At 46.7% G+C, this 72,089-nt stretch overlaps 1 protein-coding gene across 1 annotated transcript; it reads left to right on the top strand.

Annotated features, from left to right (window-relative positions):
* The first annotated feature begins 28,006 nt into the window (after window positions 1-28,006).
* On the top strand, window positions 28,007-65,104 carry NUFIP2 (nuclear FMR1 interacting protein 2). Its single transcript, XM_066599577.1, has 4 exons — window positions 28,007-28,408; window positions 54,163-55,845; window positions 61,481-61,513; window positions 63,062-65,104. Exons 1-4 carry the CDS (start codon window positions 28,183-28,185, stop codon window positions 63,112-63,114), a joined length of 1,995 nt encoding a protein of 664 aa, XP_066455674.1. The 5' UTR covers window positions 28,007-28,182; the 3' UTR covers window positions 63,115-65,104.
* Window positions 65,105-72,089: the final 6,985 nt, after the last annotated feature.

Raw genomic sequence — 72,089 nt, 5'->3', positions numbered from 1 at the left:
CTTAACTTGTTTACAAATATGGAACCTGAACTAACCTCAGTACATAAATACAGCTCCAGAACCACGCTCAGTACACAGCACTGTAACTAAGCCCACAATATAAATAGAGCACCACAACTAAGCCCATAGCATAAATACAGTACCTGAACCAAGAGATAACATAAATACAGTGCCAGAATCAAGAACTACATTTCTTCTCTATATGGCCAGCTTAAAAGAGATGTCTCGAGGCAGGAGTGGATTTTTTTTTTTTGCCCAGTCCCCCTAATTAAGCATACATTACTAAGCCCCCCTGTAAATGACTTTTCTAGCTGGTTTGTACTTACCGTTCCAGCGTTTCAGCAACTTATAAAAATTTTCCCAAGATGGCCGCCGGCTCTTTTCCCGTCGCTTGCTGTAGCCCGACGTGCGCGCTCCCGAGACGCTACCAGCTGTGTCTCCCTGACAACCAGACGCCCCGCAGCCGCCGACCGGACCCCTGGAGTGAACACGGCCGACCAGTCACCCACCGCCAGGCAGCAGGTAACCGGCGCAGCCCCCCCCCCCCCCGGCACAGCGGCAGCCCCCCCATCGCAGCGGCAGCCCCCCCATCGCAGCGGCAGCCCCCCCATCGCAGCAGCAGCCCCCCCATCGCAGCGACAGCCCCCCCATCGCAGCGACAGCCCCCCCATCGCAGCGGCAGCCCCCCCCATCGCAACGGCAGCCCCCCCATCGCAGCGACAGCCCCCCCCCGGCGCAACGGCAGCCCCCCCCCGGCCCATCACTTACCAGGACGGCGGGACAGCTGGGCGGCTTCTCGGGACAGCTGGGCGGCTCTGCACCTTCCTCTAACAGAGGATGGTACAGAATGGCCGCTCCAGCGCGCTCCCGAGCAGTGACAGCTCGTCTGCGCATGCGCAGAAGAGCTGTAGCGGGGAGCACACTGAAGCGGCTCGTGCTGAAAGGAGAAGAACGGACTGCGCAAGCGCGTCTAAAAAAGCAAGCCGCCAGCGAAATTAGACGGAACCATGGAGACGAGGACGCTAGCAACGGAGCAGGTAAGTGAATAACTTCTGTATGGCTCATATTTAATGCACAATGTACATTACAAAGTGCATTAATATGGCCATACAGAAGTGTATAACCCCACTTGATTTCGCGAGACAACCCCTTTAAGACAATCGTATTATAGGCACATTTTACAGATGAATGTTCCAGCATGACTGCAGATCTAATGACCCAAACTCACAGCATCCTAGGGATCTATGATGGGAGAAGACTGAGAGTAGAAGCATGGGCATGCAAAGCATATATATGCATATTGTACAAGACAACCTTTATAATGTATCTGGCTTAGATATAGTGGCTCAGTTTCAGTATAACTCTAAATAATACAGTTACCATATAATAAACCTAAATACCAGATCTACACAGTGATAGGGATTATAGTGCAGTTACCTCCTGTAATCACAGGTAATGTTGTCGCTGTTTGAAGTCCTCTATGTATGGTTTTATTCTCTCTGTGCTCAGATCACCATTGAGACCTTCGAGCCACAAATCTCCTCTTAACACTCTCACTATCCTGCTGCTGCAACCCCTAATCAACTTTTCAGTCCCCTCTCCCATGGTAATATGTCTGCTCTGTTCCCACTTAGTAATAGTGTCCCCCTCTGTGACCCCACATAGCAATAGAACCTCTTCTGTAACCCCATACAGTAATCCCCTCTGTGGGCTCACTTATAATAATGACCCCATCTGTGCCTCCACTAAGTAATAGGTCCCATGTGTGCCCTACTTAATCATAGAACCTCCTATGTGCCCAATTATTAATAGGACCCTCTCCATTCCAAATTGGTAATAGGGGACTCTCTGTGGCCAGTGGTAGACAAGGTAGAGATCACCTTTATTAATACACAGTGCATGTTTAGGGCCACCTCGTTCCTGCTCCTATAACTCTAGCCAGTGGCAGAGGTTAAATTCATTATTACCTGCACACACTCCCATCTGACACTTCACTCCTCTTCCTGGCTCTAGTACTCAGAGTAAAGCAAGTGCCGAAGCCGGAGAGTGGCATAAAGAAGCTATGCTATGCAAGATCATGTGCGGCATCAGATGATAGTATGTGCATGTATTAATGAATTTAACCTCTACCAGCAGCTGGAATTTTAGGAGCAGGGCTATGTGGACCTAAACATGCGCTAGAGGCCCTGCGCTTAGCCCAGCTCACTCCTGTCTATATCTTACTTTACTTACTATAAACCACCTTCTGACAAAACACCAGATCTTCCATCTCTTATCTTCTCTCACTAATTTGAACCTCATGGAATCTATTTGTAAATTCTACCCCACTTCCCCAAGTATCTTATCCCACATACTGAAAGGCACATTGGGGAATTCTAAATTTCCCAATATGTTTAAATGGGAAACAGATCTGTGCATCACTCTATCTTTGGAATACCAGCATCGCGGCTGCGGGTAAGTAAAAACAGCTGGCAAGTCTCATTGACTGAAACTCCATTGAAAATGCTCCATCGTGCCTATATGGTACCTGTTAGACTGCATGCCATACACTCTGAGGTTTCAAGATTCATCTTTTACAGGCTGTGGGCACGCGCCTTCATTTCTGGTTGACCTGTTCTATCACTCAAACATTTTGAAGATAGGTGTCCTATCTCATTATCTCCATCGTGGGTCATTTATTGCGTAGACCCCTTCTGTTTTACGTTTAGGAGATAATGAAAATTTTTCTGTTTTGCAGAACTCCTTTTAAGTGCGAACCAATCACATCCATGTCTGTGCCTTGTCATAAGTATGTATGTTATAAGTGTGTATAAATATGCATGCCTCTTCAGATCCAATCCATTTAAGCCGGAAGAAGTACCCTGCGTTGGTACGAAAGCTCGCTATTATTACATCATGTATTTTTGTTAGCCATTAAAAGGTATCATATCTACAAGATTACGTCGTTTCTCTTGCTGAGAACAATCACGTTTAGGAGACAAACCATCTGGAATTTCGAATGTTTCCTTAAAACTATTGCAATATATAACAATGGCAGCACGTAGACACAATTTCTGGCAGTGAGGTTGGCCACTTCTCCCTTTTGACCCAGTGATCTCATGCAGAGATAAATCGCTAAGTAGTCACTAGTCATTTCAGTTCACCTAAAAAAGTAACCACTAGTTGATCAAAAGTCATCTGGTAAGAGGTTAAGGTTGCAGTCAATCACATCTGAACGACTTGCGAAAATTTGCATGGAGATATTCCCTACAAACAATATCTCCAAGAGCAACTAACATTAATAAGTGCTCTGTGTATAAGCCTTCAAGCAATTGTTCAACAGCAACAATTCATACACAGTGTAAAAGGTACCCAAAGGACGACGGCACACGACCGGGTCGGATTCCTCATTTGTGAGCCCAAAGTGGAATCCGGCTCAGACAGCGACCAGCGACCCTGCGAACCTGATTTCTTCTGTATTGCGGATGACCGTGACGGCTCGCCGTTGGTTATGCGCAGCACAGGGTTTTTTAAAAATCTTTTTTTCTCCTGCGACATTGCTAGGCGATGTACCCATGACCTATCCGCAATGTTAATTATGGATGGGCTGTGGGTCGGACGGCTTCCTTTGACTTCAATGGAAGCCATCTGTGCGAAATCCGCACTAAAATAGGAAATGCTGCGATTTTATTTCCGCTCACAGAAATCTCAATCTCTGTCCGATCATGTTCTATTCTTTGGATGGATGCGGAATGCCGCGGATTGTCCGCGTGGGTGACGACCGCAGATTCTGCAAATCAAATCCAGCCGTGTGCCACCAGCCTAATGGTAGGTTCACACGTAGAGGTATTGGTGTAGATTTTTCCTTTAAAGTCTGTATCATTTGTATGGATTTTGAAGTGGATCCACAGCAGACTTCACTGCTTCAATTGAAAAGGTGAAATCTGCATCAAAATTTGCACAAAATGATACAGATTTTGGTGTGAATCTGCATCAAAATCCACTATGCACAAACGTACCCTTAGGCCTTATTCCTACAGTCTACAAAAACGCATGTATGTGAAGTCCATGGTTTCCAATGGGTTCTTTCAGGCTACAAAATATTGCTCATGTGAAAGAACCCATTGGAAACCATGAGCTTCACATACATGCGTTTTTATAGCACAACAAAATCGCACAGTTTTGTAGCCTGTGCGAATAAGGCCTAAGGGCTACTCCACACTGGCAAGAAAACCACAAGATTTTCTCGCACTGCGAGAGTAAGTGTAAAAGCATGATTATTAGAGATGAGCGAGTATACTCGCTAAGGCACATTACTCGAGCGAGTAGTGCCTTAGCCGAGTATCTCCCCGCTCGTCTCTAAAGATTCGGGGGCTGGCGGGGGGCGGGGAGCGGCAGGGGAGAGCGGGGAGGAACGGAGGGGAGATCTCTCTCTCCCTCTCTCCCCCCCGCTCCCCCCTGCTCCCCGCCGCAACTCACCTGTCACCGGCGCCGCCCCCCCGAATCTTTAGAGACGAGCGGGGAGATACTCGGCTAAGGCACTACTCGCTCGAGTAATGTGCCTTAGCGAGTATACTCGCTCATCTCTAATGATTATGAAAACAATGAATTTCAATGGTTTCATTTTCATTTTCGATGTTTTCACTTCTGCAATGCTGCGTGAAAAAAAAGCAGCATGCCTATTCTTTTTGTGATACCGCCCGGCGGCAGCAGCCCTGGCCCCATTGAAAGTAAATGGAGAAGATTGCGATCCCCTGCCGCCGCTGTAACAGCTGCAGCCGAGGATTCCTTCAGCCCCCGCAGGGATGCGAGGCTGTCGTATCTAGAAGTTCTCAATGTTGCTGCTGACCCCATTGAAAACAGTGGCTGTGACAGCTGCAGTGGGGATGAAGGAAGTAGTTTCCTTGTTAAAACACCTTGCATCCATGGGTTTTCAGAAGGACTGCGAGGGCGATATCAGGCCGTGAATCATGGCCTGATATCACCCTTACCAGTGTGCAGGAGCCCTTATTAGACTATGTTCGTCTAGAAATTACCTGCTGTACACTTGGACAAGATCATTGACTTCGATAACATTTGTGGTCCTGGGATATCATCTCTTAATTTGCTGAATCTGAATTATGTTCAATTCTAAGGGCCCTTTACATAGGACGACCTGTAGGGCGCAGATGTCCAACAGGTCGTCCCAGAGAAGATGATAGTTCCGGTGCTTTCATACAGGAACGAGCATCACTGATTGAATGGAGGAGGAACGGCTGGGGATCGTTCCAATCTGCGCAAGTCTGAGCAGCCCCATTAAAATCAATGGGAGTGTTGTGCCACGGTTAGTGCAGCGCTCGGGACGTCGTGCTAAATCACGGTGAAAAGGGGTGTCTGTGTGTGTGAGAGCGGCCTAAGGCTCCCTGTCCACAACCAAGGCGGAATATCGCTAGTGATATTCCACCGCGGGGGAGAAGGGGTGAGCACTGACAGGTCTCCGAGATGAGCCTATCTACTAGAAAGGCTCACCACGGAGAATCGCGGCAATCGCAGCATGCCACGATTTAAATCCCACGAGCAGAGCATGGCTATGATTCTCCAATCGTGGACACCGGTGCTTCGCTTTCCATAGTTATCCTATGGAAAGCTTAAGGCCGCCTGCACACTGGCGGAAATCCCGCCGCGGGATTTCCCGCAGGAATTCCGCCGCTGAAAGTTTGCATAGGAGTGCATTACAATACGCACTCCTATGCAGACGGCCGCGGTTTGGCCGCGCGAAATCTCGCGCGGCAAACAAACCGCGGCATGTCCTATTTTTCTGCGGGGCACGCACTCACCCGGCCACCGGCTGCGGTCTGCGCATGCGCCGGCTGCGCGGCAGCCGGCACATGAAAGAGCTGGGGCCGCCAGACGCGGGTGAGTACGCGCTCGTCCCTGCAGGCTCTCGGGTCGGGTCCCGCGGCAAGAATTCTCGCTACCGGATCCGACCCGCTCGTGTGCAGGCGGCCTTAAAGAGAGTGATCCGTGGGCGATCATCACCCATGGACAGGCAGCCTAAGGGCGCCTGCACACGAGCGGAAATTCCGCGGCGGGATTACCCGCCGCTGGAAGCCTGCACAGGATTGCGTTAACAAACGCAATCCTATGCAGACGGCCGCGATTTGGCCATGCGAAATCTCGCGCTGCAAACAAATCTCGGCCGCCGGCTCCGGTCTGCGCATGAGCCGGCTGCCCGGCAAGCCGGCACATCAAACAGCCAGAGCCACGGGCGCAGGTGAGTACGCACCGCTCTCTGCAGGCGCTCGGGTCGGGTCCCGCGGCGAGAATCCTCACTGCCGGATCCGACCCGCCCGTCTGCAGGCGGCCTAACTCTCCTAAGGGATATTACTGTACTGGAGATTTCAACCTGTACATGTTTTTGACTTTTGTATACTTATCCCTGTCATGCTTCAGATGTACTAATGTTTTGTTTACTTTTCTTTTAGTTGTTGCAGTTTTGTTTTGATTTATTGTTTACTTCTACGTATCTTTGCAAGTAATTGTATCTCTCTGCTTACTTATCTCCATGCGTGGGGCTCTCAGGCTGACCGTTCCCATTTAGTTCCCATTTAAAATTCATGAAATACCTTTAGAAACATTCATCTCATGAGATTATTTTCTATTATTTAGGAAACAAATGTTTCTTCTTCCTAAAATGTTATTTAATATTCATCCTAACACAGAACACGGTGCACAAGCGATACAATCTTTCAATAACCTGGATCTGAATTTCTACTTCTCACAAGTTCTGTTGCTTTCTCTTTCCAGAGTACATTTGCTGACAATGTAGCCAGCTCAGAGACATGTGACTTCCTAGGAAGTGTGTGGAATCTGCTCTACTGAAGACTCCGCTACCTTTTACAAGGCCCCGCCATGTAGAAAGTGCAGTCTTGGAAGGGATAATGCTGACGTTGCCATCAGTAGGAACATGCCAAGTCATAAGAGGGCTGGGAAGCAGATTTGCAAAGCTTTGTCTAACCCTATGTAAACAGCTAAACAGTAACAAAAACGCAATTATTCCAACTGTATTCTGCAGTGATCATTGTGCAATGCATGGAACATATCCTTATTACTGTGTAATGAACATAATTTAATGGTTATTTAGTCTTAATTAAAAAAATAAAATAATGACATGCCGATTCAATAATGATGACTTATAGATAGATGCCTTTTGTATGACATATCTATCGATGACATGCAGCTGAATCCATATTTTGAACCATCTCCATACAATTTCAATGAGCATTTTCATCTGCTAAAGGGCTTATTCACACGAGGGTATATCGGCCACTGTTTTCACGGCTGGCTGATATACGCTACCATCTGATATATTGGACTCCAATGCATCAGATCACACAGGCATATTCCCACGGCGTAAAAGCGCCCGGCTTGCAAATATAGCGCCTGGCGCTATTACGTCCTGGAACTATCTTTCTGGATGGAATACGTTGGTGCTGCATAGACTCCTATGGGAGCCAATGACAGCAGCCCTCTCTTCCCCCCAGCTGTTTGTAATGGGACGGGGTGGGAGCTAGTTCCTAAGCTCCTGCCCCCCCTCCATTGCTGGTAGCCAACAAGGGATGGGAGCTTGGCAAGGGAAGGAGCAGGAGCTAAGCTCCACCCTAATACTGCCCCCTCTCATTGCAAACAGCCAAAGTGGAGGAGATAGGCAAAAAGCCGGCGAGGGGGAGGGAAGGGAGAGACAGCTTAGCAAGCCATGCCTGTCTCCTCCTAACCAACGGCATGGCAGCCTTGCGTATATGCTCCGGGCCTGTCCCTTTTGAACGGGCGCACAAATGTTAGATGTGTGCATCCGTTCACGCTTTTTTACGGCGCCCGCAGGCGCACATGAAGTCGCTTACAGCCATGTGAAAGAGCCCTAATGACCATGACCTTAATGTTTCCCTATAGGGAAAAAAGCTGCATGACAGTTGTGACAAGTCTGTGACCTTTTCCCCATATGGAAAAACTGAGGTTGCACAATATTCACAATAACCTGTTATTTTACTGTTATCGTCACAAGACCAGAAGTTACCATAAAGCCCTAGCTTTACATAGTGGAATGCCTTTCAGTGTTAACATATACGCAATAAATAACATATGCCATTCGCATAATAAACCAAGCCATTATAGTTATGTAAGATGAAAAATATAAAACTTGTCAAAATGTAAAAATTGGTAATGTCTAAGATTAAAGGGGTTGTGTCATGACAGGTTACATAGATAAAATGAGCTGTTCTCTTTCTATTAGTCATAATGGAGAGCTGCTCGGAAATAGAGGCTCCCAATTTGGTAGCCTTGATCCATCCTGTGTATTAGGATGTTTTCACACTGCATATTGGTGTCCATTGGATGTATTAGTTGGGAGGCTTTCCCCATGTATACCTGACATATCTGACTCAGCAGACTTAAAAAAAAATATACCAACATATCAGCCCAATTCTTTTGGCCTCTGTCAGATGAATTGGGACCTATGAATACATATGACTATGCGCTGGGAGCATACGGCAAATGGGCACTACATAACGCAGTGTGGAAGCAGCCGTACATGGTAGGGCCCCAGGCTAAAATAAATTACCTAGACGCCATTGGCTCCTTAACTGAAAAACTTAAGTTACAAAATAAAGTTTTTAGTCACCAAATTTAAATAAATATAGTATATGTACCTCACTCTCCCCCACCCTGTGTCCAGCATGTACCTCACTATATAGCCCCACTGCCTAGGGTATACCTCACCGCAATCCCGGTGTCCAACATGGTGGATGTTTCAAAACAAAGGAAGAAGAGACAGCCAGAGCCCCTGTACTGTACAGAGTAGAGGAGCAGCAACACTGCAAGGGTTAAAGCTGCTTCTTACAGCATATTGGCAGGAGCGGCTGAGCACAGACCAAGCGTCAGGTGCTCCTACTGTCCAGCGCAAGGGAGGAAATTAGTTGTTTTCCCCCTCAAACTTACAGCCTTGGAGCAGCAGTGGTGGGTTGTTGCAAATGGCAACAACGTTGTAAATTTATGTTGCCATTTGCAACTTCTAGTGCATTGGCAAACATCTTGGTCACCGCCTGCAGCCCTGCATTCACCTGAATGGACGTCATGAAATATTGCAGAGGAAATATCTAGCTGGATATTGGTTTCCCTGCTAAAATCAACTGTTTGCCAGAAGTGGAAAGAACTGGTGATTCAAACTAGATCCTTAACCCCTTAAGGACGCGGTCCTTTTCCTCCCCCACCCCATTTTCAGTTTTTCCTCCTTACTTTTAAATAAATGATAACTCTTTCATTTATCCATTGACATAGCTGTATGAGGGCTTGTTTTTTGCGGCACGAGTTGTATTTTTTAATTGTGCTATTTAATGTGCCATATGATGTACTGAAAAACTTTTTAAAAATTATAAGTGGAGTAAAATGGAAAAAACCCCTGAAATTCTGCCATCTTTGATTGCGTTTTGTTTCTACGATGCACACACTGCAACAAAAAGGACCTGATAACTTTATTCTATGGGTCAGTACGATTAGTACGATACCAAATTTATATATATATTTTTTTGATTTGCTGTACTACTTTTATTACATTCTTCTTGGAGACGGGGTAACCAAAAAAAGCACAATTCTGGCATTTCTTTTTTTCTGACTACATTTACCGTATGGGGTAAATTATGCGTTGCGGTCAGACTTTTACGGACACAGCGATACCAAATATGTATTTTTGTTTTATTATTTAGATTCTTTTATTATTAATATGGCAAAGGGGGGAAGGTTTTAACTTGTATTACTTTTTATTCTTTTAATAATTAGTAACATTTTTTTAATTTTTTTTTTTTTTAGCCTACAGAAGGGACAAGAATTTGCGATGCTTTGATTGCTCCCGCAGTATGCCATAGCATAGCATCATACTGCGATCTGACAGTCAATCTATCAAGCCTGTCAGAAGGCCCCTGGCTGCCATGACAACTGCACATCAATCCGCAATCTCATCGCGAGGGGGTGTCCGGGACACCCAAACATCGGTTGAGGCATTTTAATGTTGCTGTCAGAATTGACTGCAGCATTTAAAGGGTTAACAGCTCCAATCCAATTTATCAGAGCTGTTGCGGGCGGGTGCCGGCTGTAAGAAATATCAGGCACCCACGTTGTACGGAGCGGGATCGCCCTGCGATATCCCTTCATACATACCCTGAACCTGCAGGACATAACTATACGTCCTATAGCGTTAAGGCCTCATGTCCATGGGGAAATTCGAGCCCGGACGGATTCCCCATGCAGAATCCCGCAGCGGGTCTCTCCTTTCCCACAGACATGAGGCCATAAAATAGATTATTCTCACCTGTCCGGATGCTGCGGGTCTCCCGTCCATCGCGGCCGTATGTTCTTTTTTTCCCACCCGGTGGATGTACTTGGCAAGCAGGCAGCGTGCCACGCGAATGCGCCGTACACACTTTTTAAAAAATTCCTGCTTTCCTGCAGTCCCACGGCACAGACGCAGTAACAGCTGAGACCGGACGGGTGCCATAGGCTTTAATGGAAGCCGTGGGAGTTGTCCGTGCGGGAAACCCGCCGAAAATGGAGCATGCTGCGGGTGGTTTCCCGCACGTTCGATCCACGCGGCAGGGAAAAATGACATTCCACAGGTATTTAATTACCTGCGGGTGTCCAATGATTCCCCTATGGGCGTGGACCACGCGTGTGGGAAACCCGCACGGATTCACTAATTTGATTTCGCCTGTGGACATTGGGCATAAGGGGTTGAAGGAGTCGTGTAAAGATAGAATGTTATCCACGATCTGCAGGCTACTGAACTGGAGAGGTTTGCTGGCTGGCGATGTAACGGGTATGTGGGCAGCCTGACTTTACCCAAATGTTTTTGGTCCAGAAAAAGAAGAATCCTCCAACATGTCTAAAATAGAAGAGAAGTGCTGCCAGAAGTATTGGTTGAGCCCAGCTGATCTTAGTTTTTTCAGACACAAACATGCATGAGGCCACATTTAGACGAGCAGTGTTTTAGCGATTGAGAGGCACGTGAAAAGAGCGCTTCTATAGGGAGCAATGGGTTCCTATAGAAGCGTTCACATGAGAGAATGTTAGGCGCGCTGAATCAGCGAGCATAACAAAAGATAGGACATGCGAGTGCAAACTCGCATGTTGGCTCCGAGGTGCGCGCAAAGATAAGACATGCCATATCTTTGCTGTGTGTTTTTCATAGGCTCCAATGGGAGCCTTGACAGTATGCACCTCGGATCGTGTGAACGTGCTACTTCAAGTATCTTGAAGTAGCCCGTTTATGTCCTCTTTACAGCACTATAGCCACAAGCTTTTATCGCAGCTTAAGTGCGTGTACGATTTGCTCGCTCAAAAAGTCCAGTAAAAACGCATACGCGACCCCCATTCCACACAAATATGCGCGTAAATACACATACGCTTGTGTGAATTCGGCTGAGGCCGACTTCACATGAGCATAAGCAAACTTGCAAACGCCTCAGCACTGTGAATGAGGCCTTTTTACATGTGTTAGCGCATTTCATTACAGTTTTTCTGGGGGGGTGCACGCGGAACACAAAGACACATTGAATGAAAAGGCTAATTCGTCTAATGAGTTCCACGTGGATACCGGTGTATCTTGTTTCCACCAGAAGAATGGGGGTTTGAGTGTACCTTGATGCCACCGAAAGCTAGGGATTTGACAGGAAGAACGCCCCTCTCATACCCCCAGCTTCCAATAGGGTGAAGGCACAAAGGTCCGTACATTATGAGGTGTCAATGCTGCCATTTAACCGCTGTTACACAGCAGCATTCACATGTAATAATGTAAGGCTAAGAACCAAAGTAACCATCAGGCTAAGGCTGCAGGGCACCCATTAATCAATGTGCAGTGTGCAGCGATCAGTGTAAGCGCACCGTCCGTTCCCAGCTCTTGCAGCCTCTGTGCTGGCTGACGGCGACTCCCCCGCTTACCCCCATGTTGGCGCTGGCCGCACATGTGGTCCGCCTCCGTCAGGAGAGCCTGCCGCGCTTCCTAGTTGTCTGATGGCCGCTCAGCACTCCAAATGTGGTTCGGTGCCTTGGAAGACGGCCATCTGGCACTTGTGTCTGTGGGTGCCGGCTGTCACATTTTTTCCGTCCGCCGCCTCAGTCCTGATGAGCGCTCACCGATCCTAAGGCAGTGGCCCTCCGCAGCTACGATTCGTTACTGCCTTCCAGGACATACAGGATGAGCACATGTACAGCCAATCACTTTCAAGGGGCATCACCCCCCTGTCAATCTTGACTCCACCAGGACTTCCTGGTGGAGTCAAGATACACTAATACCAAGAATGGGTGGAGACAAAATGCATGCCCACAACCAACACCCACAACTTGATTGGCTGGGCAGGAGAATGGGAGCCCATCATCTCCCCTCCCACCTTGTGTCACTCACCCCTCTGCCACTCTCCCTTGTCCCCTTCCCGGCTCCTGCGCTGTCAGTCTCCTCGCTGCCGTAACATATTGCAGCCATTATGCGAGGCTGGCGAGGAGACTGACAGCGAGGGACTGACTGTGCTGATGGGAGGCTGGCAGGGAGAGTCACCATGGGGAACGCACTGCGCTGGAATCGGTCGGCGATAACTTTCAGGAGGGAAGATGATGTTACAGCGGCAGAGCTGGAATGACTGGGGGGAGAGGGAGAATGACAGCACCAGAGGTGGGAGGGGAAGTGGCAGAGGGCACAGATGAGCTGAAGCCGGCAAGGGAATAATGGGAGAGCAGCAAGAAAAGTCACTTACAGGCACCCCAGCAGGGGAAGAATGACAGGATCGGCAGCAGCGGAGATGGGATGTCGCAGCCGGGAGATAATGGGCACCCATTCTCCTGCCCAGCCAAGTTCTGAGCATTGGTTGTGGGCGTGCATTTTGTCTCCACCCATTCTTCTGGTTGAGAGAAGATACACCAGTACCTTCCCTGTGTTTTTCCAGTGAAATTATACAGTGTTTCATGCACAATTGCGCTCTCCCCATTGACTTCTATGGGGACCTTCAGTGTGCAAATAGAACATGTTCTATCTTTCTGTGTATCATTTTTTCCCCCAGTCGTCTCCACGACAGCACCAATTGAGATTGCCTCCTCCTGGTAGGACAGGAACATACTGAGAGGTTAAAAGCTCCCCCCCTTCCCCACTTTCCTCAGTGTCTTCCTGTCCTGCCAGGAGGCAGGATCTATGAGAGGAGCTGGTGGAGAAGCCAGCGAAAGTATACAGGCGGATCGGAAGGCAGTGGCTCACCCTGTCATCCCTTCGCAGCCAGACGACTCCCGGGACGCCACATGGGGTGGTAACCCCCGGGCCAGGTTCCTCCCGCGACGGCCCATGGGGGGTTCAAAGCGGGAGCCTCAGTCCCCCTCGTCCTCCGGCAGAAATTACAGCGCGGCGCTCCAGGAAGCCCTTTGACGGCAGGGGGCGGGGCGCCGCATCTCGCGTCCAGCGCGATGACGTCATCGCGTCTGCATTAGGAGCGGAGGGGGCGGGGCTTAGCGCAGGAGCGCGAAAATTCAAATAGGAACCTGAGAGAAGCCAGAACACCAGCACTACAGGTCGCAGGGTGTCTGCAGCACTGGTATAAAAATGAGTGCTCCAGCCCCAGAGACAGCTGAAACCTCAGCCTCAGCGGCCGTAAGTAGCCAGTGTGGCAAAAATACAATGCAAATATCCAGAATGTTGTATATGGAAAAATTGCATGTTTACCCGCAAAAATGCTTTGTTTGTCAGGGGGATAAAAAAGACATCCCCCCCAGAACAAAACTGCGAAAATGCGTGGAATGCGGGACGAGACTGCCAGCCACGTACCAGAGGCCTCTATGCAAGGCATGCGTGGCTAGGCTAGTCAGAGAGGAATCGGGGGGATTCCTGGATGACGTTAGGAAGCTGGTGAAGGAGGAGGTTCGATCAGCTCTAACGTCACTGCCGGCACCGCCAGCGAAACGCCAGAAAAAGGCGTATGTTCCCGAGGAGCCTTCTGATTCCGAGAATTCCATCGGATCAGAGCAAGAGGAACAGGCAGCCGAGGAGTCCTCAGAGGAGGAGGACTACAGGAAATATTTGTTCCATCAAGACGAGTTGACGGAACTAATTAAATCAGTCAGGGCTACGTTAAAAATGGAACAGCCCAGAGAGCCGCGGACCCTACAGGATGAGATATTCAGTGGACTTGGGGAGAGGCGTAAACATACCTTCCCGGTCCACAAAAACATCTCTAAAATAATTCAGAGAGAGTGGAGTAAACCAGACGCAGGTTCCTTCTCCGCTCGAGGCGTAAAAAGGAGATACCCCTTGGAAGAGGAAGCTTGCGCAAGCTGGGATGAAATACCTAAGGTAGACGTCCCGGTGGCCAAGGTAGCCAAGAGGACGACTCTTCCCTTTGAGGATGCCGCACAGCTAAAAGACCCCATGGATCGCAAGGCAGAGGGACTCCTAAAGAAATCATGGGAGGCAGCGGCAAACATCCTTAGGCCAGGGATCGCAGCCACTTGCGTGGCGCGGACCCTGGGGGTATGGTTAGAGCAGCTGGAACTACACCTGACCAACAAAACACCGAGGGATCAGATCCTTAACTCCCTTCCCATCTTGCGCATGGCAACTAACTTCCTAGCGGACGCCGCGGCCGAGACCGTCAAACTCTCAGCAAAAGCCACAGCCCGCTCTAACTCAGCCAGAAGGGTGTTATGGCTGAGATCATGGTCAGGCGACCTGGCCTCGAAAAACAAATAGTGTGCCCTCCCATTCTACGGCCAATTTCTATTCGGACCGGACCTAGACAAAATTCTAGAAAAGGCGGTCGACAGGAAAAAAGGGTTCCCTGAGGAAAAGCCACAGAGAGTGAAGACCTTTCCCCGGGCCCCAATGCAGCAGCCCGAGGCCTACCGAGGCAAGGGCAAGACAGGCCGCTGGAGTTACCCCAAGGGGGGCAGAGGAAGGAATATCCTCTTCAACCCCCACCAGGGGGAGCCGAAGCAGAGACCCTGACGCCATCCCCGTAGGGGCAAGGCTGGGGAGCTTTGTGGATCAATGGGCCGCAATCTGCGGGGGCCCATGGATCCCAAAGATCCTACAGTATGGATACCAGATAGAGCTGGTGTCCATCCCCAGAAGGAAATTTATTACCACGCGAGCCCCAAAAAAACAGCTACATTTACTAAGGCAAAGCGTGCGCGACTTGCAACGGTTAAACGCAATATCTCCCGTACCGCAAAACGAGGAAACCCAGGGCTATTATTCCAGGCTCTTTCTAGTAAAAAAACCCGGCGGGAAACACCGGACGATAATAAATCGGAAAGACCTGAACACCTGCGTCCGATACAGGAGATTCAAAATGGAAACCATCTCCTCGACAATAAAGTTGATCCCCAGAGGGGCCTACATGGCGTCCATCGACATAAAGGACGCTTATTTTCACATTCCGATCCACAAAGATTCGCAGAAATACCTGCGGTTCGCAGTGGACATGGGCAGAAGAATAGAGCACCACCAATTCAGATGCCTGCCCTTCGGGATATCCTCAGCTCCCAGAATCTTTACCAAGATTATGGCGGAGGTAGCCGCCCACTTGAGAGAAAAATCGATCCTAGTAGTACCGTACCTGGACGATGTTCTATTAATAGCAGAGTCCAAAAAACTCCTAACCAAACACCTGGAGACAGTGCTAGAACTTCTCCAATCGTTGGGATGGATTATAAACTGGGAAAAATCCAGCCTAGATCCCGACAAGCAGAAGACGTTTCTGGGAATAACTCTCGACTCAGAATCGCAATGCTCCTACCTACCCGAGGAGAGAATACAAAAAATCCGCAGAATAGTCAAAACCTTCCTACGAAGACGATTCTGCACAATTCGGGAGGCAATGTCTCTCCTGGGGAGCTTGACATCATGCATCCCAGGAGTAGCATGGGCCCAGGCCCACACCAGAGCCCTGCAGGCCGTAGTCCTATCCTCGTGGGACAAAAGGCAGTCCTCGTTAGGGGCAAGGATGTACATCCCAAACAGGGCAAAAACATCCCTGCGTTGGTGGACATCCCCAGAGAACCTGCGGAGAGGGGTTCACTGGCTACAAAACCCAGCCATCCACATCACAACAGACGCAAGCGCCTGTGGATGGGGAGCGCATGTGGGGAACCAATTCTTTCAGGGTCCCTGGCCTCAGAGGATAAAAGAACAGTCCTCAAATTTCAGAGAACTGCAGGCAGTTTGGCAGGTTCTACAGCAGTTGGGCAACTCGCTACAGAACCAACACATAAAAATACTGTCGGACAATGTCACCGCGGTCGCTCACATACGACACCAAGGGGGCACAAGATCTCCCCCACTGCAAAGCATCGCACAGAAAATCTTTCACTGGGCGGAGGGCCGGATCCTCTCGATCACGGCAACCCACTTGAAGGGGACACTAAACGAAAAAGCAGACTTCCTCAGCAGGAAGCGAATAGACCCAGGAGAGTGGTCCCTCTCCCCAGAGGCATTCAGAATCTTAACCAACCGGTGGGGGACCCCACAGTTGGACCTCTTCGCAACCAGCGAGAACACAAAAGTAGGCAACTTTTTCTCCCTCCGGCCAGGAGATCGTCCGATAGCGGTAGACGCCCTAGGCCAGGACTGGGGACAAGGACTGGCCTACGCCTTTCCTCCCATACCACTAATCCCCAGGGTTTTACAGCACTTCAGAACCCAGGGATGCACGCTAATCCTGGTGACCCCCTTCTGGCCGAAAAGAAGCTGGTTCGGTCTTCTGACAACACTGAGCGTCCAGGACCCAGTCACCTTCCCTACCTGGACAGATCTTCTATCGCAGGGGCCACTGAACCACCCCGGCCTAGACAAACTCCATTTAACGGCATGGCTCTTGAGGAATCCTCGCTAAGAAAGAAAGGATTCTCAGAGAAAGTAGTAGAAACCCTAATGTCCAGTAGGAAAAAGACGACCCACCTGATCTACCAGAAGGTCTGGAGAAGGTTTTCCTCATGGAGACAGGGAAGGGATCGCGGGGATTCTATCCCCGACACTCCGCTAATCTTAGAATTCCTGCAGGAGGGCTTAGAGATGGGCCTCTCCCCGAGCACCCTAAAAGTCCAAGTTTCAGCCCTTAGCGCTATCTGCGACACAAAATTCGCAGACGACAGATGGGTCCACAGGTTCCTAACAGCGGCAGCTAGACTACGCCCTAGGCCCATAAACCTGTTTCCAGACTGGAACCTTAATTGGGTTCTAGGGGCCATGACAGCGGTACCATTCTAACCGATCGAGGCGCTACCTATAAGAATGCTTACAATCAAGACCATCTTCTTAGTAGCCATCACCTCCGCAAGACGGGTTAGCGAACTACAGGCCTTGTCCATCCGCCACCCGTTCATGAAAATCGCAGACACCAAACTAATATTTAAAACAGACCCGGCCTTTATGCCAAAAGTAGTGTCAGATTTTCATAGGTCCCAGGATATAATAATCCCCTCATTCTTCAGTAACCCAAAAAACGAGGAGGAAAGAACCCTAAGCTGCCTGGACGTTAGGAGAGCAGTCCTAACCTACATAGATACAACGAGCCACTGGAGGCGGGACGACAACTTGTTCGTCCAGTTCAGTGGCCCAAATAAGGGTAGCAAAGCAGCGAAAAGGTCCATAGCCAGGTGGATCCGTCTGGCCATCATAGAATCCTATAAGGCCCTCGGGAAGGAGATCCCGTTAGCTCTTAAAGCCCATTCCACAAGGGCAGTAGCGTCCTCATGGGCCGAACACAGTTCAGCCTCGGTCGAGCAAATTTGCAAGGCCGCAGTCTGGAAAAAAACCCACACGTTCACTAAACACTATAGGGTAAAAGTGCAGCAGGACGAGGACATGGCCTTCGGCCGCAAAGTCCTCTCGGCAGCAATCCCACCCTAATAAACTTTAGTTGGTACGTCTCAATTGGTGCTGTCGTGGAGACGACTGGGGGAAAAAGTGGATTATACCCACCTGATAATCAGGTTTCCAGTAGTCTCCACGACAGCACCCGTACCTTCCCCCCCCCTATAAAAGTAATATAATAAATTTAAAAATAAAAAAACCCCGGTTAGGGGAAGAAATTTAAGTTTAGCTCCTGCCCCGGCAATTCGTTAGAATCCACTGAAGAAAGTGGGGAAGGGGGGGAGCTTTTAACCTCTCAGTATGTTCCTGTCCTACCAGGAGGAGGCAATCTCAATTGGTTCTGTCGTGGAGACTACTGGAAACCTGATTATCAGGTGGGTATAATCCACTTTTTTGTGCAACCGAAATGCTCCAAAATACAGAAATGTGTACGAAGCCATTGACATCAATGGGGTCTATTCCCTGTATATTGCGCATGCAAGTCTTGCACACGCAAATACATAAGTGTGAAGCCGACCTTATAGAAATTAGTTCTGCTCTTTATATAGCAGTTATTCAATAATGTAGCGTCATAAAACCCCAGACTTTTCTGCCCATGCAGTAATTGTATTTTAACCTTCTGATTCATTATATAATAAAACTAAAATAAATGTAACACAGGACTTTCACTGCTACAAGCCGACTCCTAAACACATAATAGTATATGATGAAAGGAAGATTAGGGGTGAATGTAATCTAAAAAGAAGTTACAAATTATCCAGATTTTGTTTCATGCTATGTAGTTATTTTGTGGTTTTCTCTAAAACTGAAACGTGCTGCTTTGTTCTAAAAATGCAAGTTTGGTGAAGGGGAGTTTTTAAGGAAGGTTACCTAAAAAAGAATCCTATAAAAATGAGTTCTAAATTGAAATGTTATGGTTTTGTGGAACTTTGGAAAGGAATTTGTTAAAGGGGATATCCCGAGATCTAAAGTAGGGGATAACTTCATGATCGGTGGGGATCTCTGTGGTTTCCCCTGACTGTCACTATGGGGATGCTTCTCCAACTTGCAATGGCATCACATTGAATGGAGTGATGGCTGAGAATGCATAGCGACAGCTCCATTCACTAATGAGCTGCCAGTCATTGGCTGGAGGGCAGATCGGTGTGGCTAACCTGCAGCTCATGAATATGCAGGACTAGCTCTGTGTTTGGCTGCTACTAATTAAATGCAAGTTTCTCCCAAACTACTGCACAGATCCACACAGCAGACACATCACTGTAATCAGTGTGACAGACACCACCTCGTGGTGCTCTCAGTGAGGGCTGCAAAAACATGGTGACAGTCTCCTTAACACCACAAGACGTAAGTTTACGTCTTGGCAGGGTGGTACTTAACATAGTGGCATGTAAACTTACGTCCTGTATGTGGCGCAAGCTCAGAAGTGAGCCAGTACCATCCTGCAGTGGGAGCCGGCTGTGACTGATAGCTATCCTCTAGCTAAGAACAGCGATCCCATCTGTTAACTTCCTACATGCCATAATCTATGTAGATCGCATCATATAGAGAGTTCATAATGGGACCGCGCTCCCTCTGTAATGTCATCGGCCCGCTGCGATTACAGCAATAGTGTCCAGTCCTACCATGGCCTATGATTACTATTATAAGCAATATGGCATTGCATTACATAGGTCTTACAATACATTATCATAGCAATCATAGCTGTTATGCTTCAAGTCCCCTACAGGCTCATAACAAATGTAAAAACAAAAAGTGTAAAAAAAAAATAATTTTTTTGCACACTTTTCCATTCTGATAAGGGCCCATTTACACGGCTGTAAGCATTTTACGTGCACCCGCTGGCACAATAAAAACACCTCAAAGGCAAAGGGCCTGGTGCATATACGCCGAGGCCACAATGCCATGGGACCAGGGGAGACATTCCACCTTCCCTCCCCCTCGCCAGCTCATCTCCGTCCATTTGCAATGATGGGGGGGCGGAGCTAAGCTCCCACCACTCCTCGCTCCTTGTCCACAGCCAACAATGGTAGGGGTCAGAGTGGGCGGAGTTTAGCTCCAGACCCGTCCCACCCCCTCCCATTGCAAACAGCGGTAAGGGCCGATGAGGAGAAGAGAAGGGGTGGGAGTTTAGCAGTCATGCTGCTAAACTCCCTCCCACCTCCCTTCTCCAGCAGCTAGCATAGGCTCCCGTAGGAATCTATGCAGATGCCGCCTCTGGCGTGACAGCGTCTGTTCGGGCGCTTTAACGCCACGGAAATACGCCCCTGTGCACTGATACATTGTAAGCCAATGCATCCAAGGGGCAGCGTATATCGGCCGGACATGAAAACCCGGCCGATATACGCCGGTGTGAATAAGCCCTAAAAAACTCCACATATTTGGGACCATCATATCCATAATAACCTGCACAATAAATTGAACACACTTTATGCTGCATGGCAAAAAGCATAAAAAAATCCTAAATTAGTGAGTAAAATACTTATTTTGTTCATTTTGCCTCCCAAAAAAATGCAATAAAAGTGATCATAAAAGCTGTATTTACCCAAAAATTGTACTAATAAAAACTACACACAAATAACAGGCCCTAACAGAGCTCCATCCGTGAAAAAATTAAAATTTATGGAACTTTGAATGTAACGATGTAAAATAATGATAATTTAAAAAAAAAAGTTTTATTGTGCAACAGTGGAAAGACCTTAAAAAAAAGCATTTAGTATCATAAGTGATTGATTGAAAGAGTATATAAAAGCGATAAGTCTGTGGGGTCTGTGATCTGGATGCCACATGCCAAGTGCAGCAAGATACTAATGGCACATGTGCCCCACTCCATATTATGGAGACCTATGGTGTATGGCGATTTATGCTTGGTTCAGTAGAACTGCAAATGTCCTAATGTTGCAGCGGTAATACCCTGGTCTGTTGTCTGATGGGGTGACATGCTCTTACCACGGGAGATACATGACCAAGTCGTATTGCTTACATATGATCATGGATACAGGTTATAGCGCAAAACACATTCACCTTGGAGGGTCACGGGTACGCTCCATGTGGACAGCTGGGTTTTCTCTCGCACATTCTGACATTAACTGTACCTGAAAGGTGGAAGGCGGCTTCATCACTAAACACTAACGATTCTATGAAAACATTGCTTTCCATTGGAGTTTGCATATTCTTGCAGAAAGAACGTCGGACGCATTCTGTCGTCCGGTTACAGAGCCGGTAACTATTGCAATTGGTAGGGATAACATCACAAACATTTGCGCAGAATCTTCCGCACAGTCGGCTGCGGGATGTACATTTCTACGCTTGCTCTGACGGTAGATTTCTGAGGACTTCGTGTGCACGGACGCGCTCCGCTGTTTCCTCGCTTACTGGTGGACGGACGGATGATTTTCGCTTATAGACACAAGCTTTTTCCTTATAAATTGTGCGCCCGCTGGGTGGAACATCACCAAACTTTGTTTTAAAATGACCTTACACACGAATAATAGACTGGTAGACGTGAAAATAAAGGACACAAAGCACCGTCCTGTCTTCTTTGTCTCATATCCCCTTAGCAACAATGACGGCAGAATAAAACATTTTGGGCCTCATTTAGCAAAAACTGTCTACCATGTTCTTGTTGTCCATAGCAGCCAATCACAGCGCAGCTTTCATTTTATCTCAACAGCTTGGGAAATGAAAGCTGCGCTGTGATTGGTTGCCATGGGCAACAAGGATGTCTTATGGTAGACAGTTTAACTAAATGAAAATTTTTAACTTCTGTTTCCATTGATATCAAATTTTTGTATCAGAGGGTCATTAAATGTGAGTTATGGAAGTTTCAAATCAGAAAGATGGTTTGTAATAGCCCTGTGTATCACCCCCCTTCCCCTCAAAAAAACAGCTTGAGGCCTCATGTCCACGGGCGGGTCGGATTCTGCATCAGGAGTACGCAGCGGAATCCGCCCATGCCTGTGGCCAAGGACCCTGCGTACCCGTCTGGGTCTTCTTTTTTCTGTACTGCGGATGTGTGTGGAAGCGCCAACCAGAAGAGTTTTTTTTTTCTTTTTTAATCCTGCTTTCCTGCGGAATCTGCGGCCTGTCCACAATGTCAATGACGGCTTCCATTGACTTGAACCGCGGACCTTCTGCACGGGTTCCTTGTGAGGATGCTACAAATCAAATCCACCTGTGGACATGAGGGCTTATACAAGTCTTATAACGCAGTGGGCTTGGATACAGCAGATCAGCTCTAATGTATCTCTAAATAATGCAGTCATCTTATAATAGATGCCGGCTCTACACAGCGATGGAGATGACAGTTACCGCCAGCGATTACAGCTGATGCAGTAGTCAAAAAACCAGAGCATCAGCTACAGGAACCACGGGTGTAGCAGGAAGACCAAACATACACTGGTGCCGGGGAAAGGAACACTGAACGTTTAAATGCTGTTAGAACTCCCGCCCCAGCAGCTGATTGGGGCAAAGAGCCTGACAGCAACAGGAGCCAATCCCAGGGCACTGGAAGAACATCCCCCAGTGCCTGCAAAGGCCCAGACATCACCCAGAGAGTGCAGAGCAAGGATCCAGACATAGCGCAGCGAGTGCGGATCAGAGATCCAGACAACAAACAGCAAATACAGATCAGGCGCGCCAGGGTGTCATGGTAACAGGAACACGGCGGGTCCCCAGAACCCGGCTAACTAGGCGCACGCCCCCTGCGCATGGGAGCTCGGGCCTGGGGCCGCTGCCGCAGATCACGGTGGCCAGGGCATGTCATTAAAACCGGGGCTGCGGGCACGAAGAGTCTATGAGCCGCCGGACCTGGCAAATACATCTTTTTACTGACCTCACTAATGAGCTTTTAACCTGCACATATCTCTTTTTAATGCAATGGCTTAGCTGACTACTGACAGCCAGCCTCCTGCTCTAACCGCAGATGCGGAGAAACCTCAGATCCTGGCAGTTTAACCCCTCACATGCCACAATCAATAGAAACTACAGCATTTAAGCAGATGACAGGGGAGTCCTTCTGTCACTCATTGGCATACTACAGTAGCTTCCCATGGCAGACAGAAGCGTGACAAAGGTCTCCATGTATGCCATGTAACTCTGCCTATTAGGCCCTGCCTCTGGCAGGGTCTAATAGGCTGCTGTCATAGGCTTAATAGAATGCACTATTTAAAGGGGTTGTCCCGCGAAAGCAAGTGGGGTTATACACTTCTGTATGGCCATATTAATGCACTTTGTAATGTACATCGTGCATTAATTATGAGCCATACAGAAGTTATTCACTTACCTGCTCCGTTGCTAGCGTCCTCGTCTCCATGGTGCCGTCTAATTTCAGCGTCTAATCGCCCGATTAGACGCGCTTGCGCAGTCCGGTCTTCTCCCTTCTGAATGGGGCCGCTCGTGCCGGAGAGCTGCTCCTCGTAGCTCCGCCCCGTCACGTGTGCCGATTCCAGCCAATCAGGAGGCTGGAATCGGCAATGGAACGCACAGAGCCCACGGTGCACCATGGGAGAAGAACTGCGGTCCACCGTGGGTGAAGATCCCGGCGGCCATCTTCGCAAGGTAAGTAAGAAGTCACCGGAGCGCGGGGATTCGGGTAAGTACTATCCGGGTTTTTTTTAAACCTCTGCATCGGGTTTGTCTCGCGCCGAACGGGGGGGCTAATGAAAAAAAAAAAAAAACGTTTCGGCGTGGGACAACCCCTTTAACTAATCCAGTGTACAATCCTAGCGATTGAAGTATCACAACTCCAAGTGTTCTTGAGGAACTACGAAATGGCATCAAAAAAGTTCAATAAAGTTTAATTTAGGATTTTAAAAAATCAAGTTTAAAAAAGTTTCTTTACAAAAACCCTTTTTAAATGGATAAAATATCAAAGAAAATTATCACCGTGTTCATAATGACTCAGACAATGAAATATTTTGTTACTTATCGCACATGGTGAACGCCGTAAAAATCATTTTAAAAATGATTGCCAGAATTGCTATTTTTCTTTTGTTCGCCTCCCAAAAAACACAAAAAGCAATCCAAAAGTCATATGTACCTCAATATGGTACCAATAAAAATGACAACTCTTCCCGCAAAAAAAGACCTCACAGCCGAGCCGATATACGTCGTCCTCATCTGCAGGGGGGAGGGGGGAGGATGGAAGAGCCAGGAGCAGAAACTGAGCTCCCGCCCCCTTTCTGCCTTCTCTCCACCCCCTCTCCGCCCCTCTGCACTATTTGCAATGAAAGGAGGCGGGATGGGGCGGGGCTAAGTTTTTAAATTAGCCCCGTCCCATCCCGCCTCTCCTCATAAATTTACAGATTTATATTTTTTTTATATTATTGTATGAGGCCTCATGTCCACTAGAAAAATACAATCTGCGCAGAATCTGCCGTGGATTTCCGCGACGGATTCCGTGCGGATTTGCTTTTAATGGTATTTTTTTGCATGCAGATATCTGCACACATTGCTATCAATGTGATAGCAATGTTGAAAAATCAGCGCGGAATCCGCGGCAAAATGCCGCGTTTTTTCTCCTGCGCGTGAAAAACGCAATTCTTTTAAAATGCCATCCGCGGGTGCAAAAATCAATTTAATGGACCACGGATGGCCAATGATTCCCTATGGGCAAAATCCGCTGTGGAATCCGCAATTCCATTTAGCTAGTGGACATGAGGCCTAAATGGGTCATTCTTTAGCCAATTTAATGCCAATCCTCATGCATGTATGCACACATAATATGTACCAAGATAGAGCATGCTGTGATTTTTTTCACGCAAGTAATACTCATGCAATAAAAACACAGGTGTGAGTGGCCCAATAGAAATTAATGGGTTATACCGCCTTAACATGACATATCATAGTGTGCCATAGTCACGGTGCTTTATTTACACTTTCAATTAGGCTGCCTTCCCACTGGCGTAAAAATCACACGAGATTTGGGCGTTGCGAGATGCACATATCTTGCACAAATATGAACCTCATTCTTTGGAATGGGTTCATACACATTAAGGATGTTTTCCTGCATGGCACCCTAATAATAATAATCTTTATGTGTATAGCGCCAACTTATTCCGCAGCGCTTTCAAGCATATGTGATGTGATGTAATGCGAGAAACAAAACGTGACATGTCCTGTCTAGCTACAAGATCACAGCTAGCAACCCCATTGTTTCCAATGGGGCCGGCGGCAGCAGCACCGACCCCATTGAAAGCAATGGGAGAACTCCGGGATCCTCTGCCAGGACTGTGACAGACGTGGCAGGGGATTCCCGTCATCCCCGAACTCATGCGAAGCTGTTTTTACATGAAAACGCCTCGCATCCACGGGGCTTTCACATGGTGGGGAGTGCGATATGAGGGCGATATTCACCAGCCCCATATCGTGCTCGCCAATGTGAAGGCTGCCTTAAAGTACCTTTATACGGGAGGACTGTTGAGTGTATAAGCGCCTGACAGTTATCCCACTGACTACAGCCTGACTATAAACCTGTGCGTTACACAGGAGTGATAGTCGTTCTGTGAATGAAGGCAGATCATTCAGGGCCGGAGATCGTTCCAGCCCACCCACCTCCATTCACAGTAAACAGGCAGTCGTTCATACTTGAACGACTGCCTGTTTACACAGTCTGACCGTCATCTGGATTTTATTTTTGCTAAAAGCCAAGCGACTCCGATAAGTTAGCGATTTCTGACTATGTGGGCTGTTGGCAGCTGAGTGTACACGTGACGCGTATTGCCCAAATTTGCTGTTTGCAGCGATAATTTGGAAGATAATCACCCATTATAAAGCTACTTTTACTTTATAATGGGTTTTGTTGTGGTGAGAAAAAATAGCTTTTAAGACCGGGCTCACACGATCGTGTGTTTGCGTGCTAATTTCGAGAGTTTTGCACATCACCATGCAGCAAGTACTCAATTACATCCATACTTGCTATGTGCCGCCAATCCCTATGCGGCATCTCGGCATTTATGTGCGCATAATACATGCCAAGAGAACACTAGTGTGAGTAGCCCAATAGTAAGCAATAGGTGATCAGGTAGGACACACAATGACAATACGCCTGTGTGAGAGTGCCCTAAGGGCTTTTACCCACTAGCGTTTTTTTTCGCTGCGAATTCGCTGCGTTTATTTTTCCCAAGTGTCAATGGGACTTTCTAATGTTAAAAACGCAACGCACAATAAACGCAAATTTGCGTTTTTTGTGCATTGCGTTTTTAACATTAGAAAGTCCCATTGACCCTTGGAAAAAAAATGCTGCGAATTCGCAGTGAAAAAAAAATGCTAGTGGGTAAAAGCCCTTAGGGCGCCTTCTAACTTGCGCAATGCAAGAATGAGTGAAAACGCAGAATTATGAAACCAATGATTTTCAATGGTTTCATTCCCATTTGTGACGTTTTCACTCATGCGATGTGGAGTGGGGAAAAAATCACAGCATGTCCTATCTTTCTGCATTTCGCTTTTTTCATTTGCCATGTTTCCCTATAAAGCCTCCTTTTTATCACTTCACAAAGCATGAACTTGTAATTTTCGTGCGATGCGATGCATTTTAAACATTAGAAACTGCTATTATTAGAGATGAGCGAACGTACTCGTTTCGAGTAAATACTCGATCAAGCACCGCGATTTTCGAGTACTTCAGTACTCGGGTGAAAAGATTCGGGGGGCGCCGGGGGGCGGGGGGAGGTGTGGCGGCGCGGGGGGTAGCAGCGGGGCACAGGGGGGAGCCCTCTCTCTCTCCCTTTTGCCCCCACTCCCCGCTGCAACCCCCAACTCACCCACGGCGCCCCCCGAATCTTTTCGCCTGAGTACGGAAGTACTCAAAAATCGCGGTACTCGGGCGGAAAAGGGGCGTGGCTGAGTACGCTCGCTCATCTCTAGCTATTATCCATCGTGAAAAAAAAATCGCACAAGAAAATCGCAAGCCACAGCAATTTTTTTTTACAAGAAAAAGCATTGTTGACATTCAGACATCTCATGAGCAAAATTGCGATTTTGCCGCGATTTTCTCTCGGCGATATCGCGATCACCAGTGTGAAGGAGCCCTTAATGAGTTGAGAAAACTTTCTGTGCCAATGAAGGTAAAATGTGTCCCATCTGTCCTTGTTTTGTATAGAATAATATTGTTTCTAGAAGTGTTACATTGTGTTTATGCTTTTGTTACATCGTTTATGATGGTACTATGTTGTAGATATGCTAGTGTTGCTGTGTGTATTATGCATGCCATAGACTTTGGGGATTTCATGTGGCAGCATTGTGTTGTGTATAGAATATTATGTTGTTTCTAGAACAGTGTTACATTGTGTTTATGCTTTTGTTACATTGTTTATAATAATAATCATCTTTATTTGTATAGTGCCAACTTATTCCGCAGCGCTTAATGTTTATGATTATATTATGTTGCAGATATTATAGTGTTATGGCTCCTGTCCACGGGCGTAGCAATATCCGCCGCGGGAGCCGCCGCCGGGAAGCAGCGGAGAGCTGACGGATCTCCGCGCTGAACCTATCTGACAGGCTCAACGCGTTGAATCGCGGCTAATCGCAGCATGCTGCGATTTAAAACCCATGAGCGGAGAATAGCTATGATTCTCCGCTCGTGGACAGCAGGGCTGCGCTTTCCATAGTAGTCTATGGAAAGCGTTCACTGCGTTTCCCGCAGCCGGATTATTGCCGCAGGAAGCGCAGTGAAGAATCGCCGGGGACAGGCAGCCTTACTGTGTTGTGCATGCCATAAAATTGTCCTATGATTTCATGTGGCAGCATTGTGTTGGGTATAGAATATTATGTTGTTTCCTGAAGTGTTACATTGTGTTTATTCTTTCGTTACATTGTTTATGATTGTACTATGTTGTAGATATGCTAGTGTGGCTGTGTGTATTGTGCATGCCATAGAATTGTATATGATTTCAGGTGGCAGCATTGTGTCGTGTACAGAATAGTATCAGGTAATGCACATGATAGCACTGTGTCATTAACCCTTTGTGATCATACTTGGTGCTCATTCATCAGTGGCCATTAGTCCAGTGGGTGGAGTAGTTCCCTGCACTCTGCTTCCCCAGAAGTAGTGAGAGCCATAGTGCTGACGTTGAAGCCCAGCCCTGTGAGGTTGCAGAAGCAAAGTTGTGCAGGGAGGGAAACTGGAGGGGAGGGGGAGACATGGGGGAGGCTGATGGGAGGAGAGGACGGGCACTTGGAGATGTCTGATTGCTGGAGAGAGACAGTCAATCGTTTCTAGAAAGTCCCTGAACCAACCGGCTTGTCCTGAGTGGAAGAGGCACATCTGCACTCACATCCAGAGAGGGGCTCTGTGCTCTGCAGCCAGCACAGGGGGAGCCCAGACACCTTCAATGGAGGAACAGCCTGGCCCACAGCAGCAGCAGCACCATCACCACCACCACAACCACCACTACCACCATCATCATCATCACTCATCGTCTACACACGGCTACTACTACTACACTGCCAGCCTGCAGCAGCATGGAGCGGAGGGCAGCCAGAAGTACCAGCCAAAGCCGATGAAACATGACCAGAAACACGCCCTACAGCACCAGGAAACTCACCAGAAGAGAACAGGTCCGGCTCTGGGGGGTGCTGGGGGTATGGGATTCTGGGTGGGCATTGCTTCTGGATGCCAATGACTTGGCAGTGCCATGCTATACAGTTAGGTTTAGGCTTGCAGTGGTGGACTAGTCATATGATGATGATGATTTCCATGTGGTTTGAGTCACACATTTCATGTCTCTACCTTAATGGAAATTGCACACTTGGTTTATAAAACGCCCCTGGGCATTCCTTTAATCTAAAAGGGGACATATATACTGGCATTTCACGTGGTTTACACATATGCAAGAAACATACGTGGAAAAAAACCCGTGTTTTCTTGATATGAAAAGACGTCTACGTTTTTCACAGGTGGTATTCACGTGGACGAGGAAAAACGTGTGTGACTTATAAGACACACAGAAGTTACGTGTTGTAAAAACCCATTTATTTACATAGGTGATTTGTATTTTTTCTTTCGCAATGTGGCCTATTTTTTTGGGTGATATTGCCCTTTTTTTATTTTACTAATGGGAGCAAAAAAAGAAAATATTCACATCGCAAAAGAATGCAAATGCAATTTTCATGCGATTTATTATTTAAAAAAAAAAAAAAAATCTTTATGAAATTTTGTAGTGTAATCTATTTTTTCCCCTTGGTCACAAAAAAACCTATACATCAAACATATGGGAACAAAGCCATAAGATGCAATGTTAATAAAAGTAATATTTTTTGTGGGTCAGAAAAGCTTTTCAACAAAAAAACCCAAAGTATGTCAGGCTAAACATATGCATAGTTTGACTATGTTTTACTAAAGCTTTGCCCCATTTACTAACATTGAGCACAACGTTGTGGACAATTCAGCAGGTTGGTTGTTACAACATGTGACAGATGACTGTGTGTTGCCTGGGCCCGTTGAGCGCCAGTGTCCTACATTGACTTCTATGGAGTATGGCTGTTGTGCAGTAGTGTAGGATCACACAAAAGTTGCTCCAATTTATGGAATCATTGAGTTGCCTGTGTTTTTTACACCTAGTAGCAACTCGTATTTCCCCATTTGCATGTTCTACGTTTGTGTTATGTCAGACATTGTGTGAGACAGATATATGGATACATCTTTTCAAACCGTATTATGTAACTAATATATATTGGATACCCAGGACCCCAGGTGTTTATGGATACATTGGGGTGTCTGGCGGGGAACACTCCACATGAAGAAGCACTGTACTCTTTTTACTGTACTTGTGCTGCTGGTTCCTTTTTGGGCGGTGTGTGTAGTTTTCTACAGCCGCTCTAGACCGGCTGTTTGCTGCAGGGGGTTAATTGAATTCTCCAAGCCGGCTATGTACATTCTCCTCCCCTTCCAGTCAGCTGCTGGATGTGGCCTAGTATCGGCATACACAGCCGGGGACTCGCCTAAACGCCTCTCGCTGTGTCTAGATAGATCTGGGACGACTGTGGTGGGGGCTTTGAGTCCAAGTAGATGTTGACATGATTATAATGTCGGATGTGCTATTGACCCTCACATCCGTGTCATGGTTTCCTCTGGAAGCCAGTTCTCGTGGATGAATATTCTAGAAGATGTGGCAGCATGGCTCCCATGCCTACGTTATATAACGGGACTGTCTTGTTCTGTGAGGGATGTTCTTGTAGGCCAGAGACCGTGATTTGTGGTGGAACCGAGCTTGGTGTTCTGTAGACTGGGATGGATTCCGACCGATATGTATGAAGGATACAGCTTTACTTAACACATTCAATTCTGGAATGTTGTAGGTGACTAAAGGGGGGAATATATATATAATTTATTTTATTTTTTTCCAATAAAAGGAATTTGATAGAACTAATGTAAACTGCAGAGCTTCCCTTGGACCCAATATTATAATACTCATTGGTGAGGGTACTACTCCGAAGCTTCGTGTCCCCTGTAGCTCTGATATTACCGTATAATTGCTACTACTAGTATATCAGCACTCCTGTACTATTGCATCGCGCACATTATTTTGCTCAAGCATACTTAATTAACCCTTTCCAATCCAATTATTTTTTCTCATTCATTCTTCCCAGCTCCAAATAAATCGGAGCTGGTGAGAATGTATGAGAAAAAATACATTTCCCTGCACCCGCCTGAACTGACGGAGGGTGCAGGTGCTCACTTCACCGTGGGGGGGCCTGCTTACCTGTCCGGCGTCTTCCGCATTCTCCCTTCTGCCTCCCGGCTCGGCGATCATGTGACTGCTGGGGTCAGGTGGCACCCAGCGGTCACTTGATCGCCGATCCGGGAGACAGAAGGGAGAATGCGGAAGACGCCGGACAGGTAAGCAGGCCCCCCCACAGTGCAGGCCCCCAGCTCGGCGTTCATGTGACCGCTGGGGGTCAGGTGACACCGGCGGTCACATGATTGCCGGCCGGAATCACCGTGCATTACATAGCGCAAATTGAGCGCTATGTAATGTGTAAAGGAGAAGGCAGAAAGGGTTAAAAACCCTTTCTGCCTACTCCTCGGGGGTCCTCGATGAGGACCAGTACAGGAGTGTATCTGCACCCGATGTGGCTGACGATCGGGTGCAGATGCACTCCTGCACTGCAGTGTCGGGCCTGCCCCGACATCGGAGCTGTGGAGGGAAATTATAATGTCGGGGCAGGCCCGACATTGGATTGGAAAGGGTTAAGAAATGTGGTGCACTTACGCCGTTTTCACATGGTTGAGAAAATTGCGTGAGATTTGTGGTTGTGGGACACACTAATATGAACGCTATTCTTTTAAATGGGGTGATACACATAAGAGATCTTTTTTCCCCGCTGGAAAAAATTGTGACATGTCCTATCCCTCGGAACGCATTGCATCGCCCGTAGTTGTCAATGGGGCCGACATGGTGCGTGAGGCGCACATGAGTGCGATGCAAGATTTACCCATTGAAAACAATGGGAGACACTCTGCGATCCTCCGTTGCGGCTAAAAGCCGTGTCGGAGGATCTCTACTTGCCTGAAGTCATGCGAGTCGGTTTTAACACAAAAACGCCTTGCATGCGCGGGGACATCGCGTGTTGGAGAGCGCGCTATTGCACTCGCCCGTGTAAAATGAGCCTTTCTAGGCTATGCCAGGGTGGTTGCATGGGGAAAAATTTTGAGTATACAAGTTGTATGATCTGTAATGTTTGAATCATGTTTTACCCATTAAATAGTAACATAGTATGCTAGGCTGAAAAAAAGACAAATGTCCAGCCTGATTCTGCCCCCTCCCATGTTGATCCAGAGGAAGGGAAAAAATACCCTAATGAGGCAGAAGCTAATTGCCCCACCCTGGGGGAAAAAATTCCTTCCCGACTCCATAATGGCAGTCAGAATAATCCCTGGGTCTACACTCCCTCCTGATTTCAAGTCCGGCTGTCAGAAGATCCCCTACATCGCCAACCCTTTTGGCTATTTAATGTCTATATCCTGTAATGTCATGGCAAAAGTTAGAAAACTCCAAAGTGTCTGGTGGGGGGCTTGATAAATATCGAGCACAATTGCAATGAGAAATATGCTCCAACACATGAAGAGGATTCCCCAAATTAAAGGGGTTGTCCAGGCATGCTTTCCCGCCTATTGTGACATCAAACATGGAGAGATGCAACTGCACGGTGTAGTTACTGACAACCTTACAGGTAACCTTATGGCACCCAGTAAGTGTTGTGCATCGGTCCTAGTCTAATTAATAAGACTCATGCATGATACTTTGGTGTTGTACGGCTGCCTTGCCAACTATTGCCCAGTGTCCAGTTGAGTCTCTCCAGCTCGTGCTGCAGAGTAGATCTAAACCCCCTTTAAGGAAATGCTTAGATAAGAATCTATGCACTCAATTAAGCACTGACCCACATACATATCTAATTTGTAAAGCACTGTATCAACCCTCCAAAGGAATGCTTCCAGGGGAGTATACCTCTGTAGCGTACTATGTTGTAGAGCACGCAACAATACCTCCGTCTTGGTTGGTCACAGAATCCGCGAGGGATAAAAACCTCACTGTAAAAACAGCAGGGCACAGAGGTGCAGTATAAAGTCCTACGGGTGGCTTGGGCTATAGAAAAGCGTAGACTCCTGCACTGTACTTTTCTTTGATCCACTATAAAGATTATACCACGTGGTGCCGATTTTGGTGTCAATTGACTTTTATTCCTTGCCAAAATTGGACAACGAATAATAAGCGATCCAATTATCGTTTGTCGTTCAGTCGCTGGCAGCATTTACAGTAAACGATGATCGTTTAGATTCCTGTGATCCAGTGAGAATCTAAATGATCGTTCAGTGTAAAAAGGCCCCAGGGTGCCCTCGCGTAGGATGTAATATTCCGCTGGATGCTGCAAAATATTGCACAGTTAAAATTTGCACCAAAGTCTGCTGCGGGTTCTGTTGTGCGGTTTTTTTGCACAGTGGAATATTCTGCAGTGTCGTTCACTATATTCCCAGTATGTGAAAGTGCCTTTAAAACGGACATTGCTGTAATCGGCGCACCAGTCACTACCTTAGGCTGAATCCACATGGGCAGAAGTTCCGCGGTGCAATTTCCCACAGAATTTCCGCTTGTGCCCTCTGCCATAGGATTGCATTAGGTAATGCAATCCTATGCAGACAGCCGCGATTTGACCGCATAAAGACTCGCGCGGTAAACAAATCACGGCATATCCTATTTCTGTGCGAGCCTCGCAGAGGCCCGCACAGAAAAACATCACTAGTGACGCGCCGGCTCTGCACTGCGCATGTGCCAGATGGACGGCAGCCGGCACATAGCAGAGTGTAGCGAGACACCGGGAGCAAGTGAGCCGCGGGCCACTGCAGGGGCATGGCTCGCATCCCGCTGCGATCCGATCCGGACGTCTGCAGGAGGCCTTATGCTTCATTCAGAGACAGCAGCATAAAGGTGGTCACGGATCCCCAATAATGTTTAGTAAGCGACTAGATGCATACATTTTTTGATACGTTCCCCAGACCCCCCCCTATATTGAAAAGCATAGTATAGTAATATAGTTTTTAGTACAGTATTAAAAAAACTTTGGTTTCTGCTGAGCCCCTTGTACTTTATGGATACATTTGACATGTGAGGAACATAGCTGTAAGGTACCTTTACACAAGGCAATAATTGTCCCGTGTGTATGTGGCCACCACGCTTACTTATGGGAGTCACTTTAGCACAACTGAAAAAACAAGCGACTATCGGCCCGTATCTACAGGTGCCACTCAATGCTTGATTGGCAGCATCACCAGGCCCATTGAAAGCAATGGGATAAACTCAGCGATCCTCTACCGCGTCTATGACAGCCGCGGTGGAGGTTCCCTTCATTCCCGAAGTCATGCGGGTCTGTTTTGCCATGAAAGCACCTTGCATCCATGGGGATTTCACATGGATAGTGAGCGTGATATGGGGGCAGGGTTCACTTCCCGATATCGTGCTTGCCTGTGTGAAGTTTCACTCATATACAAAGGAACGTGCAGGTACAAACACCAGTTCCAGCAGCATGCAAAAAGACAAAATTCTGTATAGTGGAGGTAACAGAGGCGCAAAGTACTGACGAACAGCCCCATGCACATCGCACGAGCGCTGGTCTGTGAGGCCCCATTGAAATCAATGGTAGCATTGTACTGCTTGTGGTAAAAAACGCCAGTGTGAGAGTGGCCTTAGTATGTATGAATTTGTGGAATCTCCTTTGGAAAATCTGCAGCGCTCAGGGTCCGACGGCAGAATTTTCTGCGGCAAATTCAAACTAGAAACCATGGTGTGGGTCTACACGTAGGTTTAGCCTGGTTATTGGACAAAATCAACATGTCACTTATTGACGTGTCAGAATGCCACATCATGGAAAATCACAACATGTCACTTCTTGACGTGGAAACGCTCGTTTCTGTGTCAGAGTTTCGCATTCAGCTTTTTCCCATTGACAGGGCAATATCTGTGTTCAGATCTGCCAAAAACCGTGGTAGAAAGTTGCAGATTTTGATCGCAGATTTCGCCACAGAAAATTCAGCGCTGATTCTGCTGTCTGAAAAGTACAAGCTAAGTAGCTGAGATTAATCAGAAAAAAAATCTCGTCCACATGAACCAGAAAAATTCCATGCTGAGCCTGCAGCTGATTTTAAAAGTGCATCTCAACCTTCCGAAAATCCACAGCAAAACCCGTACCGTGTAGGTGCATATTTGGTCACCGCGGATTAACAGTATTCGTGTTGCTGATTTTTCGCTAAGGAGAGAACGTAGCGACTATTGACTGTGTGAAGGCTCCCTTATTGTATCACACAAAGCTCTGACCTCTGGGCTTTGCAGCATCTCACAGCCAAACTGCTTCAGCAAATTAATATGAGGTACTGGTTGATATTTTTTCATAAGCTCGCAACCTACGTCAAGGGTCCTAATGTCTCGTGGTTCCCTACACTAACATTACAAACCTTCACTGAAAACACCCACAGACATATTCATTTGCGCATCGTGTTGTGCACGCAATATTTCAATGGGTTCGTTCACGAGTGTATTTTGCACGCACACTTCATCTGCACAAAAAAATACGCTGTATGTTCTATTTTCGTGCATATTGTGCACAAACATAGCACATATTAAACTAATTTAACTTAACTTAATTGACCGTTGAAATCAATGGGAGTATGCTTGCTTGTGTTTTGCGTACACAAATACTCACAAGATGCGCTTGCAAAAAATACAGTAACATACGCACAGGTGCACGCAAAACGCAACGACACCCATCACGCAAGTACATGCTTAAATGCACTTGCGCCTGTGTGCAGCAGACCTTACTGATGAAGAAGAAACATGGGCAGGTACGAACAGTTCCCAGCAACATGTAGAAAGGCAAAACACACCTACCAGTTATTTGGGCAGGGGGGTTACCTAGTATTATACTTGCAACAAATAAGGCTTGTGTAGGATGCCAGTCAAACAGATATGTAGTACACCATGCAGGCTTACCGCCTATTAATGATGCCCATGCAATTATCTCATAATGGATGTCTAGAACACTAAAGACTGTTATAAAACAGGCACCAGGTCTGACCTGACATACACGGCCTCCAATTCTTAAAGGGGTCATCTGGGACTTTGGATATTTTTTCTCTTGATGACGTATTCTCAGGATGGGTCATCAATAGATGACTGTAGTGTCCATATTGCCATGTCCTCGTTTTGTAGTGCAGGCACAGCCTATTGAATTCAGTAGGATCTGCACTACTAACCTGGACTGCTGCAGTACAGAAAGCGGGATTTGCTTTCTGCACTGTCTGTACTGACAGTAGTGCTGGGAACCCACAAAAATCATCTCTTGGATAGGTCCTCAATAGAAAAAATACCCATAGTCCCAGACAACACGGAATGCAGAATTTTGTCTTCAGATATTAAAGGGGTTGTACCAAAAACCACTTTTATCATGTATTCACAGGATGGGTGATAAGTCTGAAGAGTGGAGGTCTCACTATGGAGACCCCCCCACCGATTCTGGGAACAGAGGTCATTACTTGCTTTGATGGAGCTCACGTCTCCTTTCCATATCTTAATGGGAAGATAGAACAATGCCTCTACATCTTCCCATTTGTATATTTCCCAGAGGAGCATAGATGGCCTTATAGGTCTCCTCACACCTTCTAGGTGCTCTCCCTAATGGCCCTTTACCACTGGATGACAGTCCTATAAACGACTGCAGAGCGCCGATGTCACCAACAAGGTCTTGAGCGCTCGTGTAGAGTGTTTAGATTTCACTGCTGGATCGCGGGCTTCTCGCTCAGCGCTTCACCTTTTATATGAAGCGGGGAATATTTACACGGAACGAGAAGCCAGTGATCCAAAGATGTTCTTTATGTTGACTGCAAGTCGGTGATAATGACTTGCAAACGAATAGTGAGTTGTTTTTTTTGTTTTTTTTTAATTCTTTGTTTACACTGTATGATTATCGCTCAAATGTGTTTGTTTGAACGAATTTGGAGTGATAGTCTTTATGTGGAAATGGTCCATAAGGAGAAACGATGCCCCTCTTGACCCATTTGCTTGTTTCACATTAGCATGGACTGGGGCTGATTCACTCCCCTTGGTTTCTAAAGGCTCGATCTATGATGGATGGATGGATGTTATTTTGCAGTATGCTTAAAAAAAATTAAATTAAATCTCCTAATCACTTAGTTTGTTAGAACATGATGTTCGCTTCTTACACAGTGTTACCAGTAGGCCTCTTGTAAAGAAAAAACAAAAACTGCTCTGTAATGCTTCATTTGTATTCTTGAATAGGCAGTTCTTATACAAAACAGATGCTATTCGCAACCCTAAAGAAGTGTGCCTTTAAAACCCAGGGCAGGAGTCACTGATTTTATTTTATTTTTTTTTACAAGCATCTTGAAAAAGTTTGTCGTTTTGCTGCAAAACCCGGCATGCAGTTACATCTCAGGCACATATGTAAATGATGAGAGTTATGCTGTGATTAGATGATTGCTTTTACTGCCTGAGGCCCTAAAAGTGGTGCCACCCTTGGCCTATAAAAAGGCTCTCGGTTTTCCACTTGTGTAGAGCTTGTTGACCACTAGACACCTCTACGTCGCAGAGAAGAGATGTCACCCCGTTACCAGAGCCTGAGAGGGGCGTATTATTGAAAGGCGAGAAGCTAGATGATCGTATCAACGAACTGCCCACCACCTGGGCTGTTCTGACCTGACAGGAGGTGTAGGGACCAGTGAAATTCGTGAGGGGGCGCACACAAGGTGACCAGGATCAGGACACCCATCTAAGTAGAGAGGATCGTCTGATTGTCTGACAAGCAAAAGCAGCTCTAACTGTTTCATTGTCCACCATCCAAAGACAGGTAGCACCATCACTACAGACCGCTGTGTCTGTCAGAACCATTTTCAGGCATTTGGCTAAGGGACATTTGCTCTTATGATGCCCATTATGTGTTTTGCCTTTGACATCCTCCATTGCCTTCATTTACAATGGTGCAGTGAATGACGAAACGGAACTGCTACGGGGTGGAAGACAACTCCTGTTTTCAGCGACAAATCCGAATTTAGTTTGGGCAACGACAATGGCCGTCTTTTGTGCCAAGAAACTTAAGGGTGAGCGCCTTATTCCTGTCTTCGCTGTGAAACGGCACACTGCCCCCACTGCTGGTGTAAGGATCTGGGGGCAATCGCATACAACAGTCGGTCACCCCTAGTAGTGGTACAACGGACAACGACAGCTCAGTGATATGTTCAGGACATTCTGCAGCCACATGTGTTCCTCCCATGGCGGCTTCCAAGAGGCATCCAGCAGGATAACGCTCAGCTGTACACACAAGGGGTCACAGGATGCTCCACAACATTGTGACACTTCCGTGACCAGCCCAGATATATCGCCAGTCGATCATGTATGGGACCATGTGGAAAGCCAACGAGTTTGCACGATCTAATGGCTCAACTACAGAAAATGTGGATCGATATGTTGCAGGATGCCATATGGAACCTGTATGTCTCCATGGCCCTCTTGTATTGTATTTTACATCGAAGCTAAAGGCGGCCCAACAGGTTACCAGAGCCTCCATGCCCGCCCGTAACACATCTTGTATCCAAGCTACAGTAGGTACAACAGAGTACTAGAGCCTCCATGCCCCCTCGTATTGCATCTTTCATGCAAGCCAAAGGCGGTATAGCAGGGTACTTGAGCTTCCATTGCCGCCTGTAACACATCTTGTATCCAAACTAGAGGCGGTACAACAGGGTACTATAGCCCCCATGCCCGCCATATCCGATCTTATATCCAAGCTAAAGGTGGTATAACGGTACTAGAGTCTCCATGCCCGCCTGTATCACATTGTGTATCCAAGTTAGAGGTAGTACAACAGGGTACTAGAGCCTCCATGCCTGCCCATATCACATCTTGTATCCAAGCTAGAGGCAGTACAACAGGGTACTAGAGCCTCCATGCCTGCCCATATCACATCTTGTATCCAAGCTAGAGGCAGTACCTCAGGGTACTTGAGCTTCCATTGCTGCCTGTATCACATCTTGTATCCAAGCTAGAGGCGGTACAACAGGGTACTAGAGCTTCCATGCCCGCCATATCAGATCTTATATCCAAGCTAGAGGTGGTACAACAGGGTAGAAGTTTCCCTTCAACTAGTCAGTTTTCCACAATACATCATACAGGTTTTACCATCGGTGTAGTCCTGCACTTCCTAATTTCAGCCTCCGTCATTAGAAATAGAATTTTACTTCTATATTTAATTATAAACCATTTCCATTTGTATGGCAAAAACATGCACAGATGGGCTCTTCTTTAGCTTGACTCTTAGCACGGCACACCATAATATCCCGTCGCATTATCAGGGGGGTTTACTTACACTTTTAATTTACAATGGCTTTTGTTGTGTTAAGATTGGAGAACAATAGCTTTTTAATAGGGTAAGATAAGAGAACTTTCTGCTCCATGCTATCACAATGTGGGGATAGCAGCTGAATATGTAGATAATGTGTTCTCTTCTAAAGGCCCTTTTACACACAAGTATCGCTTAAAAGCCATCTTTTGAGAGATAATCGTCGCATGTGAATATGTTCATCTTTCACTCTTCTGTCGAACTTCTGCAGAAGAGCTGATAGCAGGGACTTCATGCTGTGTTCTCTGCAGGGAGCACTGATAACATTTTCTCAGTTGTCAGCCCCACAGCAGAACAAAGGGAATGTATTTAGAGAACAGACCACCTGCAGTTCTCTGAATGTAGCTCCTGGCAGCTCACAGGCATTAATAAGCTACTAATTGGCATTAGTACCAATTAGTAGTTTATGCAAAATGATCGCTCAAAAGCCATCTTTTGAGCGATCATCTTTGTGTGTAAAAGGGCCCTAACCTGTGCTGCTATAGTAAAATCAGAATCAATGCTGTAAAAAAAACAAAAAACTTATCCTCAAAAAAGTGCGCACCTCTACAAACCTGATAAAGCAATTTTTAGAAATCACAGAACATGCAAATATTTGATATTGTTATGCATAAGCGAATTAGAAGATTCAGAAGACCTGTGCGGCGCGAGCACGCCGGAGTGGCCCCTTCAGCGCAAGCGCGTCTAATCCAGGGAGAAGGCGGCTTTGGTTGGCGCCATGGAGATGGGGACGCCAGCACTGGAGGGGGTAAGTGTATAACTTCTGTATGGCCAATATTTAATGCATGATGTATATTACAAAGTGCATTAATATGGCCATACAGAAGTGCTGAACCCCACTTGCTGCCGCGGGACAACCCCTTTAAGTCCTGGAGGCTTGTATGGACCTGGATCGGAAGGCGACCCCGCTCCGCATACAACGCAGGTGCTAGCTGTCTTTGACACCTGACCCCGCCCCCAGCAGCCACAATCAACATGAACACTGATTGTTAGGCCCCCTGTCCAGGGGCGAGGCGCCAGGGAGCAGGGGAGAGAACTATCTGACAGATAGGCTCACCGCAACAAATTGCAGCATGCCGCGATTTGCGTCCCGCGAGCGGAGAATCGCTATGATTTTCCGCTCGTGGACAGGGGGCTGCACTTTCCATAGTTAAGTCTATGGAAAGTGTGCACTGCATTACTCGCCGCGAGTAAAATAATGCACTATCATCCGTGGACAAGAGCCCTAAGAGATGTGGCAAAAGTACAAGGCTGGGGAACGGCCCTGGTATGTTATTTTACTAGTTATGAAAATCCGCCTGGAGTTTTAGGATATGTTACACAGGGCGTAAATTCCACAGCATTCCCGCATCCAAAACATTTATCCATTTGGTACCCGCAGCTGATTAGAGAATATGTAGCGCTCCTCTCTAAACTTTTCGGTTGTCGGCACACTCCTTCACTTGACTGCCTATACTGAGTACTGCTAGTCAATTCTGCATCACTTGACCAGCGGCGCTGTGCTTCGCAAGGTGAAGGAGTGCGCCAACAGCCAAAGACTTCGGAGGTGAGTGCTGTATCTTCTGAAGTCTGCAGCTAATTCCGACTCAAAATCCGTTTTTTGACTGTTTGGGGGTGGACATGCTGTGGAATATACAATGTGTAAATATACCCTGAAAGTAGTTTGAAAAGTTATGGTCAATGATTTGACTACTGGCGATGCCTCGCTGGCCACAGTAATATGTAGAATGCAGCATGTGTACTTTATTAGTCAATTGAAAAGCTATCTTTAACCCTTTCCAATCCACTGTCTGACCTCTGAAGACATTATGATTTAAGGCTGTACCGCTCCGATGTTGGTACACATCCGTCAGGGTTCTCTTACTGTATATTGCCAGCCTCTCTGCTGTCAAAGCCTATCCAACGTGTCACCTCATGCAGTACTGGCTTTAGCCAGCAGATAGCGCTGTTGTATAACGGCAGAAAAAGAGTAAGCCCCCTAGGAAAACCAGGATACTAATTGGACTGGAAAGGGTTAAGGCTAAATTTACACCGGCGAGCGCGATATTGCACTGGTCATTGTGCGTTTTACCATCGGATTTGGGGCATTTTTCATGCAAAAACATCTTGCATCACTTCAAATTCCGATCCCCTGATGCTTATTTCACGCGCGTTGGAAGATTGTAAAGTGTTTCCCATTGATTTTAACGGGAAACCTCACATCGCATTCGCGTGTATGTGGCACGGCATATGTGTTTGTCCCATTGAAAACGACGGCCGACACGTTCTGAGGGATGTGGGAAAAAAGCATCGCAGTGAGGGAAAACATCGCTCATGTGTTCAAAAGAATGGCTTTCATATTTGCGTGAGTTTTGTGCTCTTGTGAATGTAGCCTAAGAAAAGGGAAGTGTCCGGGATCAGAAAAACATGGCTGCTACTTCTTTCTTTTTTTTTTTTTTTTTTTAAACCAGCACCCCACTTACCTAATAGGTTGTTCACTGCAGTGGAGCCAAACTGCAATACCAGCCATGAGCTATTCACCAAAGTGGCGCTGCATTTGGAAGACAGCAGCCATGTTTTTCTAATCCACCTTAAGCAGTGATCTCTTGCTGGCATGGTTCCTCTCCCAAATTCTTTATAAATGAGTGGCGTTCAGCAGCCTCTGAAGCTTTGCCAACTTTTCTAACACATTTGTGTTTTCCCAGTGATGAAGGGGTTTATAAATACGGCATCTGACAGCTTTATGTACGGGGCTTTATTATAACAAATCTCACTTTTTTTATTTTCTGTTCAGTTTCTGTGTAAAATTGGTAAGTAACTAGAGGCAGATGGAGGTGCAGTAGAGCGCCGAAGATGTCCAAAGGATAGGCTTTAAAGGGAACTGCATGGAGGAGTAAGGCTGCCTGTCCACGGCCGAGGCAGAATATCGCTAGCGATATTCAGCCGCGGGAGAACTGACAGGTCTCCACGGTGAGCCTATCGCATGCTGCGATTTGAATCCCGCAAGCTACAATGCTCGCATCGAAGGTCCATATTGCGTGAAAAGATAGAACCTGACCTATCCTGGGTGCTTGTTGCACAGGAGTTCCCATTGACTCATATGGGAGCTGGATTAAACACGCAGCACGCATTGTGTGAACGAGTTAATTATGAGCGAATGTAGATCGCGCCTTTAGTTTCATTCACGCGATTTTTTTTCCCCCCACACGAGGCACGAACGAAGCCTAAGGGTGCTTTTACTTCTAACGATTATTGTCGTTGGCGCATTCAAATGAGAAATCACTCCATCGTTCACGTTCCATTTATAAGGCTACACTAGTAATTATTAGGACATTAAGGCCTCATGTCCACGGGGAAAATCAGATCCGCTGCAGATTCTACATGGAGAATCTGCAGCGGGTCCCTCCTGCCCCGCGGACATGAGCGCTGAAAATAGCAATTTAAAAGCATTTACCTATCCGTAGCGGGCGTAGAAGGTCAGCTGTTCCTCACGGCCGGATCTTCATTTTCGGCCGGTGGATGAATTCGTCACGCCGGCGGCACGTCGCCGACGTGCCGCGCGCATGCGCCGGGCACATCCGCCGAGCCGAAGCAAGAAATATCCGGCCGTGAGGAAGAGAAGACCTTCAGCGCCCGCTCCGGGTGAGTAATTCTTTTAAATTCCTATTTTTGGTCTCCCGCGGATCCGGACGGCTTCCATAGGCTTCAATAGAAGCCCGCGGGAGCCGACCCCGCATGAAAATGGAGCATGGTCCGGATTTTTTCATGCTCCATTTTTTTAAAAATCTCTTTTATTGACGATCCGCGGGTATTTATCTACCCCGCGGGTGGTCAATGCATCCCTATGGGGTGCGGATCCGCGGGCAGAAGAAGAGTTAAAATCCGCTGCAGATTTTAATTCTTATTTTGCCCGTGGACATGAGCCCTAAAGCAGCAGTGTTTCTGGTGGCGCAATGCACCACACAGCTCTGCTACACCCCACACATCACACACACACACAGCTCTGCTACACCCCACACATCACACACACACAGCTCTGCTACACCCCACACATCTCACACACACACACACAGCTCTGCTACACCCCACACACAGCTCTGCTACACCCCCCACACAGCTCTGCTACACCCCACACACACACGCACACACAGCTCTGCTACACCCCACACACGCACACACAGCTCTGCTACACCCCACACATCACACACACACAGCTCTGCTACACCCCACACATCACACACACACAGCTCTGCTACACACCACACACACAGAGCTCTGCTACACCACACACACACACACACACACACACACACACACATCACACACACAGCTCTGCTACACCCCACACATCACACACACAGCTCTGCTACACCCCACACATCACACACACAGCTCTGCTACACCCCACACATCACACACAGCTCTGCTACACCCCACACATCACACACACACAGCTCTGCTACACCCCACACATCTCACACACACGCACAGCTCTGCTACACCCCACACACACACAGCTCTGCTACCCCCCCCCCCACACACACAGCTCTGCTCCACCACACACACGCACACAGCTCTGCTACACCCCACACATCACACACACACAGCTCTGCTACACCCCACACATCACACACACACAGCTCTGCTGCACACCACACACACAGAGCTCTGCTACACCACACACACACACACATCACACACACAGCTCTGCTACACCCCACACATCACACACACACAGCTCTGCTACACCCCACACATCACACACACACAGCTCTGCTACACCCCACACATCACACACACACAGCTCTGCTACACCCCACACATCACACACACAGCTCTGCTACACCCCACACATCACACACACACAGCTCTTCTACACCCCACACATCACACAGCTCTGCTACACCCCACACATCACACAGCTCTGCTACACCCCACACATCACACAGCTCTGCTACACCCCACACATCACACACACACAGCTCTGCTACACCCCACACACAGCTCTGCTACACCCCACACACAGCTCTGCTACACCCCACACACAGCTCTGCTACACCCCACACATCACACACACACACAGCTCTGCTACACCCCACACATACACACACACACAGCTCTGCTACACCCCACACATCACACACACACAGCCCTGCTACACCCCACACATCACACACAGCTCTGCTACACCCCACACATCACACACACACAGCTCTGCTACACCCCACACATCACACCTCACACATCACACACCTCACACATCACACACACACACACAGCTCTGCTACACCCCACACATCACACACACCTCACACATCACACACACAGCTCTGCTACACCCCACACACACCTCACACATCACACACACACAGCTCTGCTACACCCCACACCTCACACACACACAGCTCTGCTACACCTCACACACACACAGCTCTGCTACACCTCACACACACACAGCTCTGCTACACCCCACACAGCACACACACACAGCTCTGCTACACCCCACACATCACACACACAGCTCTGCTACACCCCACACATCACACACACACACAGCTCTGCAACACCCCACACATCACACACACACACAGCTCTGCAACACCCCACACATCACACGCACACAGCTCTGCAACACTCCACACATCACACGCACAGCTCTGCAACACCCCACACATCACACGCACACAGCTCTGCAACACCCCACACATCACACGCACACAGCTCTGCAACACCCCACACATCACACGCACACAGCTCTGCTACACCCCACACATCACACACGCACACAGCTCTGCAACACCCCACACATCACACACACAGCTCTAAACACCCCACACATCACACGCACACAGCTCTGCAACACCCCACACATCACACGCACACAGCTCTGCAACACCCCACACATCACACGCACACAGCTCTGCTACACCCCACACACACAGCTCTGCTACACCCCACACACACGCGCACAGCTCTGCTACACCCCACACACACACGCGCACAGCTCTGCTACACCCCACACATCACACACACACACAGCTCTGCAACACCCCACACATCACACACGCACACAGCTCTGCAACACCCCACACATCACACACAGCTCTGCAACACCCCACACATCACACACGCACACAGCTCTGCAACACCCCACACATCACACACGCACACAGCTCTGCAACACCCCACACATCACACACGCACACAGCTCTGCTACACCCCACACATCACACACGCACACAGCTCTGCAACACCCCACACATCACACACACAGCTCTAAACACCCCACACATCACACACACAGCTCTGCAACACCCCACACATCACACGCACACAGCTCTGCAACACCCCACACATCACACGCACACAGCTCTGCAACACCCCACACATCACACGCACACAGCTCTGCTACACCCCACACATCACACACACACAGCTCTGCTACACCCCACACACACGCGCACAGCTCTGCTACACCCCACACACACACGCGCACAGCTCTGCTACACCCCACACACACGCGCACAGCTCTGCTACACCCCACACACACGCGCACAGCTCTGCTACACCCCACACACACGCGCACAGCTCTGCTACACCCCACACACGCGCACAGCTCTGCTACACCCCACACACACGCGCACAGCTCTGCTACACCCCACACACACGCGCACAGCTCTGCTACACCCCACACACGCGCACAGCTCTGCAACACCCCACACACACGCGCACAGCTCTGCAACACCCCACACACACAGCTCTGCAACACCCCACACACACGCGCACAGCTCTGCAACACCCCACACATCACGCGCACACAGCTCTGCTACACCCCACACATCACGCGCACACAGCTCTGCTACACCCCACACATCACGCGCACACAGCTCTGCTACACCCCACACATCACGCGCACACAGCTCTGCTACACCCCACACATCACGCGCACACAGCTCTGCTACACCCCACACATCACACGCACACAGCTCTGCTACACCCCACACATCACACAGCTCTGCTACACCCCACACATCACACGCACACAGCTCTGCTACACCCCACACATCACACGCACACAGCTCTGCTACACCCCACACATCACACGCACACAGCTCTGCTACACCCCACACATCACACGCACACAGCTCTGCTACACCCCACACATCACACGCACACAGCTCTGCTACACCCCACACATCACACGCACACAGCTCTGCTACACCCCACACATCACACGCACACAGCTCTGCTACACCCCACACATCACACGCACACAGCTCTGCTACACCCCACACATCACACAGCTCTGCTACACCCCACACATCACACAGCTCTGCTACACCCCACACATCACACAGCTCTGCTACACCCCACACATCACACACACACACACAGCCCTGCAACACCCCACACATCCAGCTTGGCTCCTCCCATAGCAGTGACATCACCACAGGTCCTTTAGCCCACTGGATCTCTGTGGTGGGGGTAGGTCGGTGTCTTCTGAGATAATAACGGCTTAGTTGTATTTTCGGTGTGTTGTTTTTATCCTCCCCTTCCAAGAGCCCTAACTGTAGTGTTCTTCTGGCGGTCAGGCTCTGTGTTTTATATATGTTGTAGGGCCTTTGATGACGTCACCAGGGGGCGGAGCAATGATGTTACCAGGGCTGGAGCATAAGAATCACTCACACACATACATACAGACATGTGGTCGTTAGTAGTTTGATTCACACAAGCGTGCATCTTGCGCAAGTTCTATGTGTTGCGAGACGCGCGAATATGAACCCTGTTCTTTTGAATGGAGTCCTACACATGATGTTTTCTCTCACAGCGTAAAAAATCACTGTAGGCTCTTTTTTTTTTTTTTTTTTCTTCCGCGTCCCTCGGAAAGCATCGCCCATCGTTTTCAATGGGACAGCCAAACGCATCGCATACCATGTGATTTGCACGCGAGTGCGATGTGAGGTTTCCCATTAAAGTCAATTGGAAGAACTCGCCGATCCTTTGAAGTGCGTTAAACAAGCGCCGGAGGATCGCAAGTTCAGAGAAATGATGAGAGGTGTTTCTTGCATAAAAAAACTCCTCGAAATCCGTTTATAAAGCGCACGTTGGGGAACGTGACATCTGGGCGAGTCCTTTGGTCCGGCGTGCTCGTCCGTGTGTAGGAAGAGAACGTCTGACTGATAAGTGAACGCGCCAATGATGACATTTTTACACCTACATAAGGTGGAAGAACGAAAAGTGAACGATTGTTCGTCGTTGGCGAGCATTTAGACTGAACGATTATCAGTTCTGCTCGCTTGAATGACAATTGGTCCATGTAAAAGGCCCTTCAGGCTGCCTTCACGCTTGCGATAAAATTGCGCGATGCGACAGGGAGTAAAAACGCAGAATTATGAAACCAATGATTTTGTGACGATTTGCGATGTTTTCACTCCTGCGATGTGGCGTTAAAAAGGAAAAAATGGCAGCAGGTCTTCTCTTTCTGCGTCTTGTGCTCTCTTCTAGCCCGCGGTTCCTTATGGAGCCTCCTTTCTATCGCATCGCACGAACTTGTGATTTTTGTGCAATGCGTCTTTAACATTAGAAACTCGTTGACTTTTATCCGCTATTGTGATCGCCAGTGACGGAGCCCTAAGGAGTGCCAGTGCTTTCCAACCTGGTTATATATGATTAAAGGGGTTTTCGGAGTGTAAATAACCCCAGCGCTCGCCTCCCGCGGTCTTCTGTTTATAACGGCGGCGGCGCTCATGTGGCTTGTTTACAGATTTCACCGCCTGGGTATTGCATGTGATTTTTGTTGCCTATGTTTTTTTCGCTTTTGTCCATCTGTTTTTCACACATACAGAAAAAAAAAGCGCAGTCTTTTTTTTTGTTTTTTTTTCAATGCCTCCTGCTTAAAAATGGGTCCGTGTAATGACAAACGGAAAGAAAATCCGTCTTCGTGAATGGATCCTTAGGGCTTATAAGGGTCCTGCGCGGTCCATGTATTTCACGGATGGCGCGGGGACCCATTAGGTCATTAATGAGCTTTTTTTTTTTTTTTTTTTTTTAAACGTAGCTGGATGGTCAAAATTCTGTATCGCGGGCACAACTCGTACGGCTGTCCGAATTTGGTGTAACGCCCGTTGGCAGAGATGCATCCAAACTGGCGCAAAAAAAAAAAAGAATAAAAATATATATATATATATATATATATATATGGAAGCGTTGCCCATGGCAACCACTAATCATTTTGCAGAGGATCTCTGGTGAATGCAAGCTGTGACCTCGTCATCACCAAGCCCTCCATTCTGCAGTAGTGTTATACGGACAGGTCTATGCTCAGGGCTCTGCTCCGCACCACACGGCGGCTCCGTCACTTCTGCTGACTCTTCTATTTTCGCCTGTGGTTCACATTGGAACTGCGCCGGGCGGTGTCACGTCTCCGCCTCTGATTGGCGGACGAGGAGAGGTTAAGGGCGGTTCCGCGCATGCGTGGTTTTCTGCGCACCGTCTTCTCGTACGGTCTCGCGATGGTTGTAGTCATCGAGCATGCGCAGTAATGAGGAAAAAAAGTCTCGCGTGAACTGTTAAGTTCTTGCCTGGCGAGACTTCCCGGCTCCGGCACACGGTGGTGCTGAATGGTGAGTGAGGGCAGGAGCCGGGACAGCGTACGGCCGCCGGGGCTCAGGGGGAAGCGGGCCCGAAGCTGGTGTGTCCGCGGCAGCGCTGTAACGTCCCTCACAGGATGACTGCGGCCGTGTGTGGGACTGCTGGAAGCGCGAGAACCGCTGCCCTCCTCTCCTGCCGCCGCAGCTCGGACCCGGGACCCTGCAGCCAAGGTGACCGGAGGCGCTGACAGACTGGAGAAGGTAGAGAGAGAGAGAGGAGAGGGGGGGCGAACATGGCGGGAGGCGGCTGTGTGTGTCCTACTGTTCTCTATGGGTGCGGACAAAATTACATCTTTTATATGTAACGTTGCTAAGCAACAGAGCGGGAAATGAAAAAAACCCGAAACCGGGCGGACTGCACATGGCGGCGTAGTGAGCTGCGCTGTCACCTGCAGGCAGAGCGGCCGACATACGCGCCCACACGGTGGTAAAACGCATTCTAAACGCGGCGTCTTGCTGCCCGGCCCTATGATAATGCGTCCCGCCCCGCTACACGGGGCAGCGCTCCACTCGGGTTTGCCGTTTTTGGTTTCTCGACACTTGCACTCAGTCTACTGTAGGCGCTATGTGCGCCCTGCACCGAAGATCGCGCTACGGCTCTGCTACATCACAATACAGAGAGGAGTGGTTAAAAGTTGCAACAATCGGGGTTGGATTTTTAAATTTTTTTATTTTTGTGTGTGGGGGGGGGGGGGGGGGGGGGTGATCTTGGGCTCCATCATACGAGCGTACTTACAAGTGCGCACGCTTCAGCACAACATATAATCTCAGCGTGTTTGCTTGTGTCTGCGCCTTGTACTGTTCACATCCGCCCGCCATGATTTACAAGGCTGTTTAGCCTAATGAGGGCACGATACGGACGGGGTGCGCCACCTGACGATACCCATGGGATTTATTCTCGGTGTATTGCTCTTGTAATTTTTGCGCGCACAAATCCGCCCGTGTGACGGAACCCTGACCTGCGGTTAGCATCACAACCGCTTTCACGGGGACCCTAGCAGGACTGGTGTGTAGCCATAACCTAAACGTGGGTGACAAGATGCAGAAGGTTGGGGGTCTCTGCTTGACGGGCTCATTCATACCGCCATGTGCGCTTCCACTCTACTTCACTGCGTGTGTATGTACATGTTGCATATGGAAAAAAATCTGGGGGTACTAGTGGATTGTAGACTAAACTGGAGTAACCAATGCCAGTCAGCTGCTGCAAAAGCTTATAAAGTTTTGGGGTGCATTAAAAGAGGTATAGGGGCGAAGGACGAGAACATTATCCTCCCACTATATAAGGCACTTGTCAGGCCTCAAATGGAATACTGTGTGCAGTTCTGGTCACCGCTGCTCAGGAAATATGTTACGGTATTGGAGGGGGTTCAAAGAAGGGCAACTAAACTAATACATGGAATGACGGGACTGGAATACCCAGAGAGGCTACCCAAATTGGGACTATTTACTCTAGAAAAAAGACGGCTAAGGGGCGATCAAATAACTATGTATAAATACATGAGGGGACAACACATGGATCTCTCCTGCGATCTGTTTACACCCAGGACCACAAAGGTAACAAGAGGACATCCGCTACGATTAGAGGAAAGTAGGTTTCATCACCAACACAGAAAGGGGTTCTTTACTGTTAGAGCAGTTAGACTGTGGAACTCTCTGCCTGAGGATGTGGTGATGGCAAAATCCATAGAGGAGTTTAAAAGGGGACTTGATGTCTTTCTGGAGCGGAAGGATATTACAGGATATAAATCTTAGATTAATTGTTAATCCAGGTACACAGGCAGGTAGGAACTATTAGGCCTCATGTCCACGGGGAAAATCAGATCCGCTGCAGATTCTCAATGGAGAATCTGCAGCGGGTCCCTCCTGCCCCGCGGACATGAGCGCCGAAAATAGCAATTTAAAAGCATTTACCTATCCGTAGCGGGCGGGGACGCTCTGCTCTTCCTCACGGCCGGATCTTCATTTTCGGCCGGCGGATGAATTCCTGACGCCGGCGGCACGTCGTCGACGTGCCGCGCGCATGCGCCGGGCACGTCCGCCGAGCCGAAGCAAGGGAGATGCGGCTGTGAGGAAGAGAAGACCTTCTCGGTCCGCTGCGGGTGAGTAAATGCTTTAAATTCCTATTTTAGGTCTCCCGCGGATCCGGACGGCTTCCATAGGCTTCAATAGAAGCCCGCGGGAGCCGTCCCCGCGGGAGACCCGCATGAAAATGGAGCATGGTCCAGATTTTTTCATGCTCCATTTTTTTTTTTAAATCACTTTTATTGACGATCCGCGGGTATTTATGTACCCGCGGGTGGTCAATGCATCCCTATGGGGTGCGGATCCGCATGCGGGAGATCCGCTGCGGATCCTAAATCATATTTTCCCCGTGGACATGAGCCCTTAGGGGTTGATCCAGGGAACAGTCTGATCACCATTAGGGAGTCGGGAAGGAGTTTTTTCCCCAAAAGGGCTAATTGGCTTCTGCCTCTTGGGGTTTTTTGCCTTCCTCTGGATCAACATAGAAGGATAAACAGGCTGGACTAGATGGACATTGTCTTCATTTAGCCTTACATACTATGTTATATGCGTGTTTTTTTTTTTACATTGGTGATATCTATCACTCGTGACCCTTATTGCTTTGCCTCCCAGCAACTTGCGTAAAGAAAACCCCGTGTGTGTGTGTGTGTGTGTGTGTGTGTGTGTGTGTGTGTGTAATTATGTAATTTTTTTTTATTACACCCCCCTCCCATAGACTTTCATAATAGATTGTGGTGTGTGAGTACGAACCAGAATAGGACATGCTGTGATTTTATTTCTTTCTAGTCTTTCTTCGGGGACCATGGGCCTACATAAAATGGGTTTTCCAGTGAAATGCTAATGATGACCTGTCCTCAGGATAGGTCATCAATAGTTGATCAGCCGGGGTCCGTCACTCGGGACCCCTGACCGATCAGCTGAGCGGGGCATGCTGTCAGCGCTGCAAATATAGTGTCAAGTAAAAAGCAGCAGAAGTCTCCACGCCGACCTCCATGTAGTGGCCGGCGCTTGTAAATGCAGGCTGGAGTCTCATTGAAATCAACGCGAACCGTGCCTGCAGTTACAAGCGCCGGCCACTACACAGAGACTGGCGCACAGGCTTCCACTCCGACCTCTGTTTGCCGCGCTGACAGCATGCACCTGCGCAGCTGATCGGTCAGGATCCCGAGTGACAGACCCCAGAGCATCGCCTTTTTTGAGTACCTGCTGGCTCGTCCCTGAAGATTCCCCCCCCCCCCCCCCCTCAAATCTTCAGGGACGAGCCAGCAGGTACTCAAAAAAGGCGATGCTCTCTCGGGTATATCGCCTTTAAAGTATGATCACTCATCTCTATTAACTATCCTTATGATAGGTCATCAATAGTATTTCACTCAAAACCCCCTTAAAAAAAAAACCCTAGTGAATGGCTAATTAACTTGAATGGGTCTATGTGCAGCCTTTTACAAACCCTACGGTTAATATGCCTGTGTGAGTGGGCCCTTGTTTGTACGGCTACTGAAATGTACATTCACAATATCTATAGGTCTTTTTTAAAGGTCCTGCAACATAGTGCGAGTTCCCTAAACTAAGTTCTGGGGCTTCTAGTTTAGGTGAGCCCAGTTCCTGTGGGGTCTCCACCGAAGCCGCTGCGCACAGGAAGTATGACTTGACCAAAGGCTGTACACACACTTCCATGGAGACCGATGGCGATGTGCACAGGCTTCTAAGGGTTAAGCTGGCTGCGCATGCGCTGATTTTGCTGCTGGAGCCGGCAGGAACGAGGACCAGGTGAGTATGGAAAGAGGCTTCCCGGACTTCATGTCCCTGAACTATAAACAGCAGAACTTGGTTTATAAGGGGTGACTGGTTCCCTTTTAATTAAAGGGGTTGTCCCACAACTGGATTATCACTGACCCACAGGCTAGAGATAAGTGTCTGATTGGGGATCTGACCACTGAAACCCCTAGTTTATGGGACTGATAAACATTTACAGAGTTTGGCGGTCCCATAGAAATGGCGCTGTAGTTGCACATTGTCCTGCAGACATTCAGGACCCTGTGTTTCAACACTCGGACCCCCGATCAATTCAGTGCCATGTGATAAAGGTGGGCAGCAGTTGCAAGTGTAGGTGCAGCTGGCAGTCAGCGCTATTGCACAGTCTTAAATGGCGCTCATGTAACGGCACGTTCAGGGCTCTTTCACACAGAAGTATGCACAATTGCATGCTACTAAGTACGGCGCGTTTGAATCATGAATGAGGAGCTTTTCGGCACGTAATTTTAATGGGGTTTTTTTTGCGCTCACAGGGCATGTTTACATGGGCGCAGGACACCCCCGGCCATGATTTAAAAGGCTATTTAGCCTTACAAGGTCACGTGTTCTCTTTTTCACGGTAGTGCGCAGCGTGTTGTGCATTTGTTCACCTTCCATAGAATTCTATGGGGATCTTTGGTGCACAAATGTACACGAACATAGCACGTGCTGCGTTTTCGCTACGCACGCAAAATGAGAACGAGTCCTTTGAAATCAGTGGGTGTTATTCTCTGCGTATTGTGCGCACAAATACGACCCTGTGAAGGAGCCCTGAAGCCTCCCTCCTGCACACGGGCGGATTTGCATTGCAGTCAATGGAAGCCAACCGTCCCGTGGCCATTTTGCAATCATCATTGCAGAATGACACGGCTCCTTCGGCCATCGCCAGTCAGCGCTTCGGCCGGCATTGGTCAAATTCCACTGTGGGAATCCTGCATGCGGGTTCCGACCCGCCCGTGTTCAGGCGGCCTTAGAGAGAGGTTGTGCTGTTCCTAATAGAAATTTGGTGCGTGAAAGTGGCCTAAGGGAACGTTCACACATGGGAGAAACAATGCAGGTTTCCCGCAGCTGATTTTAGTGTGAATCCGCAGTGGATTCACCATTTTGCCAGCGGTACCGATTTTTGGTGCAGGATTTTCTGCTGTGGAAAATCTGCACCATTTCTGCTAAGTGTGAAGGTACCCTATAGAGCTTTTACTTATCTGGATGCAAGAGGGGGTTGGCTGGTCTGACACAGAGCTATTCCCCCAGCTTGTATCATCGTGTATACTAGAACACACCACAGGATGCTGTTTGGATGTCTGAGCGCCTATTCTAGTATTGCTCTCCTGTCTTTATTGTAGAAATTAGATTTTCATGATTATTTATATAATAATATTATTATACACACATTTACATGGAAAAAGTGAAAAAAATTATGTATGTATATTGTATTTTAATCCGGCATTTTGCACGATAACTACTAAGCGTAATAAGTCTACCTCCTTTCTCTGTACAGAGAATCTGTTATCAATCATCACATTATCCTCACGGGCAGGAATACAATGAAAGCCCTCCCCATATGGATAATTTAAAAGCCACTATTCATAGTACATCATAGTCACAGCTCACCTCCTTCCCCTCCCTGCACAATAACCTTCGCACAGCTTATGGATCATGCACACAAACGCACTCCCATAGAAGTCAGTGGTCCTCTCTTGCCCATAGTGTAAATGGTCCATGAGGGCTGCTGTAAAACCTCTCTAAATTCTGCTGTAAAGCATATTTCTGCAGCAAAGACAAGATGGCCGCCCCCATAGTCAAGTAAAAGAAAAACGTTACAATCAGAAATTGAAAACAGGTTAAAAAATAGTATGTTTCATTATCTGGTTTTAATCAGTAAAATATAGAATGTATAATGTGATTGGAGTTTTAGAAGTAATTTCTGTAATTATTCTGCTTTGTAATGGTCCTTTTTTTTCCTCCTAGTGTATGGAGAGCTAAATGGTACTACAGGAGACCGCAAGACCCTGGGTACTGACAAACCTGCCAACCAGACTGCCTCCAGAATTCCCAACGGTAGCCAGCAAGCCCCGTCAGAAATCAATACCACCACCAAGCACCTAGCCAAGACTATTAGCTTTGTAAAGGCGAACAACAAACCTAAAACTTTGCTTCATAAAAACAGTATGGACAAAAAGAATGAGAAGTCTTATGAATGCAAACCTAAAGATGTGAGATGCGCAGACAAAGGGGAGAGCGGGCCCGTGCAGAACGGTTTGCTGACTAACAGCCCTGGTTTCATTACTAACGGCTATGTAAGCAAAGGTGCTGAGAACGATGGCAGCGGTTCAGAGAGCGGATACGCCACAGCTAACAAAAGGAAAGCCAAGTTTATCAATGCCAAGTCCGCCGACAACTCCAGCTTTTTGATTGGCAAAATGTCAGGCTCTGAAACGAAGCTGGATTCTGAAAACATGAAGCCGGATTTGTTTGCAGATCAGAAAGGGGTGACTCGGGCAGATAATGGTAAAACAACTTGGAAAAGTGAACCTTCAACTACAGGGATCGGTCGGGGAAGAGCAAACCCCGGAGATATTCAAAGGAAGAACTCTGACGCCAAACCTGTTGTAGGAAAAAAGTTTGACGACCGGCCTAAGGGGAAAGCTTCTCCGGTCAGCTCCACTAAGGAGGACTCGTGGACTTTATTTAAACCACCCCCTGTTTTCCCTGTTGACAATAGTAGTGCTAAAATAGTTCCCAAAATTAGTTATGCAAGTAAAGTTAAAGAGAACCTCAATAAAGCAGCGCAGAACAACACAACATCTCCCTCTTCCCTTTCTTTCTCCTCTCAAGCCGGGGAGACTATATCATCAAACTGTGTGTCCCAGGTTCCCATGTCTGCCATGAAGTCTGTATCTACAATTAATTTTGCCAACGGACCCCTTTTAGTGGGAGCAGATGGGGGTTTTATGGCTACTGCTGCTAGTACTGTTTCACACACACTGCCTGGGGGAGCAGAGCCTTTGCCCACAGAATCCTCTTCTGCCTCTACAAACCCCTCCGAACAAAAGAAATCTGGCCTTTTTACTTATCCTTCAAATATGCAACACGCGCTGCCGGACGCTTTGCAGGGAGACCAGTCTGGGCAGTCCAATCAGCATAGCTTGGGAGACATTTTTCAGAACCAGTGGGGCTTGTCTTTTATAAATGAACCAAGTGCTGGCCCCGAGGCTGGGACGGATAAGCCGGACACTGGGCAGATGGGCTGGGAGCGCCCAACCTCTCCTCCTCCTGTTTCACAGGGTGCTGAAACTGTCGCCTCAGGAAATGAGCGCCCTGTTTTTCCCAAGGCCTACGAGTTGGAGAAACGGACTAGCCCTCAAGTTCCCGAGGGTGCCACACTAAAAGCAGTTTATGGTCCTGGGGGAGACGGGGGTGCATTATCCTTGGAGACCCTGCATATAGGGGAGCTGCAAAAGCCGGAAGCTGCTAGCCAGGGTTTATTAGTGTTGCAGGCCAAGGTCTGTGAAAACGAAGAAATTCCTCAGACCTCTCTGAAAAACACTTTACAGACCTCTGCCAAAGATAAGAGGTACCACGGAGATCTTGATTGCAAAGATAGCTGGGGTTCTTTTGACCTGAGGGCTGCTATAATCTATCACACTAAAGGTAAAGATTTGTGTTGGGTTTATGTAATTGTGTGTTTAAAGGAGAAAGGTGGCAAAAAAATGCCGAACTGTCAAAACTAGCATTTTTTTTTTTTATTTATTTTTTTAGCTGATGTGCTTTATCTATGGCCAACTTAACACTTTGCTCTTCAGACAATGTGTATAAAGGTGATGTGCGAGGGCCTGGGTATATTATGCAGTTGTTGGTGCAGATGTATGTCAAAATGTCAATAGCCACATATTTTGCTAAAAACATATGAGGTTTGTGAATTGATGTCTTGCTTGGCTGTTTCCATAACTCCCAGAAATGTCAGTAGAGACGATTGGAACTCCCATCTACCCAGGCATTTTTGGCGTATCCCATATACACTCTTAAGGCTTCATTCACACAAGCATATATCGGCCGTGCTTTCACGACTGGCCGATGTACGCTGCCAATCTAATGCATTGGTTTACAATGTATCAGTTCAGATGGGCGTATTCCCATGGAGTAAAAGTGCCAGGCCGGCTAAGATGGTGCATACGGTGCACGTATACCCCATCCAGGAAAGATGGCTCAGGAACTACCTTCTGGCCGGAATACGGCGGCAACTCCTATGGTAGCTGCCAGAGAAAGGAGGTGGGAGGGAGTTTAGCAGTGTGTCTGCTAAACTCCCACCCCCTTCCCTCCTCTCCACCCCTTGCCTGCGGTTTGCAATAGGAGGGGGTGGGAGCTAGTTGCTAAGCTCCTGCCTCCTCCCATTGCTGGCAGCTGCCAAGGGGCGGAGAGGGGACGGGAGCTTAGCAGACTAGCTCCTGCCCCCTCCCCTTGCTGAGAGCTGGCGATTGGGCGGAAAGGAGGAGGTAGTTTAACAGAGCGAAACTGTCTCCGGCATTCCGGGCTCGCCGTATATGTGTCGGACCCGAGCCATCTGAATGGGTGCACAAACTGCAGATTTGTGCGCCCGTTCACGCGATTTCTGGTCACTGTGGAAAATCACTATGCTCGCGTGAAAGAGCCCTAACAGTTGCTGTGGGTGCAACAGTCAGGAGTTGATCAATCTCAGCTACTCATTCTCGCGCACAGCTTGCTTTCACACTGCCAATTAAGCATAGTTCACACTCCCACCCTCTTGCTGCCACCACCTGAGAGGGCCAAGAGACCTCTATACACATAACCACACTTTTTCTCCAGCAATTAAAAAGCTTAACAAAACTGTCCGCTACTTTGTGTCCTAGAAGTTAAGCTTGTGGGCTGGAAGCAGCTGACCTGTTGAGTCCGAGGATGTAGGTCTTATACTTACCTTCCCCGCCCGTTGGACTGCCATGGTATACGTTAAGTAGACCTCCTATTCTAAGATTTGAATGGGAGGACTACTAAAGTGCACAGTAGCATGCACGGGGAAGCGGCGGGGAAAGCAAGTATAAAACTTACATCCCCCAGACTCGGCAGATCAGCTTCTTAGCGCCCATAAGCTTATAGGGGTTAAAGTAGCTGACAGATTCCCTTTTCAATCAGTGTTCCCCAACTCCAGTCCTCAGGGACCCCCAATGGGTCATGTTTTCAGGATTTCCTCAGTATTGCACGGGTGATATAATTCTTGTCAATCCCTCAGACATTGCCGCAGGTGTTCTTACTATAGGATATCCTGAAAACATGACCTGTTGGGGGTCTTGAGGACTGGAGTTAAGAAACGCTGCTTTAAAGGTTTCAGAGCAACAAGGACCAAACTTATCAAAGTTTTTAGACATAAATTAAATGCTTATCAAAGAAAGACGAAAATGACATGCAATAAATGTAACCGTTATGAAAATATAATGGAGGAAAATGCAGAAACCTAAAACTTGCAGCAAGTTTTTAATGTCTTTGTGTTTATGAGCGTGCAGAGAAAGTGGTACACATTTCTGTTGTCCCATATACCTTTTTAAAGTTCTCAGTCCCTGTCTCAGTTGGCAGGACTGCCCATTAGTTCATTAAGCAAATCCCTGGGTTAGGATTGGACAGTGAGGTAATAAGGGAGAAATACAGTGAATATTAAACAGTCCAGCGGCTGGCGTTGAGGGATGCTGGATTTGGGCAGGAAGAGTCCATCAGCTTTCCCCTCTTTGAAGCGCATTCAGTCTGTACCTGGCACCTTCACACCTGAGGTACCCTTTTCAGGATTTATGGAGTAACATCTTTAAATGTAATTTTCTGGGAAGCCCTTGAGTTAATTTTGCTGGACTTGTAAATCAGTCGGAAACTTGCTTCAGTTTGCTAGCGAGAAGAGCCTGTCAATTATCCTTGAACGAAGCCTGCTGTATAGCCCTGCGAGTTACCACTGTCATTAGAAGTCAGTGGGGTTGCAGAGCGAGCTTGCCACAACCTGCACCGCAACCCTAAAGACCTCCATAAGAGTGAGCAATCTTCGGTCGCACCACCAAAAGTCGCCCTGTAGCCCTTACAAAGAATTGGTGGTATATTATCAAATAAAATGGTTAGAATCGATCCATCGATCAACTGGTTTCTGTAAAGTAATTATATCAATTACCTCAAATGATTGCATTTTTTGGTTTTGGCTTCTCAAGGTGGTTTTACTTTATTACACTATGTATGAATCTGCGAATCAATTCCCTCCCGTTTAACTATTGTTCCTAGTCCTGAAGAAAGTGTAACATGTCATTTTACTTGTGATGACTATTCAATATTGTGATGGAGTTGAAATCCTAGTTGTTTGCCATGCCCATGGAGAAAGGTCTACCTGGTGGAAGATGGAGTATTGCACTTGCACACTACAACTTGCTAATGTTACAATCAGATCTTTTTTGCACTTCTGAAACTTTGCAATTGTGATTTTTGCCTGATATGAAGTCATCTGTGAGTCTTTACACGTTGCGATAATCAGCACTCAGCACTTCTGTCCCAACCCTGGTGTATCCCGGCGGCCGCTTTCTGGAAAAGTTGTGAAGCTATGTTATAAAGTGATGGAATTGTAGATGTGTACAAGTGTATATTGTTAGGAAATTAATGGCTAAGGGCTTATTTAGACACCGTATATCGGCTGGGTTTTCACGCCGAACCGATATACGGTATCCTTGTCTGCAGGGGGCAGGGATGGAAGAGCCAGGAGCTGGAACTGAGCTCCCGGCCCTTCCCCGCCCCCTCCTATTGCAAATAGTGACAAGGGGCGGGAGCTCAGTTCCTGCTCCTGGCTCTTCCATTGTCCTCCCCCTGCAGACAAGGACACCGTATATCGGCCGGGCGTGAAAACCCAGCCGATATATGGTCGTCTGAATATGGCCTAACTCTGACACCATGATTATTCGGTTTAGGGAGTCTTAACGGGATATCCAATTTTTACATCAGTTACAATTATGTTCAGAAATTACAACATCATAATGGGAAAGTACTATGGTTATTAACTCTGCTGAGAAGTTGGATGCCGCCTTGCTGTCCCGCTACTGTTCCTACAATTACGGTAAAGGCACGCCCGGCAGACTTCATGCAGAATTTTTTTATAGCTGGAAATTGGTTCCATACATGAATGGAGTTATTTAATTAACGGGCACATGATTTGCTGCATACCTGATTTAGGCCCCGCTCGCACAGGCACTTTTTTTTTTTTTTTTTTTTTTAATAGTTTGGTAGGTGGTTTTAACGCCCGCTAAAAACTCTGCATTAAGCCTCCATTCACTTCAATGGGGCTTCTCAGACAGGCTAAAACGAACACTGCATGATCAATTTTTGGGTATTCAGCACGGTGTGTGGGTTTTTTTTTTTTTTTTTTTTTAACGTCCTGCATCGTCCATTGCAATTAATGGAGTGGGTTAAAAACTCTGCTTACTATGCCACCAGGAGGGGAGAAAAAATTATGGTGCCATCAGCTTACTTTACTGCATATTTTGTGCAGTAACAATGCAGGCAAAGTGCAGCATGTTTAGGCCTCCTGCAGACGACCGGTCAGATTCAGCATGCAGGATTTGACCCTGTGCCTGGCCTGTGTGGTAGAGATGTCAAGCACGTGGAGAAAGTCACAAACGTCCCCACTACAAATTCCTGCTTGGAATCTATTACCTTGCCCTTCACCATGCCAAACGAGCCTACGGCACCCCTCTTATCTCCTCACTATCCCATAACCCCAAAACACTGACCCTTTTCACTCCTTACTCAGCCCTCTATGATGATTGGGGTGGCAGTGGCACTTGGGTGAAATGCTAAGGCAGCTTTACTCCTTACCGGGCACAGACAATTACATTGTATAGAAGCTGTGCCTGATGTGGCAGCTCCATACCATACCATGGGACTGCGCTGCTCTCAGGTCATGTGACCGATGAAGGTGAGGTCACATGCCTGAGAAGGGCTGCACAACCTAGGCACCAAAGACAACTGGTGTATACCGGGTGCTCAATGGTTAACCTGCAGAACCTATTGTTATAGAAAAAGGTCTATGGATTAACTACAAGTGGTCCTCCAAAATAATCATAGTAGGAAAGATGGTACCGTGGTAATATTTTTCCTGTGATTATTTTGCAGTGCCATGTATAGATCATGCATAGGCTATTAACACTGTAAATGCTGCTGTCTGTTCTGAAGGCAGTATTTAAATCCCCTGAACGGATTTGTGGGGTCCTAAATGGGCCCCCCACTCTCTGCGATGAGATTCAGAGGAGCCATATCGTTGCCACGGTAGTCTGGGGCCTTCTAAAGGCCCCCAGCGCTGCCACAGCTGATTGTCTATTGGTTATTTTAAGGTCATTGACAGACTGCATGGCAGATCTCGGTATACTACTGTGGTATCACATTTATCCTATGGGACAAAAAAAAAATATATATATATATATATATATATATATATATATATATATATATATATATATATATATATATATATATACAAACTTTTATAGATTAGGTAAAAAATGAAGGTTAGGTTTTTCTACTTTTATATAATAAAAAGGTAAATTAGTATCAATGCATTTTGCAAAAGTTCAATCTATCAAAGTAACGCATGTATTCTGCGCAGTGAATGTCATCCGGGACCAAAAAAAACACCCCACAATTCCAGAATTGGACTTTTTCTTTTTAAGGTCACCCCCTTCTGTAAGAAAAAAAATGGATTGAAAAGCAAACAAAAAGTTGTATGTACTCCAAAATACCAATAGAAACGACAGCATGTGCCGCAAAAAAAATGAGACCTCAAACAACTGTATCAACGCAAAAATAAGTCACAGCGAGAAAATTTTATCTATTTTTTTAAATATTTTGCTAGTGTCCTTGTCATTACTGGTAGTCTGAGGTTGGTATTTCAGTCCAATTAGGTTGTACAGGCATTCTAGCTCCTCCAGGATGGCACATCCATATGCGCCATCACAAGAAAGTTTACACACGGAGAGCCGGACATTGCTGTAGAAGAGTATCAACTTGACCTCCTGACCGGAGCGACAGGACCTTGGAGATTGTGATTTAAGTGTCTCCTTACTTTTTTGAGCAGTGTATGTCAGATGTTGCACAAAGGGTATTGATTACATGAAGCTTTCACCAGAAATCCCCTTCTCTGGGCGTAGTTCCGATTCCAGGTCTATAGGAGAATGAGATGATTGTGTACTTCAGTGTGGTTTTCTATCCAGAAGCCCCTGATCTTATATTCACTCTATTTCCTCTTTTGTTTTCCTAACAGAAATGGAATCTATATTGAACTTGCAAAAACAAGGTAAGTTGAGTCCTGGAGGTGAATGGCGTACATTTGCTCACCTTGACAAAATCAAGTCTTATCTGTTTCTTTTTATGTTCTTGTAATCATTAACGCGGCTCGGTGTATTCCCCAGCTACTTTCTGGGAGGCGGTTAAAAGGTGGAACAGTGACATCTGCTGTTCGTACTTTGCTACATAGTATCAGTTCTAGCTACATACACCGTACTGAGTCCACTATGGAACAGAAATCGCTACAGTTTATTTTATAACCGGCTTATAGCAAGTCCTCGTTATGGACACAGACTCCATTTCTCTTCCTTTTACGAACTTCACTAGTTTTGTAAAGTAGACCAATGTCTGGCTGGGTACCAATCATGTATGCAAGCATAATACGGACGGGTTATGTATGATCTGATGTATAGTCATTTTGTGCACCATAATACAGAGCAAATGTAGAATATTCATGTGCATGAAGCTGAAACTCAATGATGCCAGATTGAGCTGAATGGTGCCTTTGGTTTCTTATTATGCCACCCTACATGATCTGTTGCTATTGTTACAGTGCCCAGTTCCAGGTTGCTCTTTATCTTCGAGAATGACAACACTGAAACCACGGACATGTGACTGCTGCGACCAATCACTGGCGTTGCTCAACCTATTATCATAGCTTCTGTAGCTGGATGTAGAGGGTGGCAAGGGATTAGGCACCATCAGAAAATTGGGGGCAGGGGAATAGATGAGGGGAGTGTTTTTTAATTTTTATTTTTTTAACGATGATCCAACTCATTAAGCAGCTTTGCCCTGGATAAGCTCCGGGCCCTAAGGTTTGTTACTTTTTTTTTTTTAAGGGGTTTTGTCATTAGAAAAAAAAAATCAATCCTGCGTATTCCTCCTCAGGCAGTCTTCTTACTGCATAGCCTTTTCACCAACCTTCTCCTGGCTCCTCCAGTTCCCCGGGTCACCTCACATTCAGCCGGCCGGATCCTCTTCTTCCTGTGACATTATGTACATTCTCAGCATTCTGCTTCCTGCAGGTCAGTGTACCTTACGTTACTAGTGACATAGCGTTCACTGCCTAGCAGGGAATGCTGAATCCTATGCTGGGCAATTGCCAAGACTGCGCATGCACGATGTCTCGCCACGAGTGTTCGTATACTATTGCCACGAGACAGCACGCGTGCGCAGCCTCAGCAGTAGCCCGGCATAGGATTCGGCATTCCCTGCTAGGTAGTAAACGCTACATTACTAGTGATTGGTACACTGACCTGCAGGACGGAGACTGACTAGAATGTACGTATCGTCACAGCAAGAAAAGGATCTGGCAGGCTGGAGGTAACGTGACCCGGGGGACTGCAGGAGCCAGGAGAAGGTGCGGTAAGAAGGCGGCCAGGGGAGGGGGGAATAAGTAAATATTGATCCTAATTCTTTTATTTTATTTCTTCTAATGACAGAACCCCTTCAACAAAAAAAGTAATTTTTTTTGTAATTGTCATCAGAAATATAAAGGTGGTTTATGCCAACTTTAAAACTTTGTTTTAATGTGTGTGTTTTTTTTTTTTGTTTTCAGATCCCAGTAGGATAATCACTTATAATGAAGCCATGGACCGCCCAAATCTCTGAAGATTACTGCCAGGGGACTGCTGGCTTTTCTTTTCCTAAGTCATTTCATCCGTGCATGAGAGACATTATCTGGCTGTCATGCTCCTTTAAAAAAAACAAAACAAAAAAAAATTTAAAAAATTGAAAAAAGAACAAAAAAATTAACGAAAATCATGCAAGAAACACAAAGGAAAACAAGAACAGAATCAAATCCTTGGATATATAATTCTATAAATATATACGTATATATATATTTTGTTTAGATAACTATGTATAGAAAATTCTATCTATATAAATCTATATAAATATATAGTTATTTAAACAAATTTAAAATGAAAATATTAAAACCGTTTTGATTCAGGCAGGAATCGTGACCTCCTCTCCCAGGAAAAGAAAGCTTAATTACTGGTACTTTATTTTTTTTTTTTTTCCCCCCCGCTGATGGTTTTATTGTTTTTTTTTTGTTTGTTTTTTTCTTTTTAAACTTCGTTATTAAGCAAGACTAAAGTGCTTAAGTGAAACAAGTATAGAAGCATCATAGACCTGATCCTACTGCGGGACATTAAAGGAAACATGCTTGTGTACTTATTTGCCAACAACCAGAGAGCACATCGTATCATTTTTTTGGGGGGGGGGAGGGGGGTGGTCCACACAGTCCCAGTCTTATTCCTCGACTCTGTATTTTGTGTTTTTGAATGGCTTCTACATACAACACTTATCCCAGCTTAAGCGATGAACACATTTTTTTTTTATTTTTAGAAATAACACTTTATATGTAAATTTTTTTTTTTTTTTTTTTCTATTGCTTTTTTGTTTTTTTTTTGTTTTTTTTTCTGGGACTTACAAATAAAAGACACAAACAAAAAAAACAAACAAAAAACGCAAGCTGTCTTAATTTTTCACTTTTTTGGAACTGGAGACAGATGCACTTTTGCAATTCTGGAAAAATTCGGACAAGCAGGTTTCTTAATTTTGACCATTGGAGTTTGTGTCCTATTGAAGACTAGAGAAGATGCTTTAAAATTTAAAGAACAAAGGACTAAAAAATAAAAAAAAAAAATGAAAAAAATAAAAATAGCAAAACGCAAAAGAAATTAATCTATTTAGGCATTTAATATATTTAAAAGATCTATATATATAAAGAGAGTCAAATCTGTTCCCTGTTTTGATGTCATTGTATGAAAGGGGAGCAAGCTGCGTGAGGCTGTTCTGGACTCTGGCTGCATCATCTCCTTGTGTGTTGCTAATACCTGTCCTTTTTGGTTATCTGCTTTTACCTTACTTGTGTTGGATGGAATATCAACTGATTGCACATGAACATCACGTTGAAAACCTCCATGGCTCTCACAGGGGTCTGATTACATATATATTTTTTAACTGTATGCTTCTAAAATCTCTATGAATCCTGTTTTTTTTATAATTTTTGAGTGCCCTTTCTGTATGAAGGACATTACTGGAAGCAGGACTTTAGCAATAAAGGTATTGACCCTTTCCATGAAGTGAGTAACCTGCAATGCATCGGATGCTACTGGGAGATTTGTTGCAGTATATGCACATGTTGGGAGCGCCACTCCTCAGTTGCTCACTGTCGCTTTGTCTTCAAGCAATGTCCTCCATGCTTGTTTGCTTTGTTACCTATATCATTCATGCAGAGCACACAGTGTTGGGCTTCTATGCAGGCAGTAGTTGTGAGAGTGCCTCTGCAACAAAACACATGTTGTTTAGAATCGAATGGTGCTATAAATATATATATATTTAGAAATTACAATGTTTTTATGATTATGTTCCGCCCCCCTCTGGGGGCTAATCTCTTAAAGGGAACCTGTCACTGAGTTCATGCTGCAAGAACCATGGGCAACATGAACCCGGGACTGGTATGCACAGTGCCCCCATGTAGGAGTTATTCTGAAACGCTTGGGTTTCTGAATTAACACACTTTCAGGGCTTATTTAGACCGTATATCGGCTTGCTTTTCCCGCCGAGCCAATATACGGTGTCCTTGTCTGCAGGGGGTGGGGGGGTGGGGGGGATGGAAGAGGCAGGAGCAGTAACTGAGCTCCCGCCCTCTCTCCACCCCTTGCCACTATTTGCAATAGGAGGGGGCGAGACGGATGAGGAGCTAAGTCCTGGTGCTTACAAATAGTGGCAAGGGGCGGGAGCTCAGTTCTGTATGGCTCTTGCATACCCCCCCCCCCGCAGACAAGGACACCGTATATCGGCTCGGCGGGAAAACCGAGCCGATATACGGTCATCTAAATAAGCCCTTATGTTTGCTTGTTCCACTCGGGAACAGAGTTCTTAAGTCAGAGGTGGGCTGCAGAGTTCTCCCACCCACAGTATGTTGATTGACAGCTCCTTTCCCTGCTATAGGTAAAGAGCTTATCTGTCAGGACTTGCCTCTTTGATATTTGCCTGTTTAAATCGGGAACGGAGCTCTCAAATTAAAGTATGTTTACTGTGAAAAACAGCAGGGTTTCAGAATATCACACGCGGGCACTGAGAACAGCTGTCCAGGGTTCATGCTGCCCGTATTTCAGGCAGCACGAAGCCGATGACCGTTTCCCTTTTAGGTGCCCATACACATTAGACCAACGTCGATGAATATGGACAGATGCCACCAAAACGATTGTTCATCTGCTGAGATTTACCCTGAAATGATAGTTTTAGTTGACCGATGACAAACTGTGATTGTGTAGCAAGAAGCCTGCAACGGTTCAACATTTTCACAAAAGTTCTTTCCCTGGGGGGAAAAAAATGTTTCCAGAAAGATCCATCAACCTTGGCCCGGTGGTGTCGCACATGTATGTACAGTTGAAACAACTCTAGTGGCCAATATGGATTAAAATATGTAGCGATGTGTTGCCGAAACTATCAATTTGTTCAACCATCAGGCTACTTCTTTCTAATGTGTATGACCACCTGTTAGATGCAAGACGTCCTCTCAATATCACCCCTCATTTACAGATCATTTCAATGATTTCTCGCTGGCGTAGTCAACAAGCAGAATGTGGGCTTATGTATCATTCAAAAAAGGCTGCTTGGTTCATGCATTGCCAGCAATTTTTTTTTTTTTTTTTTTTTTTAGTACATATCAAGCAATTCTTGCTTAGAATTCTTTATTTTACTGCAGGAAATATGCACAAAATGCTACACCGTTGATGACCATACGGTTTAACTGGCTGCTTTCACCCCTGCGTTAGGGCTCAGTTCAGGGTTTCCATCTCTGTTCCATTTTTGGAGGAGAGCATGTGAAGAGCAAGTTTTATTTTTCTCCATGTGACTTCAATGTGGTTTGAAAGAAGGAGGAAGAGGATGCAAGAAAAATGAAAAGGCTTCAGTTTGCTTCGATTCCATCAGGGTTCTGTTTTTTTTTTAATGGAAAAATAACTATTTCACAATTTATTTTTTTTTAATGGAAAACAAGCACAAACTGAAGCTTTTGTTTTTGAAACTCCATTGAAATCTATGGGAGAAAACCTGTTGTTTTTTTTTTTTTTCAGTTTTATTTGTTTCCTCCAAAAAGAGAGCGGAGAGACTGAAACCCTGAACTGACCCCAACGCAGGGGTGAAAGCAGCCTCTTTCATAATGTTCTGTGGGTTCTGTTTTTTTTTTTTTTAATTTTTTTAAGTATGGTTATGGTCTCTGTGGATACCTTACAAAGTTCAAAAAAAAAAAAATAATCCAACCAACTCTTTACTTTGACTAAAATTTTCAGGTTTTAGATTTTATTTGAAGTGAGATTTCATTTTAGTGGCAAGATATGTACACTGTAAATGGTTAGTATGGTTAATAATGTATTTGTTGAGCGACATACAAAAGCTAGTTATGTCATAAAAAAAACTTAATGCTTATTTTTTTTTTTTTTGGCCTATCTGCCATGTGGTCTGTATATTTATTGTTTCACACTATAATAGAATTTAAAATATAAAATGGAAGACTAGGTTCACACATTGTGTATATTCACTTTTTTATGTTAGTAGGTAATTATCTATCTTTCTGATGGGAGGTTTATCCTCTTTGGGATCATCCAGTTTTGCTTTGTGAAAAATTTGAAAAGGGTTTTCCCAGCAAATTCTATTGATGACCTTCCTGTACCGTAAGTTAATCACCGGCCACTCGCTATCCCTTGCGATCAGCTGATCATCCATCCCCCCCCCCCCCCCCTCCTCAGTACCGTAGGGCTAGACATTATCTGGTCTGCCGCAAGATGTCTCTGAGGTGGCCTCACTCCCATTGAAATCAAGAAGACTGCTGCCTCCTATTACATTTCCACCAATGGGGTTGGACGCGGAAGTGTAATAAGAGGCAGCACTTCCATTGATTCCAGTGGGGAGTAAAGCTACCTTTTTTGTAGGCTTCCTTCCTGCCCCAACCCAGATGATCCTAAAGATGGGTCATCAAAGGAATTTGCATGAAAAAACACTTTTTAGGCAAAAATTCTACTTTTTAAAAGTTCTAACCACAATGTGTAAACCTGGCCTGGAAGTTGTCTGTCTTTATATTCAGCTTGTTGATGCAGGGTACTTAGGCCTTAGCACCTGTCACTACTGTTCTGTGAACAGGATAGGGGTACGTTCACATGGAAGACAAACCACTACCATATCTGCAGAACAATGTGCTAATAAACATTCAGCTTTACCATATATATATATATTTTTTTCCCTCAGAATTGCCTGTATGTAAAACCAAATTGCGCTATCGGATGTAAATTGTTAGATGAGGTTTTGTATGCTGCAGAGTTGGAGTCACAATGGGGTGAAGAGAAGAAGGTGATAAGAGGGTATGCTGTGATTTGAAAAATAAAAAAAATTTCCTTGTCCTAAAAAACTGTTTTTAATATCTGGTTCACGACTCTATAACATTAGTGCTGCACTGGCAACAACATTACTTGTGAACATACCTTGGTGGTGTTCTGTAGTAATCTGTGATCACTGTATATGTGCCCACTATACTGTGAAACGCTGTATCAACAATGTGCCTATGAAGACTGCCGGACATGGTAGCCCTAAAGGGGAAACTCCACCCAAATCTAAAAGCTCTGTCTTTTTATTTATTTTTTTATTTAATTTTTTTTGCTATTCATTCATCTCAAAGTGTTTTAAAGGGGTATTTTCTTCATTGACATTTACACCGATCCACAGGTGACGAGGCTTATTGGTGGTGGATGAGCCCCCATTCCACACACGGATCATGAGAACAGAGATCTTGTGTTCACATTTCCTTCTCGCTGCTTTCCCCACAGTGAGTAGGAGCTTGAATGGAGCAATGGCCGAATAGGCACACATTCCATTCGTTTCGGGGGAACTGACAAGCTAGCCAAGTACAAATGAATGTAATGGCAGTGTTCATGTACAGCGACCTCTCCATTCACGCTCCTGCTCATGGTCGAGGGTGCAGTGACAAGGAAAGTTGGACATTGTAACCTCTGTTCTCATGGTCAGTGCAGTTCCCATTGTTGATTTCTCCACCAATTAGACCTTCTTATCTTGTGGATGGGTAGTAAGTCAGTTGTAGGAATAACCCTTTAAAAGGTTGGCCCACCCAAAACCTCTATTACCGATCCACTGCAAATGTGAATGGAACCCCAACGAATTACTAGAATGTGGATCCTGTGGGCCAACACCCCTAATCGATGGTTTGTGGCTTAAGGCAATGTTTTTATCTTTTGGAGAAGTTGTGTACGCAGCTCGGGGAGCAGTTGGTGTTTGATTCTATTTCCACACTATTTGTCCCACCAGCAAGTAGAACCTCCTCCCCTGCAATTATCTCGACGGCCCTTTACACTAAGTAATAAACATTTTCTTGGACGATGACTGTGTTTAGATTTGGGTTAATTTTACTTGACAGTTGCCAAACCTAAAACACATGTTGATCTGTCTTGCGGAGAATTCCTTTTGAGAAATTCCATCTCGGTGCTGTTTTGATGCAGTGTTAAGGGGGGTTATATATATAAATTTTTTTTTATACCCTTCTCCATCTATAACTGGTCCTTTCTTTAGAACAGTGGTGCAGAGCATGTGGCTCTCCAGCTGTGACAAAACTACTACTGCACCCTAGGTGAGATCTTTCCACAGTTGGTTCATAGGTTTTAGAGCCCACTTTTGGTTTAATTTTAAAGGGGCTATCCAGTTGTAAACAATCAATGGTTGTAGTGCTGTGGGGGTCTGTTGCCCGGGACCCATACCAATAGGATGATTGCCAGGTCGGAGTGCTCGTCCACTATGCCAATTTTTCTAGGAAGCAGACAACTCCATTGTTTCTTCATTGATTATTGAAGTGAATGGGAACTTTGGCTTGTAATACCAAGACTGGCCACTGAAGTAAGAATAGAGCAGTCTGCTTCCTGCAGAAATCGACTGCATGCACAAGCACTCTGACCTAGCAAATAACTAATTGTTGGGGCTCTGGGCGTCAGATCCCTGCTGATCTACTATTGATAGCCTATCCTGCGTATAGGCAATCAGTTGTTTTCAACTAGACATCCCCCTTTTAAACCAGTTCCTAATATGGAAGGGTATTTCTACCATATACAATGACTGCGGCTAATATATAGATTTGTGTCTGTCAACCATTTTCTTAGATACAAGAAATACAGGTTTCTGATGGGAGATTTGCTGATCAGTGAACTGGCTTAGCTCTACAAGAAAATGGTTGAAAAGTCTGCAGAACTTGTTAAAGGGAATGTCTTCACAAAATGATCTATTGTTTAAATCAAGGCTTTTTGCTAGACCTATTTTTTTCTTCTCCGGGTCACTATGGATATTTGTTTTCATGCTGTCCCCTAAGCCTCATATTGGGCCATGACTTCCTGTTCTGTAGAGAGTATTTCTCAACATCTTATTATCATCACAGGCAGGATTACAATGAAAGGTAATACAAGATCCAACATTCACAATAAAATAAGTGCTAATCACGGATAATCTGCTCTGCTTTCCTTGCCCAATGTCCTCTGTACATGTCACGGCGCGTGCCCACAGCACTCTGTGTTATCTCTATGGTTAATGAGGCTTCCGTACAGAACAAAGTGTCAAGCTATCATTAGGCTTAGGCTTCTTTCCCACGAGCGTATATCGGCCAACGTTTTAACGGCCGGCTGATATATGCTATCATCTGGGTTGTTGAAACACGTGAACGGGCACTCAAATCTACCGTTTGTGCGCCCATTCACACGGCATGGGCCCGGCGCATATACGCCGAGGTCACTATGCCATCACCCCTTTCCCCTCCCTCCCCCTCGCAAGCTCACCTCTGCTCTCCTCCCCGCTCATTCTTTGCAATGGGGAGGGGACAAGTGGAGCTAAGCCTTGTCCCGCCTACTCCCATTGCTAGCTGCAGAAAAGGGATGGGGTGGGGCCTAGCTCCGCCCTGCCCCCTCTCATTGCAAAGAGTCAGCGGGGAGGAGAGCAGAGGTAAGCCTGCGAGGGGGGAGTTTAGCTGCTAAACTCCCTCCAGCCACTGGCATGGGCTACCATAGGAGCCCATGCAACGGACGACGTATTCCGGCCCAAAAGATATTCAGGACTATCTTTTGGGCCCAAGGTAAAAATGCCCGGCGCTATAATGGCCGGCTGGGCACTTTTACGTCTCAGGAATACGGCCATGTGATCTAATGCATTGGAATCCATGCATCAGCTCACAGCGTATATCGTCCGGCCGTGAAAACGGCCAGCTAATATATGCTTGAGGGAAAGAGGCTTTGGGGTGCTTTTACACGGGATGATCTGTCGGCCAGCAGCTCCGCCCAGCGATAATTATTCCTGTGCTTTTAGACTGGATGGAGCATCGCTGACTAAATGGAGGTGGAGATTGTCCCGGCCCGCCGCCTCCATTCACAGTAAGCAGGCAGTCATTCATAAGTGACACTACCTGTTTACACGCAACATCCTTGGTTCAGTTTTCCGCATACAGAAAATGAATGAATGAGATGTGAACAACTTCTCGTTCAGCCGGTGTTAATTGTTCAGATTCACACTGGATCGCAGGAATCCGAACGATAACTGTTCTATGTCAAATCACCTTTACACGAGCCAACAGTTACCAGAGTAATTGCTCAAAGGAGCGACTATGGGCGCCTGTCAGCCCATGTAAAGGCAGGATCGGACAGGGCAAGTGAGCAAGAATCAGTCATTTGTTGGATTCATATAGTTTTCAGTTCAACTAAAAACCAAGTGAACTGTCTATCTGTGTAAACAGGCAGTCGTTCATCTATGACTGCCTGTTTACTGTGAATGGAGGTGTGTAGCTGGAAGAAAACTTGTCGCACTCTGTCTCCACTCATTCGGCCTATGTAAAAGTACCCAGTGGTCAGATTGAAATTTGCAAAGTATTGTTGTTTTTTTTTGCTTTTTTAAATATATGTAGTGAGATAGAAAATGTTAAACACCCTTTTAAAAAAGTGTCTTTTTTTAAAAAAATTTTAAATTTGATTTACACAATAGGCCATTTAATAACTGCACGGGAAAGAAAATAATTAGCTCTACTCTAATTTAATTCCTTTAAAGCTTCTCCCAATGCATTTCTTTTTCATAAGTAACTTTGGACATATGCGTGATTTAATATTTAGTAGTTCATCTCTGGCACTCCAGAATAGTCTCTTGTTCCTGTCTCCTTCCATAGGAGTACATGATCCAGACATTTGCATTTGTAGATCAGCTAATCTTGGGTTGTCTGAACAGGAGGCCTAAATTTGAACAACCTGCTTTTATGGTACTTTTTTATACTTGGCAATGATCGCCTAAATTATCATTGGAAACGGCAAATTTGGGCGATAGTTACACCATGGCCACAGGGCAATGAGCGACAAATTGCTCACTTGTCAGTCTCTTTTTGGCAGAGCTGAAAACCAAATGACTGTTCAGGCCGTGTAAACGGGAATCTTTTCCGTGAATGGCAGTGGGCAGCCTGAGTGACCCCCGACCCGGTAGACCTCCATTCAGGTGACTGAAGCACGGGAGCTATAGTCATTGTCATAGCTGTCGGGCGCTAACGCTCTCGA

Source organism: Eleutherodactylus coqui, chromosome 4, assembly GCF_035609145.1.
Source record: "Eleutherodactylus coqui strain aEleCoq1 chromosome 4, aEleCoq1.hap1, whole genome shotgun sequence".
Lineage (NCBI taxonomy): Eukaryota > Metazoa > Chordata > Amphibia > Anura > Eleutherodactylidae > Eleutherodactylus > Eleutherodactylus coqui.
Note: the sequence above shows the minus strand (reverse complement) of the source record. Positions and strands in the feature narration are given on the sequence as shown.

Bases quoted from the DNA above. Each gene is read 5' to 3' on its own strand.
- NUFIP2 (XM_066599577.1), top strand. From the start codon at position 28,183: ATGGAGGAACAGCCTGGCCCACAGCAGCAGCAGCACCATCACCACCAC. The intron at 28,409-54,162 runs GTCCGGCTCTGG...TTTTCCTCCTAG, and splicing joins AACTCACCAGAAGAGAACAG to TGTATGGAGAGCTAAATGGT. The intron at 55,846-61,480 runs GTAAAGATTTGT...TTTTCCTAACAG, and splicing joins TATAATCTATCACACTAAAG to AAATGGAATCTATATTGAAC.